This window comes from Giraffa tippelskirchi, chromosome X (assembly GCF_054371585.1).
Source record: "Giraffa tippelskirchi isolate mGirTip1 chromosome X, T2T-mGirTip1v1.2.pri, whole genome shotgun sequence".
NCBI classification, from domain to species: domain Eukaryota; kingdom Metazoa; phylum Chordata; class Mammalia; order Artiodactyla; family Giraffidae; genus Giraffa; species Giraffa tippelskirchi.
Window position 1 is genome coordinate 40,109,536 of NC_137289.1, and position 72,089 is coordinate 40,181,624.

The 72,089-nt window shown below is 40.6% G+C and overlaps 1 protein-coding gene across 2 annotated transcripts; it reads right to left on the bottom strand.

The window, feature by feature from the left end:
* Positions 1 to 19,687: 19,687 nt before the first annotated feature.
* On the bottom strand, positions 19,688 to 57,469 carry LOC145537067 (plastin-3-like). 2 transcript variants are annotated; one of them, XM_081567580.1, is made up of 13 exons: positions 56,826 to 57,469; positions 54,108 to 54,415; positions 40,978 to 41,059; positions 40,038 to 40,203; positions 37,988 to 38,130; positions 30,313 to 30,408; positions 26,511 to 26,706; positions 24,859 to 24,937; positions 24,017 to 24,131; positions 23,696 to 23,829; positions 22,730 to 22,853; positions 22,383 to 22,507; positions 19,688 to 20,919 (listed from the first exon to the last, which is right to left on the bottom strand). In XM_081567580.1, the coding sequence occupies exons 2-13, from the start codon at positions 54,110 to 54,112 to the stop codon at positions 20,787 to 20,789; spliced, it is 1,398 nt and encodes a 465-aa protein (XP_081423706.1). In that variant the 5' UTR covers positions 54,113 to 54,415; positions 56,826 to 57,469; the 3' UTR covers positions 19,688 to 20,786. The 2 variants fall into 2 exon arrangements, with proteins under 2 accessions (XP_081423706.1, XP_081423707.1); XM_081567581.1 differs by lacking the exon at positions 54,108 to 54,415 and having other exon boundaries at positions 56,826 to 57,144.
* Between the last annotated feature and the right edge of the window lie 14,620 nt (positions 57,470 to 72,089).

Here is a 72,089-nt window from a genome sequence, read left to right on the forward strand (position 1 = left end):
TTTTTGATGATCCAGCGGATATTGGCAATTTGATCTCTGGTTCCTCTGCCTTTTCTAAAACCGGCTTGAACATCTGGAAGTTCTCGATTCAAGTATTGCTGAAGCCTGGATTGGAGAATTTTGAGCATTACTTTACTCGCATGTGAGATGAGTGCAATTGTGCGGTAGTTTGAGCATTCTTTGGCATTGCCTTTCTTTGAGATTGGAATGAAAACTGACCTCTTCCAGTCCTGTGGCCACTGCTGAGTTTTCCAAATTTGCTGGCATATCGAGTGCAGCACTTTCACAGCATCACCTTTGAAGATTTGAAATAGCTCAACTGGAATTCCATCACCTCCATAGCTTTGTTCGTAGTGATGCTTTCTAAGGCCCACTTGACTTCACATTCCAGGATGTCTGGCTCTAGGTGAGTGATCACACCATCGTGATTATCTGGGTCGTGAAGATCTTTTTTGTACAGTTCTTCTGTGTATTCTTGCCACCTCTTCTTAATATCTTCTGCTTCTGTTAGGTCCATACCATTTCTGCCCTTTATTGAGCCTATCTTTGCATGAAATGTTCCCTTGGTATCTCTAATTTTCTTGAGGAGAGCTCTAGTCTTTCCCATTCTGTTGTTTTCCTTTATTTCTTTGCAATGATCGCTGAGGAAAGCTTTCTTATCTCTCCTTGCTATTCTTTGGAACTCTGCATTCAGATGGGAATATCTTTCCTTTTCTCCTTTGCTTTTCACTTCTCTTCTCTTCCCAGCTATCTGTACGGCCTTCTCAGACAGCCATTTTGCTTTTTTGCATTTCTTTTCCATGGGGATGTTCTTGATCCCTGTCTCCTGTACAATGTCACGAACCTCTGTCCATAGTTCATCAGGCACTCTGTCTATCAGGTCTAGTCTCTTAAATCTATTTGTCACTTCCACTGTATACTCATAAGGGATTTGATCTAGGTCATACCTGAATAGTCTAGTGGTTTTCCCTACTTTCTTCAATTTCAGTCTGAATTTGGCAATAAACAGTTCATGATCCGAGCCACAGTCTGCTCCTGGTCTTGTTTTTGCTGACTGTATAGAGCTTCTCCATCTTTGGCTGCAAAGAATATAATCAATCTGATTTTGATGTTGACCATCTGGTGATTTCCACGTGTAGAGTCTTCTCTTATGTTGTTGGAATAGGGTGTTTGCTATTACCAGTGCGTTCTTGTGGCAAAACTCTATTAGCCTTTGCCCTGCTTCATTCTGTACTCCAAGGCCAAACTTGCCTGTTACGCCAGGTGTTTCTTGACTTCCTACTTTTGCATTCAAGAGATTAGATCTAGTTAACAGTGTGGTTGAAGAACTATGGGCAGAGGTCAATAATATTGTACAGGAGGCAGTGAACAAAGCCATCCCAAAGAAAAAGAAAAGAAAGAAGGCAAAGAGGCTATCTCAGGAGGCTTTAAAATAGCTGAAGACAGAAGAGAAGCAAAAACCAAGGGAGATCGGAAAAGGTACATCCAACTAAATGCAGCGTTCCACAGAAAAACACGGAGAGACAAGAAGGCCTTAATCAATGAACAGTGCATAAAACTAGAAGAAAACAAGAGAAGGAGAAAGAATAGAGATCTCTTCATGAAAATTAGAAATATCAGGGGGATATTTCGGCCAAAGATGGGCACAATAAAGGACAGCAATGGTAGAGACCTAGTAGATGCTGAAGAGATCAAGAAGAGATGGAGGGCATACACATAAGTAGTGTATGAAAAAGATCCTAATGAACCAGATTATTATGATGGTATGGTCAGTCACCCAGAGCCAGATATTCTGGAATGTGAAGTCAAGAGGGCCTTAGGAAGCAATACTGTTAATAAAGCTAGAGAATGAGACGGATTTCCAGTAGATCTGTCCAAAACACGAAAGGATGATGCCATTATGGTGTTGCATTCAATATGTCAGCAAATCTGGAAGACCCAGCAGTGGCCACAGGACTTCAAAAGGTCAAACCTCATCCCAATTCCCAAGAAGGGTAGTACTAAAGAATGTGCTAACTATCGGACAATTACACTCATCTCCCATGCTAGTAAAAGTCAGGTTTAAAAACTTGCATGCTAGGCTTCAGCATTATTTGAACCAAGAACTTGCAGATGTCCAAGCTGGGTTTAGTAAAGGAAGAGGCGCCACCAGAGATCAAATTGACAGTATTTGCCAGATCACGGAGAAAGCAAGAGCATACCCAAAATCATCTATGTCTGTTTCATCAACTACACTAAAGCCTTCGACTGTGTGGATCATAACAAATTAACAAAAGCTCTTAAAGAGATGAGAATACCAGACCATCTTACCTGTCCCCTGAAAAACCTGTACATGTGTCAAGAAGCAACAGGTAGCACCCTGTATGGACCAACTGATTGGTTCAAGATTGAGAAACCAGAGCCTCAATAAGTTGTGCTGGGGAAACAGACAGCTACATGTAGAAGAATGAAATTAGAACACTTCCTAACACCATACACAAAAATAAACTCAAAATGGATTAAAGACCTAAATGTAAGGCCAGAAACTATAAAACTCTTAGAGGAAAACATAGGCAGAATACTCAGTGACATAAATCAAAGCAAGATCCTCTATGACCCACCTCCTAGAGTAATGGAAATAAAAACAAAAGTAATCAAGTGGGACTTGATTAAACTTAAAGCTTTTTCCAGCAAAGGAAACTATAAGCAAGGCAAAAAGACAACCCTCAGAATGGGAGAAAATAATAGCAAATGAAACAACTGACAAAGGATTAATTTCCAAAATACATAAGCAGCTTATACAACTCAATAGCAGAAAAAACAAACAATCCAATCAAAAAGTGGGAAAAAGACCTAAACAGACATTTCTCCAAAGAAGACATACAGATGGCTAACAAACACATGAAAAGATGCTCAATATTTCTCATTATTAGAGAAATGCAAATCAAAACTACAATGAGACATCACCTCACACCAGTCAGAATGGCCATCATCAAAAATTCTACAAACAATAAATACTGGGGAGGGTGGGGAGAAAAGGGAACACTCTTGCACTATTGATGGGAATTAAATTGATACGGCCACTATGGAAGATGGTATGGAGATTCCTTAAAAAAAAAAAAAAAAAAAACTAGGAAGAAAACCACCATTTGACCCAGCAACCCTACTCCTAGGCATATACCCTGAGGAAACCACAATTGAAAGACACATGTACCCCAATGTTCACTGCAGCACTATTTACAATAGCTAGAACATGGAAGCAACCTAGATGTGCATCAGCAGATAAATGGATAAAGAACTTGTGGTATATATACACAATGGAAAATTACTCATCCATAAAAAAGAATGCATTTGAGTCAGTTCTAATGAGGTGGATGAATCTAGAGCCTATTATATAGAGTGAAGTACATCAGAAAGAGAAAGATAAATATTGTACACTAATGCATATATGTGGAATTTAGAAAGATGGTATCAAAGTATTTATTTGCAGGGCAGCAATGGAGAAACAGACATAGAGAACAGACTTATGGACAAGGGGAGAGGGGCGGAGAGAGTGAGATGTATGGAGAGAGTAACATGGAAACTTACATTGGCATATATAAAATAGATAACCAATGGGAATTTCCTCTGTCTCAGGGAACTCTAACATGGGCTCTGTATCAACCTAGAGGGGTGGCATGGGGAAGGAGATGGGAGGGAGGTGCAAGAGGGAGGGGACATAGGTATAATTATGGCTGATTCACATTTAGTTTTGACAGAAAACAACAAAATTCTGTAAAGCAATTATTCTTCAACTAAAAAATAAATAAACTTAGAAAAAAACTACACTGATTTAGGGCTTCCTTGGTGGCTCAGGAGTAAAGAATCTGTCTGCCGATGCAGGAGACATGACTTTGATCCCTGATCTGGGAAGATCCCACATGCTGTAAAGCAACTAAGTTTGTTCTCTGGAGTCCGGGAGCCACAACTACAGACCCCATGTGCCGCAACTACTGAAGCCTGCGTGCCCTAGAGCCCATGCCCCACAACAAGAAAAACTACCACAGTGAGAAGCCTGCACCACAGGTAGAGAGTAGCCCCTGCTTGCTGCAACTAGAGAAAACCCCTTGAGGGAACAAAGACTCAGTGCAGTCAAAAATAAATAAATTTAAATTTTAAAAAAATTAATTGCTTTAAACATAACAGAGAAGGGCCATTAGAAGTAATATTAAGTCTGAATAAGATGATATGGTTAGATAGCATCATTGATTCAATGGATATGAATTTGAGCAAACTCGGGGAAATAGTGAAGGACAGGGAACCCTGTGTGCTACAGGTCATGGGGTCACAAAGAGTCGGACATGACTTACCAACTGGACAACAAAAAAATCTGACTTGTAGGATACTTTTTGAATAACTATAATAAAACAAATGCAAATAGCTACTGCTAAAAAAAAAATAAGATCGAGAAAGGAGTACAATAGGGCTGTTTGCAGTCACCTTGTTTAACCTGTACACTGAACACTGCATGAGAACTGCTGGGCTGGATGAGTTACAAGCTAGAATCGAGATAGGCAGGAGAAACATCAACAACCTCAGATATGCAGATGATAGCACTCTAATTGTAGAAAGTGAAGAGGCACTAAAGAGACTCTTGATGAGGGTGAAGAAGGAGAGTGAAAGAGCTGGCTTAAAACTAAATATTAAAAAAACTAAGATCATGGCATCCAGACCCATTACTTCAGGGCAAATAGAGGGGGAAAAGGTGGAAGTAGTGACAGATTTACTCTTCTTGGGCTCTAAGATCACTGCAGATGGTGACTGCAGCTATGAAATCAGAGGGCACCTGCTTCTTGGTAGGGAAGCTATGACAAACCTAGACAGTGTTGAAAAGTAGAGACATTACTCTGCCGACAAAGGTCCATATAGTCAAGGCTATGGTCTTCCCAGTGGTCATGTACACTTATGAGAGCTGGACCGTAAAGAAGGCAGAGTGCCAAAGAGTTGATACCTTGAACTGTGGTGCTGGAAAAGACTCCTGAAAGCCCCTTGGATAGCAAGGAGATCAAACCAGTCAATCCTAAAGGAAATCAGTCCTGAGTATTCATTGGAAGGACTGATGCTGAAGCTGAAACCCCAGTATTTTGGCCATCTGATGTGAACAGCTGACTCATTGGTAAAGTCCCTGATGCTGGGAAAGACTGAGGGCAGAAGGAGAAGAGGGTGTCAGAGGATGAGATGGCTGGATGACATCACTGATGCAGTGGACATGAACTTGGGCAAACTCCGGGAGATTTTGAGGGACAGGGAGGCCTGGCATGCTGGAGTCCATGGGGTCAAAAAGAGTTGGAAATGACTGGGTGACTGAACAACAGCAACAAGTACCTCATATAAGTGGAATCATATAATATTTAACAATATTTGTAACCTTTGTATATTGTCACCCTGCTTATTTAACTTATATGCAGAGTACATCATGCAAAATGCTGGATGGATGAAGCATAAGCTGGAATCAAGATTGCCAGGAGAAATATCAATAACCTCAGATATGCAGATGACCCCACCCTTATGGCAGAAAGTGAAGAAGAACTAAAGAGCCTCTTGATGAAAGTGAAAGAGGAGAGTGAAAAGATGGCTTAAAACTCAACAATCAGAAAACTAAGATCATGGCATCTGGTCCCATCAAATTAGTTCATTTCAGTTCAGTCACTCTGTCATGTCCAACTCTTTGTGAACCCATGAATTGCAGCATGCCAGGCCTCCCTGTCCATCAGCAATTCCTGGAGTTTACCCAAACTCATGTCCATCGAGTCAGTGATGCCATCCAGCCATCTCATCCTCTGTCATCCACTTCTCCTCCTGCCCCCAATCCCTCCCAGCATCAGGGTCTTTTCCAGTGAGTCAACTCTTCACATGAGGTGGCCAAAGTATTGGAGTTTCAGCTTCAACATCAGTCCTTCCAATGAACACCCAGGGCTGATCTCTTTTAGGATGGACTGGTTGGATCTCCTTGCAGGCCAAGGGACTCTCAAGAGTCTTCTCCAACACCACAGTTCAAAAGCATCAATTCTGCAGCGCTCAGCTTTCTTCACAGTCCAACTCTCACATCCATATATGACCACTGGAAAAACCATAGCCTTGACTAGATGGACCTTTGTTGACAAAGTAATGTCTCTGCTTTTTAATATGCTATCTAGGTTGGTCATAATTTTCCTTCCAAGGAGTAAGTGTCTTTTAATTTCATGGCTGCAATCACCATCTGCAGTGATTCTGGAGCCCAAAAAATAAAGTCAGCCACTGTTTCCACTGTCTCCACTGCTTCCCTATCTATTTCCCATGAAGTGATGGGACCGGATGCCATGATCTTAGTTTTCTGAATGTTAAGCTTTAACCCGACCTTTCATTCTCCTCTTTCACTTTCATCAAGAGGCTCTTTAGTTCCTCTTCACTTTCTGCCATAAGGGTGGTGTCATCTGCATATCTGATGTTATTGATATTTCTCCCGGCAATCTTGATTCCAGCTTGTGCTTCCTCCAGTCCAGCATTTCTCATAATGTACTCTGCATATAAGTTAAATAAGCAGGGTAACAATATACAGCCTTGATTTACTCCTTTTCCTATTTGGAACCAGTCTGTTGTTCCATGTCCAGTTCTAACTGTTGCTTCCTGACCTGAATACAAGTTTCTCAAAAGGCAGGTCAGGTGGTCTGGTATTTCCATCTCTTTTAGAATTTTCCACAGTTTATTGTGATCCACACAGTCAAAGGCTTTGGCATAGTCGATAAAGCAGAGGTATATGCTTTTCTGGAACTCTCTTGCTTTTTTGATGATCCAATGGATGTTGGCAATTTGATCTCTGAGTACACTTCTTAAATGAATGACCTTGTCTAATTGAAGTGTACCCCACAGTGACCACTGTGATTCTAGGTGGTCTTAGTAAGATTCTGCCATTTTTGTAGGTAGTGATAGCTTCAGAAGGGAGTGCATTACTGAAACACAGTTTTAGCAGGTGTGCCAGAAGATGGTGTGCTTAATTCTTTGAAACTTGAGGATGCCATTTCTTCAGCTAAGTCTTAGGTCTCTCGGAGACAAATTAATACCTAAGAGGAATGTGCTACTGGGTTGGGGATTTTGTGGTGTTTTACAGCATACCTCTTTGTATAGACCTTCACCCGCCTGCTAATGCAGGAGACATAAGAGATGCAGGTTTGATCCCTGGGATGGGAAGATCCCCTGGAGGAGGGTATGGCAACTTACTACAGTATTCTTGCCTGGAGAATCCCATGGAGATGGGAGCCTGGCAGACTACAGTCCATGGGTCACAAAAGTTGGACACGACTGAAGCAACTGAGCATGCACACGCTTCTTGAGGTTGGCAGGTAAGGTTAGAGTTAGGTAGCAAGCACTCTTAAGGGCTTTTAAGTGCTTCACCTGTAGTCACCAATTTTGTGGCTATGGTTTCCAAGATTTGCATTAGCAATAGATCTATTATTTCTTTCACAAGATTTCTTTACAGTGGCAGACATCCTAATGTTTTTAAATAGTCTGACATGTGCCTACTTAGATTCTGATGTATCACTGGTCAAAGCAGTTAGAATTTCTTATCTTGTTTCCCCGAGTCCCCCTTTGGTTTATGCTGTGGACTTACCTTGAAGATTTGCAAAGCCCCTAACAGTGCCCATCTTGTTTTCTTAGATTGAAGGGTATCCATTATTTTCCCTTGTTGAAATAACCCTCCCTAGTTCAATGAGACTTACTGTTTCTGGCTGCCTGTGCACGGCTCATGAGACCTATCAAAACCTCCTGAAGTTGGCTTATGTGCTAGGGGAAGTTGGCAACAAACTCACATGCTGTGGCCCAGTAAGTCTCACCTAGAAAAGTCTGGAGTCTTTCACGCCCCAATTTTCCACTCAGAAGGATTAGGAGAAACAAACTCCAAAAGCTCAGAACACAAAATAAGCAGGGATAAACCTGAGAGAAGCTTACCTGAGATCCCAGAGAATGGCTGCTGCTGCTGCTGCTAAGTCGCTTCAGTCGTGCCTGACTCTGTGCAACCCCATAGACGGCAGCCCACCAGGCTCCCCTGTCCCTGGGATTCTGCAGGCAAGAGCCCTGGAGTGGGTTGCCATTTCCTTCTCCAATGCATGAAAGTGAAAAGTGAAAGTGAAGTTGCTCTGTCGTGTCTGACTCTTAGCGACCCCATGGACTGTGGCCTACCAGGCTCCTCCATCCATGGGATTTTCCAGGCAAGAGTACTGGAGTGGGGTGCCATTGCCTTCTCCGAATGGCTGAAGAGGCAGCAAACCAACAGGGTTCTGTGAGTATCTTCACCTGTGTTTTGGAGCAGTTCATGGAATCTCAGTAGCTCTCTTCAGGTCTCAACTCATTGCCAAAACTGTCAGTTGATGAAACAAAACAATTTGGTTACGAGTTTGATGTCCTTTATGTAGGGGAAAACAGTCCCTGGATGGTGAAGTGCAGTGCCTCACAAACAGTGAAGCGCTCTTCCTGAGGGATTTTGGGAAGAGCAAGTTTTATAGAGGTAAAAGAGGCAGTGCCAAAAGACGGCATGACTTGCTAGGAGGTCGGGGATTTCCTTCTAAGGCTAGTAAGCCCTGTTTTCTAAGGTAAATCTTAGTTAAAGCGGAGTTGGCGGATAGTTATCGGTGTGTAAGGATTCCTTGACAGGTGTTTCCTATAAGTGCCTGCTGATTTAGGTTTATATTTGTGATGTGGGCCTGGCCACTGGGGTCCTGATATATGACTCACCTTTATCAATAGGTACAGCAAGGAGTGTTTGCCATAGAGTAAATTCCACTTTGGCTGGTTAAGAGGTTATCAAGGCCTGAGTGATTGTCCATAGCAATCCTGATGGGTTTAGACTAGTTTGTCTTTCAAAGTTGAAATTGTATTACTTATGATTTATTAAGGTCTAAGGCAAGTTTTGGGCTGTGTTTGTCAGTGATATTACTCGTCAGAGGGAATTTCCACTTATAAAGTATGCATTTAACCAGAACTTCTGGAGGAGTTGTTTTTTAATGAGCTTGGGTGCACTGCATTTTGAAGGTTTCTGGGTACTATTTTTTTTCACATGATCCACAGGAAGGATGGTACCTTTAAATATGTAGAAGTGCCTCATAATTATCCTGAGTACACAGAATAAATCAGTGTGTGGCAGATCGGTGGAAGCCTATCCATGTAAAATGGAGTACCCTAGTTGGAAGTAGACTATGCTGGAAGTGTAAGTATCATTTATCACAAGGGAAGACCAGCTTGGTATCCTTCAAGGAAGATACTTTTTTTCTTTTCAGAGTGCATTTTTTATTTGTTGTTGTGGTAGAATATGCATAACAAAATTCACCATCTTAACAATTTTTAAGTGTATAGTGCAATTGTATTAAGTACGATAAGACATATCTTTTGAGTGGAATTAAATAGGTCAGCAAAGCAGGGTGTTTTCGAAAGAGGGTGAACTGACTGTCATGGTCAAGAGGCCTCAATATTATTGTCTACTACTGACTAGCAGGTCTTGCTGATGGTATTATAAAAACCTTAGCAGAAGTGTTCTGATACTGTAAGGTCAAGGTCCATTTTTATAAGGCTGAAGAGTGGGATTAATGATATGAGGGGAGCTTAAGTGCCAAAAGGGGCTTATCAGAGAGTCTTCCTTCCAAGATGTTTAAAGGAACTTATATTAAATTAGTGTCCCCAGGGTCTGGTGGAGGATATTAGATCTAGCAATCAGATAAATTCAGAGCAGCAGCTATGACTGGGAAAAACATATAGGAGAGTTTTGTTTTCCCTAAAGTGGCAGAAGAGGGCAATAGGGGTTTAAAACTAACTGGATGGTGATAGAGTATCTAACAGAAGATAACATATAATGGGATGAAATAAGAAAAGATTAAAAAAATTAAAAAGATGAAAATAATAGGATGAAGATAAGCTTTAAAGAAGGCTTCGTGCCGAAGAATTGATGCTTTTGAGTTGTGGTGCTGGAGAAGACTCTTGAGAGTCCCTTTGAGAGCGAGGAGATCAAACCAGTCAAACCTAAAGGAAATCAACCCTGAATACTCATTGGAAGGACTGATGCTGAAGCTGAAGCGCCAATACTCTGGCTACTTGATGTGAAGAGCTGACTCATGGGAAAAGACCCTGATGCTGGGAAAGATTGAGGGCAGGAGAAGGGAGTGACAGAGGATGAGATGGTCGGATGGCATCACCGACTCAATGGACATGAGTTTGAGCAGTTTGAGCAAACTCCAGGAGATGGTGGAGGATGGGGAAGCCTGGTGTGCTGCAGTCCATGGCATTGCAAAGAATTGGACATGACTTAGTGACTGAACAGCAATAGAAGAGAGATCACAAGAGTGTTCCGGAGGGTGTAAAAGTGTCATAATAGGTAATATCAGTAGAAGGGTAAAGGGACAGAAAGAGTGTTAAAAAAAGAGAAAATTAATCTCCATTCTGTCATCTTGGGTGGAACCTATCCAGTTCTGAAGACAGAAGCTTTTGCTGTCTCGGGCAGAAGCTGCCCACTTCCGCAGTTAGCAGCGTCTGGAGGATTCCTACAAATCCTCAGTCTAAGGTCTTCTGATGAAATGAATGTCCAGTAATGTGGGAGGAAATGATGTATATCTTTTAAGGTAAACATTTGATATACTTAAAAAAAAAAGTCTAAGTATCAGTATCTTGGAGTTTTACTGATATATCGGTTGTTAACAGTACCAACAAGATACTTTTCACTAAAACTCAATGAAGTTTTATCTCTGTTGTCTATTTCCGAAGACCAAACCTCCAGGTGGCAGATCTCACAGGGGATGTTTAGGTAAGTAGTTTGAAGATGTGCCTTATATCCATTATTCATAAAGTTGGAGATATTTCATAAGTCTCCTGGAGTACTCAGTCACATTAGCCTGTAAATAAAGTAGAATCTGGAATTGGAAGTGAAATTCCCAGATGCACGAGGCAGCTTTTTATTAACATACAAGGAAGAAAACTGTGGAACCTTGAGTGGCCTGAGTTTATCATCATAGGGCTAATGGCAGTACTTTAGGCCTGGGAAGTCCAAGGGTTTTTGAGAGCTTTAATAGCTAAAATTCTAGAATTCTCCTAACTTTCTTTATTTTTTGAGATTGAATATGGTATGTACAGAGGAATTTCTGAGTAAAATGTTAATACTTTAAAGGATTTAAAAATAACGATACCAGCAAAATGTGTGTCCCTGTTACTAGAGAGATACCTTGGGATTTCTAACATCAGGAGTTGGAAATCATTTCACTTGGCTCTCCAGCAGAGAGGCCTCAAACTACCCCAAGAATATACAATAACCAGAACCCAGTCATCGCCCACTTGGAAATGTTTAAGGGGACCTTGAAGTTTGGGTTCCTATTTCCTACATTTACAGACTTTGAGAATGTGTGAGATTGCAGGTAGGACATGCCCTGAAACCACCCTCAGCAATACTTCTTACCATTTCCCTGACTGTTAGTTCAATGTTGTGGTCAAACTAGCTCTGCTATTGAGTGTGCTACCATGAAGCAATTTTGCTAAAATCTGTTTTTATCAAGGTTATCTTCTTAGATAATGGCCAAGCATCTCAAGGTCTGTTAAATCATTGTTTATTTTATAGGGGTTCCTGGAGAAGTCAGGAAATCTTTGTTTCTATACCATGTAGACATCATGTAGTTAACCTAAAATCACCTGTTTACTATCAATATAAAATATTCTCTTAAATATTTTGTAGGTTAGTCTGAGCACAGACAATTAATTGAGCCATAAGAACTGATTTAATTTCTATGAGAAGTTTTCAATATTTCAAGGGGATATTTAAGTCTGTAATAGCATATCTTAGGTAGCAATTTTTTGGTTTTACTTTTTCTGTTGGAACCATTAACAAATACAAATGCATCACAGTTCTTTGAGTCTCTAGGAGGTCTGTCCAGGGCACATAGACAGTCTCCTAAAAGCCATAAGCAACCATAGCGGTTTTCCGTTTCAGGTGAAGGAAGGCGCGTGACTAGCTCTGAAATATTGCAATATTTCTTAGGTGACTAGCTGAAAGGTGGTGAGCGCTTTTCTTTCATGGAAGAGTGTATACAGCACTAGAGCAATTACATTTAGTGAAGACTTGAGAACCAAGTTACTGAAGTTTTCACATGTTTTGTTGTTGCTGTTACAGCTTGCAAAGAGGGTATGTCTTGGTTACTGAATCTAAAAAATAGACTTTTCACCAATCCTATGTAACTGAGTCAGTACCCCCAGTGCCTACCCACAAATATTTTGAACAAAAAAGAAAAACAATCCGTGAATCCAGAATCCTGCAAAAATACTTGGCAGAGTCAGTGCGTCAGTCTCTGTGCTTAAATGTATGTTTCTTTTAACTTGAAATGTATTCAGTCATTGAAAGACATAACTACCATGCTTTATTTATGCAAAATTAACATAGGAATAAAAACTCTTAATTTGTCAAGTTGATCATCACCATTATTTTTAGTTTGGACTTGATTAAGTGGTAGAAAAATTTATTCTTATATAGAATTGAGACTCAAATCTTCATATTCTCTAGTGGCCACTTCAGGACACCCAAAGATAGTTTAGGCATAGACGATGTCTTAGTAATTGTATGATTCTGAATTTGGAGCCTAGATTTGGGAAAGGCAAAATCAAGGCTAGTTGTCAGAGAAGACAAGGTGTAAGTCCTAAGTATCTAAAGACAAGAAATATTTATAATCAACACCATAAAACCACACTAGATTTTACCAAGGCTAAAGCTGTATTAGGGAAAAGATAGCAGCAGTACCTCCTATCAGCGAGGAGAGGATGTTTGCTCATTTCTGAGACTTAGAGGACATTCATGTTTTGTCTGTGTTCAGACAAGATTACACAGTGGCCTTGTTTTGGTCTCATTTTGTCACCACCCCAGAGGGGCCTTGTCGGATGTTGGCGCGTGAATTTCTTCATGCTCACGAGAGAACAGACTGAGCCGTGAATGCCAGGCCAGCTTCCATAGGCCAGGGGCTATTTTCCGCTTTCTCATCGGTGACAGACTCTGAGAGGACTGTCTTATCTATATTTTAAGTCTTGGCTGTCAAGCCTTACAAGGGGCCCCTTCCATGAAATTCAGCCAGTTGTAGCAGTTTTGAAATTAAGATTTTGAAACCCAGGAGTAAATATGGGTCAAATCTGTATCTCAAGAAGAAGCCTGCTGCTGCTGCTGCTAAGTCGCTTCAGTCGTGTCTGACTCTGTGTGACCCCATAGACGGCAGCCCACCAGGCTCCGCCGTCCCTGGGATTCTCCAGGCAAGAATACTGGAGTTGGTTGCCATTTCCTTCTCCAGTGCATGAAAGAGAAAAGTGAAAGTGAAGTCGCTCAGTTGTGTCCAACTCTTTGCGACCCCATGGACTGTGGCCTACCAGGCTCCTCCATCCATGGGATTTTCCAGGCAAGAGTACTGGAGTGGGGTGCCATTGCCTTCTCCGGAAGAAGCCTGCAGGATTTCGAAAAACCTTTCTGGGACCCTTTATCGCCAATCAAATTTGCAAGAAATAAATCAGCAGCTAAAGCATCACTTTGCATTGGGGATTTTGCCAAGTACCATGACCCCAAGCCACACACATTGTCTACCCCTGTCCAAATTTTCCCTTTTTGACTTTGTACTCTGGATACAAACTTCCACAGTCACACTTTAACCTAGTGGTAAGTGTTCATATCCCAGATCTGAAACTGTTGAGCTCAAGGAAAAGAATGGGTCTCATTCATTTTATTCAGGCCTTAGACAAAAGCCTGAAATTAAGCAGTTGCTCAGTATTGTTTAACTGACCATTAATGAAAAATATTTTAACATAAGACTCAAAGTAAAATGTAACTTGGAGAACTTCTCTAGGCACAGGAAGTATATTGAATAAAAGGTGACAAAGAGGAAGACTGAAGTCCTAAATTCTTCCCTGAGGGACATTTCACAAAGTGGACAAAATCTGATAAATACCTCATGAGTTGCTGCAAGTTCCTTTACCTGGGGTTTAATGGTTTTACTTAAAAACCTTTCACCAATACTATTTGCTTTCCAGTAAGTGGTCGTCATCTCCATCTTGCTGATCCTTGAAATAAACCTTCCCATGCAGTGCTTCTGGGAAAGTATATGAAGGACAGAGAACCACTTCCCATTAAATTAGCAATGATTTGTTTTTAACTTTAGGAACACTTAACATGAGATCTACCGTCTTAACAGATTTTTGCTGATGACATGATTGTCTGTGTAGAAAGTCCCAAAAAACTTACCCAAAAACTCCAAATAAAATGAAATACTTAGGCATAAACTTTAAAAAATGTACTGAATCTGTATACTAAAAAATTTTAAATGCTGATTAAATAAACAAAGAAGACCTAACTAAATGGAGAGATATGCTATACTAAATGTCCATTGACAGAGAAATGGATAAAGAAGATGCGGTATACATATATAATAGACTACTACTCAGCCATAAAAAACAATGGATTAATGCCATTTGCAGCAACATGGATGGACCTAGAGATTATCACACAAGCCAGACAGAGAAAAACAAATATCATATGATATCACTCATATGTGGAATCTAATTTAAAAAAAAGATACAAATGAACTTGTTTACAAAATACAAACAGACTTACAGATGTTGAGAACAAACTTATGGTTACCAAAACAGAACCCTGGCAGGGATGGATAAATCAGAATCTTGGGATGAACACATACACACTACTACACATAAGATAGATAACCAAGAAGGACATACTTGATAGCACAGGGAATACTATTCTTCAATATTCTGTGATAACCTGTGTGAGCAAAGAATATAAAAAGAAGGAATATATGTATAACTGAATCACTTTGCTGGACACCTGAAACTAATACAACATTGAAAATTAACTATCCGCCAAGAAAAATTTTTTAAAGATATTTTTGGAATCATCTGGAAATTTTGAATTTAGACTTTGTATTAGACATATCTATGTTATACTTTGGAGATATCATGACAATGTTGTTGTAGCATGTGGGTTCAGTTCAGTTCAGTCGCTCAGTCGCGCCCAACTCTTTGCGACCCCGTGAACCGCAGCACACCAGGCCTCCCTGTCCATCACCAACTCCCTGGGTACACCCAAACCCATGTCCATTGAGTCGGTGATGCCATCCAACCATCTCATCTTCTGTCGTCCCCTTCTCCTCCTGCCCTCAATCTTTCCCAGCATCAGGGTCTTCTCCAATGAGTCAGCTCTTCGCATCAGGTGGCCAAAGCACTGGAGCTTCAGCTTCAACGTCAGTCCTTTTTCAATCAACACCCAGGGCCGATTTCCCTTTGGATGGACTGGTTAGATCTCCTTGCGGTCCAAAGGACTCTCAAGAGTCTTCTCCAACACCATAAGTTCAAAAGCATCAATTCTTTGGCACTTAGCTTTCTTTATAGTCCAACTCTCACATCCATACATGACTATTGGAAAAACCATAGCCTCGACTAGACGGACCTTTGTTGACAAAGTGATGTCTCTGCTTTTTAATATGCTGTCTAGGTTGGTCATAACTTTCCTTCCAAGGAGTAAGTGTCTTTTAATTTCACGGCTGCAATCACCATCTGCAGTGATTTTGGAGCCCAGAAAAATAAAGTCAGCCAATGTTTCCCCATCTATTTGCCATGAAGTGATGGGACCAGATGCCATGATCTTAGTTTTCTGAATGTTGAGCTTTAAGCCAACTTTTTCACTCTCCTCTTTCACTTTTATTAAAAGGCTCTTTAGTTCTTAACTTTCTGCCATAAGGGTGTTGTCATCTGCATATCTGAGGTTATTGATATTTCTCCCGGCAGTCTTGATTCCAGCTTGTGGAGAATGTCCTTATTCTCAGATTTATGATGAAATATTTAAGAGTAAAATGTCACAATATCTACAATTTACTTTCAAATGGTTCAGCAGAGGAACACACAGATACAAAACAACTATGTCAAAATGCTAACAACTGAGGAATGTAGGTAAAGAATATATACATGTTCACTATAACACTCTTAACTTCATTGTAGGTTAAAAAAATTTGTGTTATTTGCCTGAGTATGGTAATAGTGTATTTTAATCTTAGCCTTCTGATATTATAGAAATATGTAATATAAAAAGTAAAAACCCCTTGTTAATCACACTCCATCCCTCCAAGTATAACTACACAAATATATTTATGGAATTTCTAACACTTTTATCTATATGAAAGTGAAGTCGCTCAGTCGTGTCCGACTCTTTGCGACCCCATGGACTGTAGCCTACCACGTTCCACTGTCCATGGGATTTTTCAGGCAAGAATACTGGAGTGGGTTGCCATTTCCTTCTCCAGGAGATCTTCCCGACCCAGGGACTGAACCCAGGTCTCCAACATTGTAGGCAGACACTTTACCGTCTGAGCCACCAGGGAAGTCCCTTTATCTATATATATACTATCATTTATTTTTCTAAAGTGGGATTAACACAGGACATCTTTCCTCGTCATTACAGAGTCACAGCCATCTTTTTTCTAAACTTTTTATTGGAGAATAGTTGACTTACAATATTGTGTTAGTTTCTGCTATGCAGCAAAGTGTATGTTATACATATATCCACTTTTTTAGATTCTTTGCCCATACAAGTCAGTGCAGAGTATTGAGTAGAGCTCCCTGTGCTATACAGTAGGTTGTCATTAGTTATCTATTTTATATATATAGCAGTGTGTAAATGTCAATTTTATATATAGTAGTGTGTATATGCCAATCCCAATCTCCCAATTTATCCCCTCCTTTCCTTGTAGTAACCAAAAATTGTTTTCTACATTCGTGACTCTACTTCTGGTTTGTAAATATTTGTACCTCGCCTTTTTTTTTAGATTCCACATAAAGAACAGACTTTTGTTCTAAGTGGGAGAAGGTGAGGGTGGGATGATTTGAGAGAATAGCATTGAAACATGTATATTACCATATGTAAAATAGATGACCAGTGCAAGTTCTATGCAGGAAGCAGGGCACTCAAAGCCGGTGCTCTGAGTCACAGCCATCTTTTTAACAACTACATAACTATTGCATTGTGTAGATGGACCATATTTATCTCACCAACCCTTTATTATATTACAAGATGTATCATGGCACACTGCTGTACTTGCTGGCTGCACAGAGTTGAAGGATATGCTAGTTTTTGGTTTCTCTGTAATTACCAACTTGCCTTCAACAAGCTATAAACTGATCACTCTTCCATCTGTGGTGTCAGAGAATGCCTGTATGCTCATACCTTCATTAGCATCAAATAATTTATCAATTACTGTTTAAAAAAATCAATGGCAGGCAGTTCATAAAAAAGGCAGTTCTATTAAATGCCTATTACTCAGTGAAAGAAAACAATCTGAAAAGGCTATACTGTATGATTCTGACATTCTGGAAAAGGCAAAACTATGGAGATCGTAAAAAGATCAGTGGTTTCCAGGGGTTAGGGAATAGGGAGGGATGGCAAGGCAGAGAACAGAAGATTCTAGGGCAGTGAAAATCCTATATATTATACTATAAAGGTAGATTCATGTCATTACACGTTTGTCAAAATCCACAGAATATCCAAGGTAAACTATGGACTTTAGGTGATTATGGATGTGTCCATGTAGGTTCATCAACTATAACAAATGTACCACTCTGGTGGGGGATGTTGTTAGTGAGGGAGGCTCATGCATGTGTGTGGGCTGGAGGTATGTGGAAAATCTTTGTACATTTTACTCAATTTTGCTGTGAACCTAAAATTGCTCTAAAAATAAAGTCTACTAAAAAAGGCAGCTCTTTGTTGGTTGAAACTACATAACCCTCGTTACTTTTTGAGAATCAGCATTCCCTTTTAATGTTCTTTGTTTGATTATAGGCTTTGAATTGGATATTGATCTCCTTTGCCCATTTTTCTAATGGAACTTTCTCTTTTACAGATTTGTTAGATTTCTTAATATATTAGTGATTTTAGCCCTTTATTTGGAGGAAAGAAGAATGGTGTGTTCAGGCCAACTGTCTCATGTGAACACTTAAGTAACCAAAGGTGCATTCCTACAGATGGTGGGCTCTGTACAGTGAACCACCCAAGAAACTAGCTCCTGTTTTGAATAAAGGGCAAGATGGAATAAGTCTTTTTTATTAATATCTTGCTTCAAAGCCACTTCAAGGCATTACTTACAGAGAACTTTTGTACCTGGAAGGAAACATATGTAGATAAGCATGGGAAATACAAAGTAGAAGACAGGTCATAAGGGATAACTGTCCTGTCTTATCAGTTACCCTGGTATATATTTGCAGAGACTGGTCTTTTATCCTTATATTAAGAAAATCCATCATACGGGTACTATAGACTAAATGTTTCAGGCTCCTCCAAAATTTGCATGTTGAAACACAATCTCCCAGTGTGACGGTATTAGGAGGTGGGACATTAAGTTATAAAGGTGAAGTCATGAGTGGGGTTAGTGCCCTTATTAAAGAGACTCCAGAGCTCCTTGTCCCTATCACAATGTGAGGTTACAGCTAAAAGACAGCCATCTGTGAACTAGGAGGTGTGCTCTCACCACACAGCAAACCTTCCAGTGCCTTGATCTGGGACTTCCAGACTGCCTAACTGTGAGAAATAAATTTGGTATTTATAAATCACGCAGTCTATGATACTTTGTTACAGCAGCCTGAATGGACTAAGACAATGGGACCAAACATTTTTTCTCAGTCATCTATATTGTGACTTTGCTTACTCATTTATTGCAAAAGTAGAATTGTCACATTTATCTTTCTTTTATAGCTCTGGGGTTTATATCATATTAAGAAAGGTCTTTCTTATTCTTAGGCTGTAAATAAAAACTATTTTATAGTATCACCATGTAGTTCCTTAAAGGATTGCATTTCATATTACTGATTCACACAAAACGTTAAAACGGTACCATAAACAACATTTTGTCAACTAGAGATGATTTTGCCCCCACCTTGGAACATTTGACTGGTTCTGGAGACATATTTGGTCTACACACTGGGGGTATGCTACTGACATCTAGTGGATAGAGGCCAGGGACACAGCTAAATGCTCTGCAATAATGCACAGGACAGCTCCCTCCCACCTCCAACAAAGAATTATCCAGCCCAAAATGTCAATAGTGATGAGGCTAAGAAAACCTGTCATAAGCCACCTCTCCTCCCTGGTTGTTTGGATCCCCATTGTTTTGACCTTCTGTATACCATAGAACAGGCGTCCCTGGTGGCTCAGCAGTAAAGAATCGCCTGCAATGCAGGAGTTGCAGGAGATGCAGGTTCTAGCCCTGTGTTGGAAAGATCCCCTGGAGAAGGGAATGACAACCCACTCCAGTATTCTTGCCTGGAGAATCCCATGGACAGAGGAGCCTGGCGGGATACAGTCCATAGGGTCACAAAGAGTCCAACAAGACTGAAGTGACTTAGCACGCATGCAAACACATATCGTGTCATTACTGAACACTGAAAAGATTGAATGACATGAAAAGAAAGAAAAAGGGAGAAAATGGACTAAGAAATTTTGGTAAGTTGGAGAAAACCATCTTACCTCATTGAGGATTATAACCTTAATCTGTCCATCTGTGTAATTCAGCTCCAAAAGCATAAATTTAACAAACATCATATTATAAAGTACACCAGAAAATGAGTTAGAATATTGGAGAAAAAAAACTGGCAAACATTATAGGCATACTAAGAAGGGACAGAGGCACGAAGAGACTAATTATGTAAATGCCTTTATTTGAACTAATAATCGCTACCAGATTACATTAGAGTTAGAGTAACATTATGATCTTAAAAACTATAGCAAACAGCTTGACAAAGCAAGAGTACATTAGAGTACATTAAGTCCTACATATATGTTTATTTTTTAGTGACCACATCTCCTTATCTTAGGTGTAAAATTAGAAAATTTAATATACACTTAGCATACTTGGCCTACCATATCCTTCCTAAATTCTGAGCCCACTCTCTCCTCAAAAGTGTCATATTCAACAGCATTTTAAATCTAAAGAGAGAGTTTGATGGTACATGTTTTAAAACAAATAAGCATATATTGAACCAATGTTTCAGGACAAAATATGTCAAGTGTTTACAGCTTTAGTGTGGGAGGGAAGATGGAAATTCAAGGTACATTTCCCTCTATGTTTTTTACTTACTTGAAGACCCCTTAAAAAAGTAGCAAAATCAGCAGTCTTATTTAACGTAATCAAAATATTCTTAAATGTACAAAAAAGGATCATGTAGACAGAATACTGTAAAAAGATACTGATTTTAAGAATAAAAGAATATGAAAAGCTTCTATTACATTCTGCACAGCCAGTTACTTCTGTCAATTTTCAGTACTAGAAAGATAAGCAAAGGATACTCATATACAAATACCCTCTGACCACAGTTCTTGAATAAGAACTAGCATACTGGATGGAAAGCAAATTATTGCCTAATATCAATAATATTCATATTCAATCATCTAAGCAAGTCCCACGAGGTGGACATTCTAAGAGGAAAACAGATACATAGAAATACGTACAGCAATGGAAAATGTCAAGGGCAGCGATCTATGAGGAGCGAGTAAATGATTTGACTACGGGCACATTTCAGGTGGGCCTGACAAATCCACCTTGACTATGGGAAAGAGGAGTTGTTGCTACTAAAACTCTTTCACCTGAGGGCTCCCATGATGAGCTTAGTCTTGTGAAAACTAAAAAGTCCTTTCAATAACCAATAGTTTCTTAAGCCATGAGCACTTCGGCCAGAAATTGCTGTACTGCTAATCATGCACCTGGGAGCAAGGTTGTTTTTTATTCAAATTGGTTATTTTACACTCTCTTCATACCCCTGCCCATCAAGCATGCAAACACAGTCATGACCATCTTGGGCTTTACTTCCACAAGGTCTTCTGGGAGAGCGTACACCCTGGTTCCAAGTCTTCTAGCCATCGACACTGCGTACCTATTTTTTGGAGGAAACAAAAATTGAAGTGCAATTCTGGTCAGTCATGGGCACTGACATGAGGCATCTATTTCCTCTTATATACTCAACTGTCTAGGATGCAAAACTTCTACAGTGAGAGTTCAGATCAGAATGACTTTATTTTTCATTGTCTTCTCTTTTATTTTTTGAGGTCACTCATAAGTGATACCAGATTTTTAAGCTCTACTATTTGGGGCTGATGATATTTATTCACTCCTTTTCTACAATGTAAAATGAGAACAATTTAGGAGCACTGATACGAAAAAACACTTTTCTAGAATATGTGTGTGTGTGTGTATATACATATATGTATATATACCCAGATGTTGAAAATATGTATATATAATTACTCAGATATTGATATTCTCATTGAGCATGTAATAAGATAACAGTGGCTATCACGAGATCTTAGAGACACAGAATGGAAAACTGTGCCAGATGCAAAATACAATTTCATAGATGCAGTGAATACTTCGAAATATCCAAGGGAGGAGAGACAGTCTGTATGGTACATGCCAGTGTGGCTGAAGCAAGGAATGAAAAGGGTAGAAAAAGGAAAGGAGTTAAGAACTGACATGTCCAGCCGAGGAAATTTGCAGGAGCACCCCTCAATTAATACACAAGGCATTTCTAGGTGTTCTATAACAGGAATCTTTAAATATGATCAAGTTTCTGGAAAAAGAACTTTGAGGAGTTCTCTATAAATCTTTATCATATTATGCTGCAAATATTTTTTTCAAGGAGGGAAGAAATGATGTGATGCAGTATGTGATGCCAAAATGAAGTTTTACAGTAATGCTTCTTAGCTATCTTGTGAAGCCCTGTTGGGAGCTGATTTTCAGTGTATACTAGGAGAGCTTTCATGGGTTGCCCATGAAACCAGATCACAGTCTAGATCTTTGGAGAAGAAGGGAAGAGGCAGGTGGGAAGGACCTTCTGCATGTTGTCAAAATGCAGGGAACTTTCAAGGCACGGTTTCAGCTGAGGGTTTAGCATCCTGCCCACTTAAGGGACCAAGATAAACTCAGTGTATGTAGTAAGGTGGGCTATGCACAGTAAGTTTTAAAAACGTTTGAAAAGAGTGCAACAAAAGAAAACCCTATCAAAGGCATGGTTATCCTTAGCCCATTTTTCTTCTGTTCTAAGTTTGCAGCTAAGTTGCTTTAACACATACATTATTTCTATAACCTACAAACCAATGGCTGACTGAGCACCTACCTATTAGGTCAGGTGCAGCAATGTTAGGCTCTTAACGTATTTTACTCATTTCAAAATCTCCAAGGTAAGTATTATTGCTCCCATTTTATGGATGAGGAATCTGAGGCTAGAAGATGCTTCCCCCAGCTGACACCATTCTTGAGTGGCAGAACCTGAATGATAATGCAGATCTGCCTGCCTACAATGTCTATGCCCTTATGAGGATATTAGGCAGCATCCCTTACTTGGCATTATTGTGCTTGTCATCTTCTGTCAGAGTGCCACTCTTAACAAGGTCATAGTTTATACAGCCTGGCTGGATGGCGTCAATTAAATCCACAACTGCCAAACTAGAGCTGATCGTCTTATCCTAGAGTAAAAGGACAATACATTTGAGAATTTCCATGTGTACAAATTAATGCATGATCACTTATATAACGCTGTCAAAAACAAAGTCTAGTGAATTAGAAAAGAATCATGTCGTTAGCCCCACAATGATCTCACTCACAAAGAATCCAAAGGCTAGCTTTCCAAACTATAGATACTTTTTATAGCAAACATAACGTTTAATAGTCAAACATGGAATTCTTACCTTAAAACTCTGAATGGAGGTTGATTTTCCAGCTTCATTCAATGTTCTGTTCACCCAGCTTACAATGATGTCGTCATTAGCTTTCTGACCATCACCGAGATCTTCCAGGACATTGAGGGTATATCTAAATGAAGCAGCAGAAGAAATAGGTAACTAATGAGAAGCTACTGCATAGGATAGGGAACTCGACTCAATGCTCTGTGCTGAAAAAGACGGGATATATTTAAACATATAGCTGATTCACTTTGCTGTATAGCAGAAACTAACACAACATTGTAAAGCAACTAAACACCAATAGAAATTAATTTTAAAAAAGCAGCAGAACAGTTTCTGTCCTAGTTTATTAGAAAAAAAATACAATTATTAGAATGCTTTATCTTTCATTTCTTTTCCTTAGGTTTGAGAGATTAAAGGAAAGATTTCACGAGAAGACATTCACACTATATGAAAAAAAAAATTTCAGGCAGTAGTGGCTTGCCATTGAGCTGCCTTTTGCACTGCTGGTGGGAAGATTTTCAGCGCTCTACTGAGTAAGTCCACCAGTCTACTTACTGCAGGCTCACTGTGTACTAGGCCAACCCCTGGTAACGACTTAAAGTAAGCTGTGCTTTGGCTGGTACCCAGTTATAATGAATTGCTTTTTAGCATTACAGTTAAGAGATCTTCTTTCTCAAATGTATACATGTTCATAATTTTTGCTGTTTTTATTCACCAACTCTAAATGAGGCTCAGGTCTGTGTCAGGCAGATTATAAAAAAGGGAAATATTCACAATTCTGTTGCCTCACTATCGAGAAGGCATTTCCCATTGACCATCCAACATATACTCATTACTTAAACTCACTTCGGAGTCTAAACATAAAAATTTCAAAGGTGTAGTCATTGATACGTTTCCTTAGAAATAGTAAAGACTAGATCACAGACCTGTATGATAGTGAACTTGAGCAGTTAAAATTGTATACTATACCTTCTCATCAGCTGCCAGACCAAAGCTAAAGTCAGGGTTTGATTTCCATCATTCAGGTCTTGCCCTCCAATGCCAACCAGGGAGAATTTGGCAGGATGCTTCCCTAATTCAACAGCATAGTTGCAGTTTTCTAGCTGCAAACAAACAAAAGCAAATGATTAAAGATTTTCACTTGTTTAATCTTTATATGCAGGTGCGCACAAAGTAAGACACAGTTTCTGTCCTCAAGAAGCTCAGAGTCAAAGAGTTTCCCAAACAAAAGAAACAAATTGAGAATAAAAACAGTCCGTAACAAATATGTGCAGCAACTTAATTAGCTACCTTTTTCATGTTGGCTCCAAGTTTCGGGTATGGAGGTTTATTCACCTTACTCCAGTCAACAGGAACTTTAATTCGTTCATATAGCTGTAAGATTACCAGGGCATCTTGCAGGTCACTGATGATTTAAAAAGAGTTTGATCAGTGTTTTCAGAGAGCAGAGCCTGTTTCCTTAAAAACAAGGACACTACACTGTCAAAAGACTCATGTATTTTATTAATCTGTGCTAAAAATGGAGCTAACACCATCCAATTCACTTAAAAATAGTTATTGAGAGCTTATTGTTTGCAAAGAACTGTTCTAGAAGCTGGGCTCATAGGAGAAAAATTCCAGGCCTTTAGAGTCAGAGAAAGAAAGAGAATAAACAAGTATATGGATAAATGGGTTAGGGGAATGTATTTAATTGCTATGAAAAACAAAAAGAAAGAGGTTAGGAGTTAGGGAGTGGTAGGTGGTGGTTAGGATCTGAATCAGCGGCTTGAATATAGCAAGGGAATAAAGCATTTGATGTGGAAAAGAACATTCCAGGCTGAGAGAACAGTGAACACAAAGACCTCAAGGCATCATGGATGGTCTACTTAATGTGCTCTCTGGTCTCCGTTTCAAAATATAAAGTCTCTGTTCCCTAGGGTGTTAGAAAGATATTTATACATTTTTTCACTTAATGACCATGTAAAGAAATAATCTGGGCTTTTGTGTATTTGGGAAATGATAACGGAAGTCACCACATTTTCCAATAAAGTAATGGCTACAAACTAACATTTAGAAAAGGTTTAGAGCTATAATTATTTATGCAGCATCCATTCATGATGTTCAAAACTTTACAAGAGCATTGGAAGGCTTACGCATAGAGATGGTTTACATGGGGATTAACACCAAGAGAGTTCATCCAGTTACGAAAGGTTCTTTCTTCGCGAGTTTCTCCTATTAAAAATATTCACAGTGTTTATATAATCATTAAACACCTTGCATATGTGCATATAACATCAACCCACAATTAGATGATTATTTTTTTTTCAGATCTAAAGGTTTTCTCCAATATGAATCTCTAAGCAGTCTCTCTAAATACATACTCTCTTGTTTTTTAAATTGGATGACTTTCTTTTAAAAGTAAAAATATAACCTTATTATAACCAGCTAAGAGGTATATGAACTTTTTATACTCTCTTCCCTATCTCATCCTTCTCCAGTATCTCCCCAAATCCCCATACTTCTAAAGTAACTGATATTATTGGTTTAGTTTTTATTAGAAAAATTTACCATGGTCATACAAACCTCTATACTCACATTAATTTACATCTTCTCTCTACCCATTTAAAAATACTGATACTAAGTTACATATATGTACTTTTTTTTACGTGCCTATATTAGAGCAACAAATTATTTGAAACTTCAAAAGCATAAAATTTAAAGATTTTACAGTAATCCTAGTATATATGCAATGAGCTGCTAATTGAGAGTTTGAAGTATTAGTCGCTAAGTTGTGTCCAGCTCTTTGTGATCCCATGGACTGTAGCCTTCCAGAATCCTCTGTCCACGGATTTCTTAGGCAAGAACACTGGAGTGGGCAGCCATTCCCTTCTCCAGGGGATCTTCCCAACCCAGGGATTGATCCCAGGTCTCCTGCACTGCAGGCAGATTCTTTACCATCTGATTTCATAATAATGCTAGTGGATATGCAATGAGCTACTAATTACATTTGTTAATTTTTAAGTACTATACTTCATGCATATATAATCTGGCAAAGGTATACTCTGCCTTTCCCAAATTAAATGAATATTTACATGCATTATTATTATTTTTTGAGTAGGTTAAAGGTGAAAGGAAATGAGAGCAGTTTCAGTTAGTCTGACTATGCAAGAATGAATCAAATACTGCAGATTTACATAGGTCAAATTTTATGCACACGTGCATTTTTTTGGAGGGAGGTTTAAAAATAAGTGACCTAAATACAAAATATTAAAATAAAACATTGGTTTACTAAGTGGCCTTATACTAAGTGATCCTAGGCTAGCTTACTTTAAAAGTTCCCAGACTTCCTTGGTGGTACAGTGGATAAAAGTCCTCCTGCCAAAGCAGGGGACACAGGTTCGATCCCTGGTTCAGGAAGATCCCCTATGCCATGGGGCAACGAAGCCCAACTACTGAACCTACGCTCCTCAACAAGAGAAGCCACCCCAATGAGAAGTCTGAGCACCAAAACAAAGAGTAGCCCCCGGGTGCAGCAACTAGAGAAAGCCGACACGCAGCAACAAAGACCCAGAGCAGCCAAAAATAAGTAAATTAAAATAAAAGTTCCCTTGTATCATCCCTTTCTATCAGTTGCCACTTTTTACTCAGCCCTTGGGACTACTTATAGTAGACAGTTGCTAAAGGAAAGTAGATAAGGAAACTTATTAAATCAAGATTATGAAATCATCGTGGCCTATGTATTTCTACTGTGTAGCCCCAAATATAATTTAAGAAACCTGTATACTAAACCTGTATACTCTATTACCTTCTAATAGAGTCCAATCAATATCTTGGTTCTCTGGCTTAGTGAGTGCTGGGTATTTATTAAACAGGTTAGCCACAAAGGCTAAGTTCAGTTTGGGGTTCCCACTGACAACATCAGCTGGGGTAACAAACTTTCTGCAACCTAATTTGTCTGCTTGTTGAAGCATACTCTCAGCCCTCTTCAAATCATCTGTTTCCTGTTGAAGTAAAATAAGACTTTTTTTTAAAAAAGGCCATACTAAAAATATAGAAACTTTGCCCTACAATGATAAGCTGGGTATACAATTCTATTTTTTCTTAGCCAACACATGGTACTTATATTACTGTTTTGAATGCAAAAAAAAAAAAAAAAAGTTGCCTGTGCTGGATATGCAGTACCTTGAAAATACCCTAGATGGCACCAGATCACGAATCTAAGGACAGGATACATTTCACTCAACTGAAATTACTTCTCTCATGCCAAAATTCATTAAGAAAAAAAGTGAAACTTGTTCAGATTTTAAATTTAGGCCCTAAAGAGGGTGTAAGGCTGAAAAAGATGAAGGAATTATGAAGAAATTTTTTACAATAATAATCAAGGATACCAGGCTCCAATAATTTTGAGGTTTAAATTACATATTTCAAATTATCATCTTTCTCTTAAACTAGTTTTTGATTTTACTTTTCCATCCAGGAAGCAAAGTTGTCTATTTCTGTGTAAAATACTTACTTTCAGCTAATTCCTAGGACTCCTAACTTCTTCTCTGTTTTGTCCCCCCCACCCCCTCAACCCCAACTTCTTTCCTTTTGGAAAGATGCATGCTGATTTCTTGACTAACATACAGTTTGGTGAGGAGTATAAGTTACAGATCTGATAATTTCATACCAAATTAAAGATAGTTTCCCAAGTGCTCACCATCCCCACCTCCCAACAATAAAAGTAAAAAAAAACTGGAGCTGCAGGAGGAACAATTGCTTTTGGATTATTCGTTTCCAGTGATCTGCCCCCTCTAGACTTCTCTTGGCAGTTACTATAGATGTGGCCACCCCAGTATGCCCCAGGGTAAATGTATGTCTTCTGGAAAAGAGTGTCAGGTAAGAAGGGATTTTTATAATAAGGGGGAAATAAGAGATAAAGGAAATTTGAGGAATGTTACTTACAAACCAACACAGTTCAGATTCTATAATTTGAGTCTTAACTCTGTCTTTAATGGGTGATGCTATCTTTACTTTTTTCATCTCCAGTGAGGGGCCTCGATCATCTAGGTCTCCAGAAGAATGGGTATTTACTGTGTTACCCTTCACTGTTACCATTGCAGAGCAATCAGTAACCACCAGCAGATGAGCAGTTGACTGGGATTCAGCCTTTGGGATTCTCCATGAGCCTAGTGAGTTCATCTCATAGAGCCTATTCTATTTTCTGTTACTTTAATACTTCTGGTTCATGCTATTTACTATCTTTATTTTTAAATCTCATATTTTTTATCATCTCGGCATTCTTAAACAAAAAGCATTGATGATATTGGAGTAGAAGGAAACGTTGAAATAGCAACAATTTTAAAAAATTAAGATACAGAATAATGAAACAAAAGACAATCAAATAAATATATATATATATGCCAAAAAGAACTTCAGCCCATACCTCACATCATATTCAAAATTAACCTTCAATACACACACACATGTAAATGTATAAACCCAAAACTATAAATAAAAAACTAGATATAAAACCCCAACTATAAACCCTCTAAGAGGAGACATAAGAAATGTTTGTGACCTTGTGTTAGGCTAAAATTTCTTAGATACAACATCAAAAGCATGATTTGTCAAAGAAAAAAAATGACTAAATCTGACTTTGTTCAAATTAAACAATGCCTGTTCTTGGAAAACCACTGGGACTAAGTATCTGCAAATCACATATCCAATCAAGGACTTATATCCAAAATATATAAAACACTCAAAACTTGATAAGAAAACAAACAATGCAATTAAAATGGGTAAAGTGTTTAAACAAAGATGTATAGACAGCAAATAACTACATGAAAAGATGTTCAACATCATTAGCCATTAGGGAAATGCAAATTAAAATCACAATGAGACACCTCTACCACTGCCAAAATTCTTAATGTTTAAACTAACCACATTAAAGTGTCAGTGAGCATGTGGATGAACTGGAACTTTCATGTGCTACTGGTAGCAATGTGCAATGGTACAACCATTTTGGAAAACAACTTGGCGGCTGCTTAGAAAAGTTAAACGCACATATACCATTACCCAGCCATTCTACTCCTAGGTATTTACCAAAGATAAATGAATGCATAAACTCACACAAAGACTTGTATATGAATGTTCAGAGCAGCTGTATTTGTAATAGCCTCAAACTTGAAACAATCCAAATGTTCATTGGGGTGAATGGATAACAAATTATAGCATATCCATTCACTGAAATATTATTCAGCAATAAAAAGGAATGAATTTCTGATTTATGTAACAACACAGATGAATCTCAAAATAATAACGCTGAAAGAAGCTTGATTAAAAAAAGGGCACCTATTATATGATTCCATAAAATTCTCAAAAATTCAAACTACATTGAAAGAAAGCAAATCAGTGGTTGCCTGGGATGGTGGAGTATGGAGGCAGAGAGGAATCACAAAGGATCATGAGGAAACTGGATGTTATGATGGAGATACATATCCCTAAAGAAGGTATAAGACTGACAAAGATAAAGGACACTGAAAAACAAAGGAAAAGCATGATGAAAGGCTCAACAGTAAAATGAATGTGTGGACAGAGCAGTAGGAAATTGCCCTGGCTAGAAGAAATGGAGCAAGATGGTGTAGCAGGGCTTCACGTGCACAGCAGAACATTTCAGATTGAACTCTTAAGTCAACGGGGAATCCTTAAAGGATTCTGAGGAGGACAGAGACAGCGAAGGGAGTGCTTTAAGATCAACCAGGGAGAAGTGACTAGAGAAGAGCTGTATCATAATCAGAATCAGTACACTGGTGTTATCTACCCAGGCATAAGATCACCTGGCTAGCCATCCCAGATAGCTTCCTTCATGCACAGGAGGGCCCCTCATTTGTGCCAAGAGGGACCTGAACTGAAGAATTTCAGATTTAAAAACAGACAGAAATGTAAGTACTACAAGTCAGTGACAAATTCAGTTCTGATAAGGGCTGCATAAAATGTTTAGCAAGTGTAATCCACTCAATCCTGAAGTGGATATGAAATATGCTAGAAATGTGCATTTTTTAAAAATCAGTAGAATCCATTCCATATCTAATGAATACAAAGAACAACAGGATCCTAGAAAGTTGAGACTCAATAGTCTAGGCCAACTTGTTACTTCATGTATGAACAAAGGAACTTGTCCAAGGTCATTGAGCAAATAAGTGATGTAACAAGGGAACATGGTCTGTGACAGTAATTCACCAAATTGGATTTGAGAGATCAGGAGTTTGTAAACACATTCACATTACTCTCAACATAAGAATATGTTTTCATTAAATCTATCATTGTGATTATAATCCAAACACTCAGAAAAGGTTAGCCTCTAGTGCTTATTTCCCCACACTTACTCTGAATATTTTATGCCATCCATAAAAACCAACAACACCATAACTACAGAACTCACCAATAAACTATTAATATAAATCAAAGCTGGTCTTTCTGTCTATAAATTACATCTACAGTAATAAAATTTAAGATAATACTTAAAACTGCCAACATCACAACATGCAATTATAAGCATTCTTGTTATCTATAAGAAATTGACAATTTTGTAAGCTTGTAGAATTCACAAGAACATCTATACTTACATTGAAACCCGACATGTTAATATCTATCCGTGGTTCACCTTCCTTTTGTCCTTTTGGTGCGATTTGATTGAGAAGATGAAAATAGGCTTTGGAATCCTAAAAATGAATTGCAAATGTCAGTGAGATCACATTTACAAAGAATGAATGTATCCTATTGTCCCATGTGTGGAAGGATATTTGCATTGGATTTTGTAAGAATGTGACACAAATCTCTATCTTCTTATTTAACAGTTCCTTTTCCCAGAAAAGTCCACCTATCTGGCCTTATGTCTGCCTTGAATATGGATGAACTGGATTTTGTCATGACTTTACAATTTATTGAAATCATCAATATAATAATGCTAGAAAACATATAACTAGTTCTGTACCTTCACTGAGTTACTGAAGTCAATAAGCTTGACAGATAAAACAAGCACGAGAAACAAGTAGGATAGGAGAAATCCAGGAAGCATAGGGAAAGAGAAAATAAACAGGTTATATCATTACAAAGCATAATATGTATATACCATAACCTATGGAGAAGAGATTAGTTGTGTTAACAATGCATTAAATTATAAATTGAAATGACAAAAATTTTTAAATGATTTCTACTTGAGGTGGTGAAATAACAGTAAACCCTTAATCATCTGAATATATTTAACCAAATGAGCTTCTCTTTGTTTTAAGCCCTTGACCTCTTTCAACACTGGAACACTTTTACTTGGAATACCAATACCTAAAACAAAATGGTATTGCTCATATGGGATGTGGGCTGGGTGAATTCAGGCTGTGTGGATGCTACACAGAACAAAACCTGAAAACCACTATATTAGTGTAAACATTTAATGAGGGTCTCCAACACACATGTCAAGTACAATTCTGCCTCTCTGGAATACCAGAGGACAGGAACTGGAGTGAAGTTTCTTTATCATGTTGAGGCAGGACATACATGGGCCCCAGGCTGAAGTTTCTCCCTGTGGACAGAAACTCCATAATAGTAATAGCAGAAACTCCATAAAAGCTGGATGATGGAGCAGGCTGGGCCCTGTCCAGATAAGAGATAGAAGAGGTAGCATCACGGTGATTTTGGGTAGCCTCAGTCCACAGTGCCTTGAAGCAGGGCTTTGGTTCCCAGCCAGAAATTGAGGTGTTGCCCCCTTCCTTTTGACCTCCATTGAGCCTTCCTGTGCCTGTGTAGTCAGAAAGGTATCCTTGACTTCAAGAATGAGGAATATATGGTCTTTTATTTCTTATCTGGGCAAGGCCCAGCCTCCTCCATCATCCAGTTTTTATGGAGTTTCTTCTATTATAGAATTTCTGTCCACAGGGGAGAAACTCTTCAGTCTGGACCCATGTATCTCCTGTCTCAAGCTCATAGTAAGTGATGTCAACCTACCCATAGGCCTCTTCACTAGAATCCATCTTGGCTAAGAGATACACATGCACACATGGGAGGATCCTGAGATAAACCAAACACGGACTCAGAACCAGACAAAGCAAGATGACTGGCAAAGGGAAACCCAGAAGAAATGCTCCATGAAAGTGACTTCAACCACCACGAGGGTGCAACTGTCTCTCTGAGCCCACCCATGTGAGTCTATTCACATATACGTTTTCCTCCTAATAAACACTTGTTTTACTTGTCTCAGTCTCTATGTGGAAATTCATTTCTACACAGCTGATGGGCCAGGGCCTTGGTCCCACTGGTCCCTCGTGGTCTAGTGGCTAAGATTCAGTTCTCTCACGGCTGTAGCCTGACCTCAATCTCTGGCTGGGAACAGAATCCCTGCCTCAAGCTGCTATAGGCCGAGGCCACCTGAGATCAATGTTACATCTGAAGATCACCTTCCCAGCTTTGGTAGTTTTCTATTACTGGGCCTTGACAGTCCAAACAGATTATAAAGGAATGTTTCTCATGGTAACTCCTATGGATTGTGTACACCCTAATCCCCCAGGGAAGTTGCTGAATATGGAGATGGCCAGATGTAAGCTCTGACCTGCTAAGTACAGAGCTCTGGGAGAGGCCTAGAAAGCTGTATCTTCAATGAGCCAACTATGTACGTTTGATACACTTGTCAGAAATTATTCTAAGAATGGGGAGAATCAGGTGAGAGTGAAAGCCACTGCAGAGAAATTCATGGAACGCAAACCCAGATCTTACATTAGTGGCACAGAGGTTATCTCCTAAGGAGTAGGGCATTACAGTTGTGAAAGTGCTTTCACTTACAACTATCTACTAAGGGTGCAGAAATAATTTGTATGTGCCTTCTCCCTATGCACTTGAGAAAGACAGGTGAAGAGTAAACCCCAAAGAGTCTGTAACTTACTACCCCAAAAAGGGGCTTTAGGTGAAAATTTGAATGTGAACATAAATTGGAACTTCCTTTTCACATTACCCAGAAATCCTCTGCTTTTTAAAACTATTAAAAGCAGAATATTTTTTTAAAAAAATATCAAAGGAGAATTTTTTACAATATTCATTTAAAAATAAGATTCCCTTTCCAAAACAGCAGAATACACTTTTTTCTCAAGTGTACACGGAACACTCTCCAGGACAGATCACATCTTCAATCACAATCATCAGGAAATTTAAGAAAACTGAAATTGTATCAAGCATTTTCTCTGAACCACAATGCTATGAGACTAGATATGAATTACAGGAAAAAAAAAAAAAACACAAACACATGGAAGCTAAACAACCTGCTTCTAAATAACCAACAGGTACTGAAGGCATCAAAAAGGAAATTAAAAATACCTAGAAATAAATGACAATGAAAACATGACAACCCAAAACCTATGGGACGCAGCAAAAGAGGGAAGTTTATAGCAATACGAGCCTACCTCAAGAAATGAGAAAAACATCATAAACAACCAGACTTTATGCCAAAGCAAATAGAAAAAGAAGAACAAAAAAAAAAAAACCCCTGAAGTTAGTAGAAGGACAGAAATCGTAAAGATATAAATGAAAAATACATGAAGGAAACAATAGCAAAGATCAATAAAACTAAAAGCTGGTTCTTTGAGAATATAAAATTGACAACCCACTAGCCAGACTCGTCAAGGAAAAAAGGGAGAAGACTCAAATCAATAAAACTAGAAACAAAAAAGAAGTTACTACAGAACGCAGAAATACAAAGGATCATAAAAGACTACTGTGAGCAACCATATGCCAATAAAATGAACAACCTGGAAATGGATAAGTTCTTAGAAAAGTACAACCTTCCAAAACTGAAACAGGAAGAATTAGAAATCACAAACGGACCAATCACAAGCACCAACATTGAAACTGTGATTTAAAAATCTTTCAGCAAACAAAGGCCCAGGGCCAGATGGCTTCACAGGTGAATTCTACCAAAAGTTTAAAGAAGAGCTAACACCTATCATGCTCAAATTCTTCCAGAAAATTGCAGAGGAAGGAGAACTCCCAAACTCATTCTATGAGGCCACCATCACCTTGAGAGCAAAACCAGACAAAGATACCACCAAAAAAGAAAATTACAGGCTAATATCATTGATGAATATAGATGCAAAAATCCTCAACAAAATTTTAGCAACCAGAATCCAACAGCACATTAATGGATCATACACCATAAGCAAGGGTGATTTATCCCAGGGATGCAAGGATTCTTCAACATATGCAAATCAATCAATGTGATTGACCATATCAATAAACTGAAAGATAAAAGTCATACGATCATATAAATAGATGCAGAGAAAGCTTTTGACAAAATATAATACCCATTCATGATAAAAACACTCCAAAAAGTAGGCACAGAAGGAACCTACCTCAACATAATAAAGGCCATATACGACAAACCCACAGCAAGCATTATTCTCAATAGCGAAAAACTGAAAGCATTTCTTCTAAGATTAGGAACAAGACAATGGTGCCCACTCTTGCCACTATTATTCAATCTAGATTTGGAAGTCCTAGCCATGGCAATCAGAGAAGAAAGAAAAAGAAACAAAAGGAATCCAGATTGGAAAACAAGAAGTAAAACTCTATTTGCAGATGACATGATAACATAGAAAACCATAAAGATTCCACCAGAAAATTACCAGAATTAATCAATGAATATGGTATAGTTGTAGGATATAAAATTAATACAGAGAAATCCCTTGCATTCCTATACACTAACAATGACAAATCAGAAAGGGATGTTAAGGAAACAATTCCATTCACCATTGCAACAAAAAGAATAAAATACCTAGGAATAAACCTACCTAAAGGGACAAAAGACCTGTATGCAGAAAACTGTGAGACACTGATGAAACAAATCAAATATGACACAAACAGATGGAGAAATATACCATGTTCTTGGATTGGGAGAAATATTGTGAAAATGACTATACTACTCAAAGCAATCTACAGATTCAATGTAATCCCTATCAAACTACCAATAATATTTTTCACAGAAATAGAACCAAAATAAGTTGCAACTTTTTTTTTTCAAAATAAGTTACAACTTTAATGGAAACACAAAAGACCCTGAAAAGCCAAAGCAATCTTGACAAAGAAAATCAGAGCTGCAGGAATCAACATTCCTGACTTCAGACTATACTACAGATCTACAGTCATCAAGACAGTATGGTACTGGCACAAAAACAGAAACATAGACCAATGGAACAAGATAGAAAGTCCAGAGATAAGCTTATACACACCTATGGGTACCTTATCTTTGACAAAAGAGGCAACAATATACAACGGAGAAAAGACAGCCTCTTCAATAGGTAGTGCTGGGGAAACAGGACAGCTACAAAAGAATGAAACTAGAACACTTCCTAACACCATACACAAAAATAAACTCAAAATGGATTAAAGACTTAAATATCAGGTCAGAAACTATAAAGCTTAGAAGAAAACATAGGCAGCATGCTCCTTGATATAAATCACAGCAAGATCCTCTGTGACCCACCTCCTAGAGTAATGAAAATAAAAACAAAAAAAAACCTAATAGACCTAATTAAACTTAAAAGCTTTTGCACAGCAAAGGAAACAATAAACACGATTAAAAGATAACCCTCAGAAAGGGAGAAAATAATTGCAAATGAAACAACTGACAAAGGATTAATCTCCAGAATATATAAGTAGCTCATATAGCTCAATATTAGGAAAACAAACAGCGCATTCAAAAAATGGGCAAAAGACCTAAACAGACATTTCTCCAAAGAAGACATACAGATGGCCAAGAAACACATGAAAAGATGCTCAACATCATTAATCCTTAGAGAAATTCAAATCAAAACTACAATGAGCTATCACCTCACACCATTCAGAATAGCCATCATCAAAAATTCTACAAACAATAAATGCTGGAAAGGATGTAAAGAAAAGCAAACCCTCCTATACTGTTGGTGGAATGTAAACTGATACAGCCATTATGGAGAACAGTATGGAGATTCCTTAAAAAACCAGGAATAAATACCATATGACCCAGCAACCTCACTACTGGGCATATACCCTGAAAAGGATCCATGTACCCCAATATTCACGTGTGCTTAGTCACTCAGTCGTGTCTGACTCTTGCGACTGCATAGACGGTATCCTGCCAGGCTCCTCTATCCATGGGATTCTCCAGACAAGAATACTGGAGTGGGTTGCCATTTCCTTCTCCAGGGGATCGTCCCAACCCAGTGACTGAACCTAGGTCTCCTGCATTGCAGTCAGACTCTACCGACTGAGCTACGAGGGAAGCCGAACATTCATAGCAGCAGTATTTACAACAGCCATGACATGGGAGCAACCTACATGTTCATCAACAGATGAATGGATAAAGAAGATGTGGTATATATACACCATGGAATATTACTCAGCCATAAAAAAGAACGAATTTGAGTCAGTTCTAGTGAGATGGATGAACCTAGAGCCTGTTAAAGAGAGTGAAGTCAGTCAGAAAGAGAGAAACAAATATAGTAGATTAATACATATATATGGAATCTAGAAAAATGACACTGATGAACCTATTTACAGGGAAGGAATGGAGACATAGATACAGAGAATGGACTTGTGGACACAGTGGGGGAGGGAAAGAGTGGGACGAATGGAGAGAGTAGCATCTATATATATATATACACACACACACACACACACACACACACACTATGGAGTGTAAGATGGATAGCTGGTGAGAAGTTGCAGTGTAGCACAGGGAGCCCAGTCTGGTGCTCTGTGATGATCTGGAGGGATGAGATGGGGAGAGGGGTAGGAGGCCAGAGAGGGAGGGGAATGTATGGCTGATTTGCGTTGTGGTATGGCAGAAACAAATATAACATTGTAACATTTTTAAAAATATATTTAAATTTAAAAAATAGGGGCAGGGTTGAGGTAAGAAATACAAACATACATAAGAGTATATAACTACCCCCAAGAACTGAATGCCTGAAGGAGGGAGCACATGACAGAAGAGGAGCCAAATAAGAAAGGGAATGGGGAATCCTGAGGCCCTTTCTCTCTAGGCCTTTACTAACACAGATCCACTGAGGCCTGGGAAAGGCAGTTAGGAACAGAAGTCATGACTGCCGATCTTTTCGTACAGCATGTTGAACAGTAGGCAGAATAGAAAATGTTAGCACTGTAATATTTAAACCCCTTTCCACAAAATGAAAGCTAGACTTAGTGCTGGTGCTCTTACTTGGCTCAGTCTCTCTACTGAAATCTACCATCAGGGCCTAGAGGCAACAAGGTTGGGTGATAAACTCATAGGATTTTCCCTCCTTTAAGCTGACCTGAAGTCTCCATGTTATTATGTCCCTGTCAAGTATTTAACTAAACGGTTAAGGCTGTATATTGTCACCCTGCTTATTTAACTTATATGCAGAGGACATCATGAGAAACGATGGGCTGGAGGAAGCACAAGCTGGAATCAAGATTGCTGGGAGAAATATCAATAACTTCAGATATGCAGATGATACCACCCTTATGGCAGAAAGCGAAAAACTAAAGATCCTCTTGATGAAAGTGAAAGAGGAGAGCGAAAAAGTTGGCTTAAAGCCCAACATTCAGAAAACTAAGATCATGGCATCTGGTTCCATCACTTCATGGGAAATAGATGGGGAAACAGTGGAAACAGTGGCTGACTTTATTTTTCTGGGCTCCAAAATCATGGCAGATGGTGATTGCAGCCATGAAATTAAAAGACGCTTACTCCTTGGAAAGAAAGTTATGACCAACCTAGACAGCATATTATAAAGCAGAGACATCGCTTTGTCAACAAAGGTCCGTCTAGTCAAGGCTATGGTTTTTCCAGTGGTCATGTATGGATGTGAGAGTTGGACTATAAAGAAAGCTGAGTGCAGAAGAATTGATGCTTTTAAACTGTGGTGTTGGAGAAGACTCTTGAGAGTCCCTTGACTGCAAGGAGATCCAACCAGTCCATCCTAAAGGAGATCAGTCCTGGGTGTTCATTGGAAGGACTGATGTTGAAGCTGAAACTCCAATACTTTGGCCACCTGATGCAAGGAGTTAACTCATTGGAAAAGACCCTGATGCTGGGAAAGATTGAGGGCAGGAAGAGAAGGGGACGACAGAGGATGAGATGGTTGGATGGCTTCACCGACTGAATGGACATGGGTTTGGGTGGATTCTGGGAGTTGGTGATGGACAGGGAGGCCTGGCGTGCTGCGGCTCATGGGGTCACAAGGAGTCGGACACAACTGAGCAGCTGAACTGAACTGAAGTATTTAACTAAACAGTTACCTTGATGTCAGCACTAAAATTGTTGATTTTCTGCCAGCCTGAGTTTTCCAAATGAAAATTTGCCCATCTAAGCAGAAGCTCTTCTGGAGATAATTTCATAAGCTCCTCCAAAGTCTCACCATCTCGAAGTAAAGCAGCCAAGGCTACAAAGGAAAAAAAGAAAAACCCAACCGATATATTATATGGTAACAGTCATTACATGTTTATTGAGTCTTTTGACACTCTGTTAAGTAAGTAACAGAGGTACAAAAAGTACTGTGACCTAGTTCCTGGTTTTCAGGTACTCACAGTCTAATAATAAAGATAAATGAAAGTATATAATGAGTTATAAGATGATACAGATAGAAACACTTAATTATAAGAATACACAGCATTACATATTTTAACATCTTGATTATTCATCACATTCCAAATACCAAGTAAGTTCTAGCTTTAAGTTGAACATTGTTACATTATGTCATATATTTACATAAACTATTCTTAAATAATATTAAAATCAGAGGCTTGGGGGAGTATGTTTAAAACTTTGGAGCCTTTTGATTTAAAGAGTATTCAAACCCTATGGTATTTATATTTAAGCATAACTAACTCTTGAAATGTTACACCTGGTTTTTTAAATTAATTTAATTGGAGGCTAATTACTTTACAATATTGTAGTGGCTTTTGCCATACCTGTTTTTAAAGAAAAAGAATTCAACTTTACATTGTCTATAGCACCTAATATGTAAAGGTTCCTCAACACTTTTTTGTTATTGAATTAAATGTGCAGAAGAAGCCAAGGGTTTTTGGTTAAATATCCCCAGAGATAAGAGGTAGAAGCTTGGGCATCTGCACAGAGAATTGTCTAAATTTAGGTACTGTTTTTATGGAGAAGTTGTATAGTCCTTATGCAATAATTCCCTCCCATAGGATAAAAGGAGATTTACACTGAACAAGAAGACTAAAACTGCCTGACTTCCAAAGAGGTCTAAGTAATATCTCTAATGGGCAAACTTCATCTTTCATAGACTCCACTTCACACCATGTCACTCTGGCACTGAGGGATTTAAGTAAAGGCAGAGGCAACATTGTCACTTGTACAGAAACCTCCTCATGCTCTCCATCTCCAAGTCAAAAGGCTGGAAAGGATTAAACAGCCTGACCTCCCTGCACCTGAGACCTTGTCAGAGATAAATCATTTGACTTATTACACGAGCCAATGTAGTTTAATTTTGTTGTCTTCCTTTCCTTGTTCAATGGACTTTAACTCTAACAAGATAAACACTGCTCTGAAGAGGCTAGCAACTAGAAAAATTTTATTTGTTTAAATACAGCCCACTTTGAGTGGACTGAAAATTTTAAGTATCATAAAGTCTTGGATAAATGTGCAGAATAGGACTGTTGACAGGTATTGTGAGACCCTGAAATACTGAGAACTCCCAATATATATTCTTCCCCCAAAGTAACTGAAGATTGATATGGTGATTTCCGGAAAAAAACGTGAATATTTGGAGTGATGCTTAATATTTTAAACTTCAAAAGGAGAGGACAGTGTAGCACTTCCTAGGACCTTAGGACAATTGTATCACATATGCTTATACATTCTACAAGTCTATGATGTGATATCAAACCCTATGCTATAAAAACGGTGCTTCTGCTAATTCAGGAAATATGAGACCATCAAGGGCAGGTTAGAATATTTTTGAAGAGTCTTAAATCTATAATAGAATAGAAAAGGTATTAAAATTAATAGGAGATGGTGTGCCTGAGGGTGGTAATGGGGTGGGGACTATGTGAGTAGAGCAGAAAAGAACTTTGCACAAATTCCTTAAACTCTCTGGGTTTTCGTGTCTTTATTGTGAAATGAATTCTAAAGAGCCAGACAAATGTTAATTACTACTAAAGAAGAAAGTTATAATTAGGCTGTTTTCCTGAATAACACTATAACATTACCTTCTGTTAATTCTAATTATCATCTAATCACCTCAATTAGGTGAAAGCGTGACAGTCTGCATGACTAGAAAAAAATAACCAATAAACAATTTTCAAGATCATGACTGTGTTTCATTACCTTCATTCCTGCTTAATTCAATGTCAGCAAACAAACCGATCTTAATGATCTGCCACAGCAGTCCCAAAACCAGGTGAGGCTTCCCAGCCCTCAAATCCTCTGCACCAATGTTCACAACATGACATCCAATGGCAGAAGCTGAATTCAGTGCCAAGTTCAAGTTTTCCTGCAAGACAGCCAATTTATAACACTTGCTTCTTGACCTTTCTGTTTTTTTACAGTCTTTTTCTCCCTTCACTGAAATAACACTCAGTAATGACATTATGTATTAAGTTTACCCATACATGATCCACAGAAAGTAATATCCAAGCTTTGGTGTTAAAAGCATAGCTAAAACAAATCTATCCTCATTTTTATAGTCTTTTCCAGATTTCCAAGGCAAGTTAACAGCATTTTTAGTTAGCCTCGATTGAAAGATACCGACCCTAAAGGAAAAGGCTGAGTTACTAGAGTAAGTATATCCATGTGGGTTATGTGTTGAATTTTTTAAAATGCCTAAATGAGAGGTCTACTGAATACACATGAGAGTTCTAGAAGTTCTGAATCTCCTCATCCCAAGAGATGGCCTTGCATGAGGAAATACTGCTATATAACGCCCTAATACGAGATGGAAAATAAAAGCCTTCTATTCTTCAAGCATGCTAATTAACTAAGAGCTTAAACATGCTTGCTTATTTCTGTATGTTTGAACGCAAAATGTAATGAAAAGAATATAGGGCTTTGCAGTTACACCTGGATTTGAACTTTAGTTCCAGCACTATTAACCTTGGTACAGCTCTGAAATCTTTCTGCATCTCAGCTTCTATGAAATCTGGAAAATAATCCTCAACTCAGAGCTGTTGTAAGAATTAAATGAGACAATGCAAAATGCAGAGCCTTCAGTCTGTAAAACAGGTCCTCAAATAATAGTTTCATGGAAGGAGAGGAGAAGAGTGCATACCTGAATGATGAATGGTGTGAGTTTCTTCTTGTTGATTGCTCTCTCATCAATTGTATCAGGAACTGAAAGGTTGATCATTTTACTGAAACAGAAATTTTAAAATAAGTTGACTTATTTTTTAAATAATCCATAAATATTCACAAATATTTTAAGGCTTATTATAATATCTATCTCATGTAATCTGAAAAAAAAGCAATGTATGACTTTAGTCAGGTTGATCAAAAAACCATACATATAAAAATGCAAATAAAGGAAAGACCAAAGTGCTTATAGTAGTTGAATATTTCTGAGTTGGGGATTGGGGCATATTTTCTTATTTAATGTTTTGTACTTCTCACATTCTTTTAGAAGAATGAATTACTTGGATATTAAAAACTTTGTTGAGTAAGTGTTAAAAACAGATAATATCCCACATTGGAACTGAATCTCTCTGTTAGATCATATAATGTATAATTAAAATGATTTCATCTACAAAGACTGAAAATTAGTTGAGCATGAGATTCTTTCATTCACCAAATATTTATTGAGTACCTAGATGATGCACCTGGAGAAGGCAATGGCACCCCACTCCAGTACTCTTGCCTGGAAAATCCCATGGATGGAGGAGCCTGGCGGGCTGCAGTCCATGGGGTCACTGAGTCGGACACGACTGAGTGACTCCACTTTCACTTTTCACTTTCATGCCCTGGAGAAGGAAATGGCAACCCACTCCAGTACTCTTGCCTGGAGAATCCCAGGGACAGGGGAGCCTGGTGGGCTGCCGTCTATGAGGTCGCACAGAGTCGGACACGACTGACGCGACTTAGCAGTAGCAGTAGCAGATGATGCACCAGGTACCATATTTGGTGCTGAAAATACAGTGATAATATCGATAGAAAGAAAAGTTGTATTAATTAGGGCAGGATCTGACTTAGAACAACCTCATTTGGTAAAATTTGGAGTTAGACTCTAACATTTTAGATGTTTATACTACTGTCCTAAAACAAGTTATTTTGCATAGAGAAAACCGTGCTTATTTCCATGCAAAATTTAAATATTAAACAAATAGTATCATATGAGTCTCTCTATTAAAATATATGGGAAATTATTTCTTTACAGCCTATAAGTGGCAAGTAAAAGGGTATCTCACATTTTTAGAAATCATCTTTTTAAATAACCAAAATGACCGTATTGGAAAAAAACAAATTTTATATATTGTACACTGTCATCAGAAATATACCCACTGTACTGTTCTAAGTGTTCCAATATGTACTTACTCAATGCTCACAACAAATTTCTGAGCAAGCACAATAATATGGGGATCATAATGGATGGATCCTGAAATGCAAAGCAGTCAAGTACCTTTTTTTTTTAATACTTCTTCCCTACTATGGAAAAGGTCAGTTTTCATTTCAATCCCAAAGAAAGGCAATGCCAAAGAATGCTCCAACTACCGCACAATTGCACTCATCTCACACACCAGTAAAGTAATGCTCAAAATTCTCCAAGCCAGGCTTCAGCAATACGTGAACCGTGAACTTCCAGATATTTGAGCTGGTTTTCGAAAAGGCAGAGGAACCAGAGATCAAATTGCCAACATCCGCCGGATCATCGAAAAAGCAAGAGAGTTCCAGAAGAGCATCTATTTCTGCTTTATTGAGTATGCCAAAGCCTTTGACTGTGTGCATCTCAAGAAACTGTGTAAAATTCTGAAAGAGAAGGGAACCCCAGCCCACCTGATCTGCCTCTTGAGAAATCGGTATGCAGATCAGGGAGCAACAGTTAGAACCGGACATGGAACAACAGACTGGTTCCAAATAGGAAAAGGAGTATATCAAGGCTGTATATTGTCACCCTGCTTATTTAACTTATATGCAGAGTACATCATGAGAAACGCTGGGCTGGATGAAGCACATGCTGGAATCAAGATTACCTGGAGAAATATCAATAACCTCAGATATAAAGATGACACCACCCTTATGGCACAAAGTGAAGAAGAACTAAAGAGCCTCTTAATGAAAGTGAAAGAGGAGAGTGAAAAAGTTTGCTTAAACATTCAGAGAACTCATGCCGTCTGGTACCATCACTTCATGGCAAATAGATGGGGAAAGAGTGGAAACAGTGGCAGACTTTATATTTTTGGGCTCCAAAATCACTGCAGATTGTGACTTCAGCCAGGAAATTAAAAGATGCTTACTCCTTGGAAGAAAAGCTATGACCAACCTAGACAGCATATTAAAAAGCAGAGACATTACTTTGCCAACAAAGGTCCATCTAGTCAAGGCTTTGGTTTCTCCAGGAGTCATGTATGGATGTGAGAGTTGGACTATAACGAAAGCTGAGCGTGGAAGAATTGATGCTTTTGAACTGTGGTGTTGGGGAAGACTCTTGAGAGACCCTTGGACAGCAAGAAGATCCAACCAGTCCATCCTAAAGGAGATCAGCCCTGGGTGTTCATTGGAAGGAGTGATGTTGAAGCTGGAACTCCAGTACTTTGGCCACCTGATGCGAAGATCTGACTCATTTGAAAAGACCCTGATGCTGGGAAAGATTGAAGGTGGGAGGAGAAGGGGACGGCAGAGGATGAGATGGTTGGATGGTATCACCAACTCAATGGACATGAGTTTGGGGAAACTCCGGGAGTTGGTGATGGACAGGGAGGCCTGGCGTGCTGCCGTCCAAGGGGTCGCAAAGAGTCGGACACGACTGACATTGACTGACTGAATAAACTGAACTGAACTGATGTACCCATGGGTTAGTTAGACAAACAACATCAGAACATTGCAGTTTAAGGAAGAGAGCATTTTCTTGCAGGGCCATGCAAGGAGATGGGTGGCTTATGCCTTTAACAATCCTGAACTTTCCAAACACTTTCAAGAATGCCCACTTATACAAAACTTGAGGGAGGAATGTGATTAGCTCTGACAACCTTCTTGCTGTCAGATATTCTATTCTTGAAGAAAAGTCATAGTGAGGTAACTGTGTTCCTGTAAACCTCTAGCAAAACAAATATTAGTCTCAATGCTGAAAGGTAAGATTCCAAGCTTGACTTTCACACTCCAAGGTCCTGTTTAGGAGGAGGGGCTTCCTGGGCAAGCTGATTATCCTGCCTGAGAGCATTCATCCAGCACCCAGTCTTGGTCCTCCCACCAGTGGCCAGTCACAGCTGAAGATGCAGCTCTCAGTCTCTGGGCCCTCCTCTTACCAAGGTCCCCATACCCTGCCCAGCCACCTTAAAGGAGGGAGCCAGGTGCCCAGCCCACAGTTGCCCTCAGTCTTCTCAGTCTACCCTAACTTTGGGGGGGAAGCTGGGTCTTGTAGACTCTGACCCAATCAGATTATTGCAAGCGTTGAGTCATGGAGGTGGGGATGGCAGAGGTAGGTTGCCTAGTGCTCTGAACCCTGGGCCAGGCCAGTGAGTGTCTCTAGCAAGGTCTCTGGACCTCTGCAAGACTCGGCCTTTGGCCTGTCCCCAGGCTCCACCCCTTGCTACCCAGACCAAGGCCAGAGGACCTGGAGGGCCATGGACGAAGGCTGAAATATACCTTTTACTACACTCTGCTGAGAGGCTGACTATTGGTGGACCTGGTCTTCTAACCTCTATGGTCTTTAGCTAAGGACGGCAGCTCCATGCCCATCTTGCCCCTATTACAGTATCTTCCTTGGTGAGATTATACAAACTTTGACTGAAAGTGGGTAACTTAGACCATCATGGTCTATTTCCACTAGCCCAAGATAATCACATTCTACTCTGTTTCTATAACTCAGGTAAATTAACTAACAATATCATGTGATGATATAGTTTTTATCTTCCTCTAACTGAAATATTATACTTAAAAAGCATAATGTCCCCTCAGACATATATATTGCAAATGGGGGAACCATTTATTCATTCACTGCTGGAGCTATAGTTGAATTGTTATATTTTGAAAACAATTTTTATTGGAATGGAGTTGCTTTACCATCTTATATTAGTTTCCGTTGTACATCTAAGTCAATCTATTATAGGCATACATAGATCCCTTCATTTTTGGATTGTCTTCCCATTTAGGTCACCACAGAGCACTGAGTAGAGTTCCTTCCACTTTTTTCGTTTTTGAATTCAAATTAAGTTATTTGTATTAACTGGAGGATAATTACTGTACAATATTGTGATGCTTTTTGCCATATATCAACATTAATGAGCCATAGGTATACATGTGTCCCACACATCCTTAAGCCCCACTCACCTCCCTCCCCACCCTATTCCTATGGGTTGTTCCAGAGCACTGGTTTTGAATGCCCTGCTTTATGCATATATAAACCTGAATGATGATTTTCCTGAATGATGAAATATGCAATTTTCTCTATATCACATATGAGTTATGGGTGTAGTTTTTTCTACATTAAATTTGATATCTGTATTTATGTTTGGAAATCTAGCTGTATATTTTTGGTCATGATAGATGGACTATTGTATGTTTCACATCTGGATATCTCTGCACTCTTTTCCCTACATAAACATGGAATGCTGTATTCTTCACATAGGAAAATTTGAGCACATGTTTTCCTGAATAAAGTATGGAATATTTTGCAGTTTTCTAATGAAAATCTCACTTAAGATTTTCGGACATGAAGTATATAATTCTCCATAGTCCAAATATGAAACACCGAGGCAAATTTTCATTACTGAACTAGGAAATTTGTACATCTCATAAATGATCATCTAGGTAAAGATTTTCCTACATGAAAGTTGGTATATTTCATATTTCACATAAAGAAATATGGACACAGATCTCCTTGTTTGGGGATACTCTGTATTTCACATATGAAAACATGGGTGCTGATGTTTCTACACTAAATATGTAACTCTCTATATTTCCCATTTGAAAATCTAGACACAGGTTTTCCTGCATGAAACATGCAATATGCTATATGAAAATCTGGAAAAAGGTTTTCCTGCTTAAATACTGAATGTTTTATTTTACACTTATTAAAATCTGTGTGCACATTCTGCACATGACATATGGAATTCTCTTGTGTTTCTCTTTGGAAAATATAGACATTCAGGAACCTACATTAAATATTAAATTCTCCTTAGAACTCATATTAAAATATTGGCACAGGTGTTGTGGGCCTAGGTTTTCAACTGTGAAATTATATAATTCTGTATGATTCACGTGTGGAAATCTGAGTGCAGATTTTCCTAAATGAAGTATGAAATCATGTATATCTTACAGATGATAAGTTAAGTGTAGATTTTCTGCTATATTGCTATATGGGATTCTGCATATTTCATATAAGAAAACCTTAATTATGATTTTTTGACATAGAATATGTAATTCTAATTTCACATATAGATATCTGGGAACAGATTTTCCTACTTGAACTATGACATCTCTATATTTCACATATAGAAATCAGTGTACAGATATTCACGCATCACATATGAAATTTTCCACGTTTCGTATGTGGGACTCTCAGGCCAGATATTTTAGAAAATATATGGAACTCTCTATATTTCCCAAGTAAAAACAAGATGAGGAAGTTTTGAGATGAAATATGGACGTTTGTTCATTTCTCATATGAAAACCAGGGTACAGATTTTCTTACATGACATATGAAACGTGTATATTTTAGATACGAAAATTTGAGTTCATATTTTTTACATGAATTATGGAATTTTCTATGTTTCAAATATGGAAAACTTACCTTAGATATGCTTCTATGAAATATAGAATCCCTATATTTCCTATATGACATGTGGACCCTGATTTTGCTCCATAATATGTGCAATTCGCTACATGTCATATATGAATATCTTGGTTTAGATTCTCCCACATGAAATATGGAATTCTCTGTATGTCCCTTGCAAAACATGAGGGCAGGTTAACTTGACGAACAATGGAATTCTTTATATTTCACATTTGAAAATCTAGGTGCAGATTTTCTACATGAAATATGAAATTCTGTACATTTCTTGTATTAAAGTATTAGTGCAGATTTTCCCACTTCAAATATGGAATTCTCTATATTTCATATAGGAAAGCCTGAAAGATGACTTTCCTACAGGAAATATGTAACTTTCTATATTTCATACACGAAAATATGGGTACAGAATTTTCTCCAGGAAGTATGAAATCTGTATTTCATGTCTGAAAATCTAGCTGTATATGTTTGGTCATGATATATGAAATATTGCTTGCTTCACATATGGATATATGTGCACGTATTTTCCTGCATGCATAGGGAATTCTGTATTATTCACATAGGAAAATTTGAGTATCCATTTTCCTGCTGAATCATGGAATTCTACTTTCATAAATGAATTTCTCAATTAAATTTTCTGACAAGAGATGTACAATTCTCTATCATTCAAATATGAAATTCCAGTAGCAAATATTCATTCCAGAAATACGAAATGTGTACATTTCACAAATGAAAATCTAGATAGAGCTTGTCTTACATGAGGTGTGGTACTCTTTACATTCCATATAAAAGATCTGAGCACAGATTTCCTTGATTGAAATATAGACTAATCTATATTTCACATATGAAAATATTGGCGTTGTGTGTTCTACAATATATGTATTTCTCTACATTTCACAAATGAAATGTTCAATTCTTCGTATCGCATTTATAAATATTGGCTGCACATTTTCCTACATGGTATATGGAATTCTCTGTGTTTAGCATTTGAAAATATAGACTTTCATTTTCCTACACTAAATATTAAATTCCCTAAACTTCACATATTAAAATATTAGCATGGGTTTTGTAGGCATAGTTTCTCAAATGTGAATGTGGAATTTTGTGTTTTGCATGTGGACATCACATTAGAAGTTTTCCTAAATGAAATATGGACTTCTGTATATTTTACAGGTGATAATTGGAGGAAGGGTTTTTCTGCTATATTGATACATGGGATTCTGTATTTTTCATATATGAAAATCTTATGATTTTATTACATAAATATGTAACTGTCTATATTTCACATTATACAACACTGGGAAAAACTTTACCTACATGAAATATGAAATCTCTACTTTTCACATATATTAATCAGTGAACAGATTTTCACACATGACATAAGAAATTTTTCATCTTTCATATAAGGAAATCCCATCCCAGACATTCATACAAAAAAACCCTGAAGTCTATATTTCATATATGAAAATACAGTTGCCAATTTTCCCACATGAAATGTGGAGTTCTCTCTATAGAATCACATGTGAAACCTGGACACCCATTTACCACAAAATATGAAATCTTCTATATATCATATAGGAAAATCTCTGCTCAAATTTTCCTCTAGGCAGTACTTAACATTATGTATGTCACACATGAAAAACTGGGTGCTAATTTACCCATGTACAATCCGGAATTGTGTATATTCTGGATATCAAAATCTGTGCACCAATATTACTACCTAAACTATGGAATTCGGTATATTTCACATATGAAAATCAGGGTGAAATTTTACTCAGTTAAAAATGGAATTCTCTATATTTTACATATGAAAATGTCAGTGCTGAATTTACATCATGAAATATTGAACTTTTTGTATTTCACTTTAGGAAAATCTGGATGCTGAGTTTCTTACATGAAATATGGTATTTTCTATACCTCATATATGACAATCTGGGTGGTGACTTCCTTACATTAAATATGGAAATCTCTATATTTCACAGACGAAAATCATGGCGTTGGTTTTCTTAAGATATGGAGAACCTATATGGTATTGGAGTTCTCTCTGTTTCACAAATGAAAATATGTGCACCACTGCTTCTTCGCAAAATATGGAATTCTTTGTATTTCTTCTATCAAAATCTAGGCTTGAACACTCTTTCATGGAAGTTGGACTTCTGTATATTTCACATTTGAAGATCAGAATGGATTTTCCTATGAGAAATATGAAATCACTGCATTTCGTGTGAACCACTGGTTCTTCAGGTACTGACACATTTGTTCCCTGTTTGTGTCCCTGTGCCTTGCACATGCGTGTGTACAGGTGTGTGCTTGTGTCACCTGTGTTTGCGTGTATGTGCATGGGCCCAGCCCCCTGCTGACATGGGAGATGAAGGCGAAAGAACATGAGATGTCTAACAACGAGAAGAGGAGGCAGGAGACGTCTACAGTCTAGGGGAGACTGGTCCACGCATCTCTGCGGTGACCCTGTTCAGGACAAGAATGAGCAAAGGATGGCCAGTGACAACTCTGGGTAGTGAGTCCACAAATCTGCAATTACCTCAGGAGACAAAGACAGGCTCACAATTTCTGCTGTGCTGTTGTGTGTGTTTGTATCCGCAAGAGGGGTTGGAGGGTTTGCAGAGTCACCCAGTGTAAATCAAGTGGTGGGGGCTCTAAAATCATGACCTGTGGACCCCTCAGTCTGTGGGGGCATTGGCTCTGATTAAAACTCTTCAAGAAATGGGCATAGAAGGAACCTACCTCAACATAGTAAAGGCCACATATGATAAGCCCACAGCAAATATTATTCTCAATGGTGAAAAACTGAAAGCATTCCCCCTAAGATCAGGAACAAGACAAGGGTGTCCACTTTCACCACTATTATTCAGCATAGTTTTGGAAGTCCTAGCTACAACAATCAGAGATGAAAAAGAAATAAAAGGAATCCAGATCGGAAGAGAAGAAAGTATAACACTCACTGTTTGCAGATGACGTGATGCTGTACATAGAATACCATGATACTATCAGAAAATTACTAGAGCTAACCAGTGAATTTAGCAAAGTCGGAGGATACAAAATCAATACACAGAAATCATTTGCATTCCTACATACTAACAATGAAAAATCAGAAAGAGAAATTAAGGAATCAATTCCATTCACCACTGCAACAAAAAGAATAAAACATCTAGGAATAAACTTACCTAAGGAGACAAAAGAACTATATACAGAAAATTATAATTTGATGAAAGAAATCAAAGATGATATAAACAGATGGAGAGATAATCCAGGTTCCTGGGTAGAAAGAATCAATATTGTGAAAATGACTACACTACCAAATGCAATCTACAGATTCAATGTGATCCCTATCAAAGTACTAATGGCATTTTTCACAGAACTAGAAAAAAAAAAGCCACAGTTCGTACGGAAACACAAAAGACCCTGAATAGCCAAAGTCATCTTGAGAAAGAAGAATGGAGCGGGAGGAATCAACTTACCTGCTTTCAAATTATACTACAAAGTCACAGTCATCAAGACAGTACACAAAAACAGAAATAAAGGCCAAGGGAACAAGATAGAAAGCCCAGAGAAAAACCCACACACATGTGGGCACCTTATCTTTGACTTAGGAGGCAAGAATATACAATGGGAACAAGACAGCAGTTTCAGTAAGTGGTGCTGGAAGAACTGGACAACTCAGTGCAAAGAATGAAATTAGAACACTTCCTAACACCATCAGTTCAGTTCAGTTCAGTCGCTCAGTTGTGTGCGACTCTTTGCGACCCCATGAACCGCAGCACGCCAGGCCTCCCTGTCCATCACTAACTCCCGGAGTCCACCCAAACCCACGTCCATTGAGTCGGTGATGCCATCCAACCATCTCATCCTCTGTCATCCCCTTCTCCTGACCTCAAACTTTCCCAGCATCAGGGTCTTTTCCAATGAGTCAGCTCTTCCCATCAGGTGGCCGAAGTATTGGAGTTTCAGCTTCAACATCAGTCCTTCTAATGAAAACCCCGGACTGATCTCCTTTAGGATGGACTGGTTGGATCTCCTTGCAAACCGAGGGACTCTCAAGAGTCTTCTCCAACACCACAGTTCAAAAGCATCAATTCTGCGCTCAGCTTTCTTTATAGTCCAATTCTCACATCCATACATGACCACTGGAAAAACCATAGCCTTGACGAGACGGCCCTTTGTTGGCAAAGTAATGTCTCTGCTTTTTAACATGCTGTCTAGGTTGGTCATAACTTTCCTAACACCGCACACAAAGATAAACTGAAAATGGACTAAAGACCTAAATGTAAGACCAGAACCTATATAACTCTAGGAAGAAAACATAGGCAGAATACTCTATGACACAAATCATAGTAAAATCCTCTATGACAAACCTCCTAGAATAAAGGAAATAAAAACAAAAATAAATAACTAGGTGCTAATTTAATTTAAAAGTTTTTGCATAGCAAAGGAAACTATACACACAGTGAAAAGACCACCCTCAGAATGGGAGAAAATAATAGCAACTGAAACAACTGACAAACTATTAATTTCCAAAACATACACACAGCTCATACAAGTCAATACCAGAGAAACAAACAACCCAGTCAAAAAGTGGGCAAAAGTCCTAAACAGATATTTCTCCAAAGAAGACATAGAGATGGCTAAGAAACACATGAAGAGATGCTCTCCATCACTCATGATTAGAGTGTTAGTCGCTCAGTCGTGTCCAACTCTTTGCAAGCTCACGGACTGTAGCCCACCAGGCTCCTCTGTCCATGGAATTTTCCAGGCAAGCATACTGGAGTGGGTTGCCATTTCTTCCTCCAGGGGATCTTCCTGACCCAGGGATTGAACCTGGGGCTCCTGCACTGCAGGAAGACTCTCTACCATCTGAGGCACCAGAGAAGCTCATTATTAGAGAAATGCAAATCAAAACTACAACGTGATATCACCTCACACCAGACAGAATGGGCATCATCAAAAAGTCCACAAGCAACAAGTGCTAGAGATGGTGGGAATGTAAATTGATACAGTCACTATGGAAGACAGTGTGGAAATGCCTTAAAAAACTAGGAATAAAACCACCATGTGACCCAGCAATCCCACTATTAGGCATATGACCTTCCAAAAACCAAAGCTGAAAAAGACACACGTACCCCAGTGTTCACTCCAGCACTATTTACGGTAGCCAAGACATGGAAGCAAGCTAGATGTCCATCGACAGAGGAATGGATAAAGAAGCTGAGGTGCGTATATACAATGGAATGCTACTCAGCCATAGAAAAAAAGGAATGCATCTGGGTCAGTTCTAAGGAGGTGGATGAACCCAGAGCCTATTATACAGAGGGAAGTAAGTTAGAACGAGAAAAACAAATACCGTATATTAACGCATACATGTGGAATCTAGAAGGATGGTACTGATAAACCTGATCCCAGAGCAGCAATAGAGACGCAGACATAGAGAACAGACTTGTGCACAAGGGTAGGGGAGGAGAGGGAGTGGGTGAGATAAATGGAGAGAGTAGCATGGATGAATATACATTAACATATGTAAATAGATAGCCAATGGGAATTTGCTGTATGACTCAGGGAACACAAACGGGGGCTCTGTAATAACCTAGAGGGGTGGGAATGAGCGGGAAGTGGGAGGGATTCAAGAGGGAGGGGACATATGTACACCGAAAACTATGGTTAATTCAGGTTGAGGTGTGACAGAAATCAAACCAATACTGTAAATAATAATCAATCAATGAAAAATAAATATTTGTTAAAAGCTAGAAATAGGTTAATTTGGAAATTACCTAGAATGTCACAATTGAGAGGGAAAAAACCCCTTAATATGTGATCTATTGCCTTCCAGGTTCCGTTCTCTTCATTTTTAAAAAGTATGAGATAGGGGAGTTAATGTCTTCATGATACTGTATCTATTATTTGGACCAGGAACTGTTCTCTGTGATATGTGCATGCTGACCTGACATCCCATGGTCTTTCATGCACTTAGGAGACACTGTGTTCAATCCGTACACGGTAAAGTTTCCTGCGGATGGACATGTGGATCTGCCTTTTGATCCAGAGTACACTAGACACCGCAATGTGTTCCAGATTGGGGGTCAGATACAACACGTCTCTGTTCCTCTCCACCTGGCACCAATCTGACTCAGCTCTTGCCAGGGAGGTGACTTTGGGTAAATTCATTCACCCGTTAACCGCTACGTGTTTCTGCTTCCTCAGCTGCCGAAAGGGATGACAGCATTAAAAATGCTACCTCATAGTGTTGTGATGAGTACTCAAAGACTTCATTATACGTGCACACATGGAGAGCTAACCACGGTTCAGAAGGGTGAGCTTATCTTCCTGCCTCTCTTCACTTCCGTTTCTGCTTGTACTCACACCCCCGTCCCCGCCCCCACCCTTTTCCCCTCCCACCCCAACTCCGCTCTCTAGCACCCGTGTTCCATCCTCAGACTCTCCATCCAAAATCATGGCTGACGATCTCCTCATGATTTACCTCAGAAAATATCCATACCATTACCCTTGGATTAAAAATCATGAATATTAGCAGAAGAAATAAGAAACACACTAAAACTGGCAATGTGAAAACTAAACAAGAAATAAAGCATTAATGATGAAAGTTTGACTATTAACATTTTCATATCTTCATTAGATTGAGATTTTCAGAATTTGATACAGGGGAATTACACTTGATAAAAAGAAAGCCAAAATAAAAAAAAACCTATGTGAAGAAGTTTCTTGGCCTTTAAATGACCCTCTGTAAGGTTTTTAAAACTTTATATACTCTAGTTCTATAACTGGCCAGTGACCACTTACTTCCTGTCATTATACATATCATAGGAAGGGGTCATTAGACTTGTAACTGCATAGAGAATATGCACTAAATTTTTCCATACGAGCACATGATGAAGCCTCAGTGTTGTATTTAGGCTTCACAATGTCCCCACAGGAAGAGCCGAATACTCATTATGCTAAAAAAAAAAAAAAAATCCTTCCCCCATGCCTCATACAATCCATTCTTGAGGCCCTGAAGGGCTGAAGTGATGCTGCAAGGTCCATGCGGTGAGTCAAAGGTGGTCTTGACACTGTGTCCCTGGAGCACTATCCAGGGAAATGTGGAACAGCAATAATATTAACTACAGTAATGACAACAGCTAGAATTGACCGGGAACGTACCATATGGCACATACTGTTCTGACACTTTCCCCTGTCTTAACATGGTCAGTGTTCTACACTGCCCCATGAAGTAGTTAAATTTACCCAAGCTAGTGCTTCTATGTGGCTAATGGAAGAATGAGGCACAGAGACACTATGTTACTTGCTCAGAGTCGCCCAGCAGTCAGGGAACCACCGGTCTCGAGGCATTGTGGAAACCTCAGTGTGTTCTGTATTTATTCAGTCAAGGCTAAGATCCAACGGCTATGGCAAAATATGTAGAATAACAGCTACCACATAACACAAATTGATCTTACCTCATAGAAATGCACACGAAATAGAAATCGGATTTCTTCAGAAATCTTTCAGATAGAGGCTTGGCAAGACTGCATCAGGATGTTTTGTAGAAAGGATAGTCTGAGAGCCTCCTCAGAACAGCAGACAGCAGGTCAGTGAGTCTCCTAGACTGGAGGTCTTGGGTTTGTGCATCAGAGAAGGCAGCAAACCCCTGTCACCTACACATGCTCCCAGTGGAGACAGAGCCTGGCAGGAGGCAAAATAAGACCATTCCTCTGCTCTAGTAGTGCCTAGACAAGTTGTCCATGTCAATCAGAACTGAGGAATTCTAAAAAAAGAAAAATGGAGATTTCATGATCCGCACTCGGTGCATCTCACTTAGTGCAGCTACAATAGTGCCCTAGAATCTGTCCGTTTTCACTATGCTTGGGAAACTCTCAGGGACTTTAGTAAACCTCATTAGTAGCGAGACTGTCAGCAAAATAAGGGAAATAGCGATCAGAACACATATCAGAAAAAAAAAAAAGTAGAGATGATCAACAAAACCCAAAGCTGGCTCTTTCAAAAGATCAATACAAATTCATAAACGTCTACTCATGTAGACCAAAAAAAGCAAGATATCTAAAGACAACACTTACGAATATCGGAAGTAAAATAGATTTCAGATCTCACAGAAATTAAAAGGATTCTGTGAATGATTATAATAACTACATCTGGCAATTTCGGTGAAAGGAACTAACTAACAAAGTTGAGCCAAAAAGAAATAGATAATCTATTTAAAAATCGAGCTTGTAGTTGAAAAATTTACAGAAATCTCCAGGCCCAGGTGGTATCCCTGGCACAACAGACAAAGGGAGGGAAAAAATGGGTAGGGACAGAGAAAAGGTGACTATATTCTAACACAACCAGTTACTCAAGGTAAAATGGGCCAAATCCAAGCAATGTGATGAAGCCATTGGTTTTATTTTCTCATTGTCCTCCAGCTTCTCCTTCCTGCCTCCCTCCTTTGCCCCAGTTGCTTCCTCCTTCTTAAGTCCTGCCCTGCATCAAGAGTAGCAGTGTTATGAGGCGCGATTCCCATATTGTAACTGATATCCGCTGGCTGACTGACATTCAGCTGGATGCTATCATCCCTGCAGCTGGTATACTCAAGCTTTCTGTCTCATCATGGACCAGAAGGTTTCACTCCTAATTTCAGGTATAGCTAGGAGAGAAGGTGCAGGGCACACGTTGGAGCCTTGAGTCCTTCATCTGTGAAATGCGGATGACCACAAATTGTGGGAGAAACAGAGATTTCGGCACCAGACCCTTTGCAATGAGTGCTAAACCCAATGAAACATGACAAACTCAGAGCATCACGGGACTCCTTGACATTCAGAAGCACCTCAAGTAGATTTCCCTGCCAGGACTGTTGCGTTTATTGCTCCTTCAGCCTGGAATGCTCTTCCCTTAGGTAAGCCCATGGCCTGCTCCCTCACTTCCTCCACATCTCTGCTTAATTGCCATCTTTCAGGGAGATTTTCCCTCATTATCTTGAATAAAATAATAACATCATACCCCACACACCCCCTTTCCCCTGATCTAGTATTATCTTTCTTCATAGTGCCTGCCACCCACCCTTGATTTACTTACTGACTACCAGGTCTCTGAAACGAGAGACTTGGTCCGTTTTGTCCTGTTACAAACTCCTCGAATAGCGCTCTGGTATATGGCAGGTGCTCAGAAAACATTTGCTGAAGGACAGTCGGGAGCCAGGCCCTTTACACACATCGCTAACATGCACAGGTACCCTCCAAGACCGACACTGGCCCCACTGAATTAATTATCATACACGCTCAATGACACACAGTCAGCATGTCAGGTTCCAGGCTTCGGAATCATATCTGCCAGCTTCCAAATCCTCAGCTCCTGGACAGAGACCTCACAGCCAAGAACTCAAGAGGTTTTATTTCTAACACAACGACTCCAAACAGCTCAGGTAGATACCCAGACACACAAAAAAAGGTCACTGAGTATCTGCACAGAGAGCTCACAACTCGAGCCTCAGACCCTCAAATACGACAGAGACCAAACACACTGCGACAAAGAGCCTCCAAACAGACCAAGGTCGTCAAGACAGAAACAAATGAGAATCGCACAGATACTTCACATCACGGAGACTGACTTCCGAACCACTCCGGACACTTACTAAGTTAATACAGAAACCGCTAAGCAGAAAGACATAACTTTGAGTAACTCAAGAACATCATACAACCTGCAGATAAAGTTCCCAGACAAATGGAAAACCTGCACCCTGTGCGCAGACCCCAAGCAGCTGAGAGTTTCCACCTTAAGACAAACCCCTCCTCAAAGCAGCTCAGAGACAGCACAACTTGGGACCCAGAATCAAAAGCTCAGAGATCTCACATTCTGGGGCGCAGACGCCTACACAGACATCTCACACCCAGGGACTCAAGTGCCCCAAAGCTCCAAAAATGCACATCCCGGCACACAGGCACACACATCCTAGAGGCTTTGGACTATGGCTCTCAAAATCCACTCCGATCAAATACCCCATCACCCACAATCCTGGCCAATGGCTCAGAGAGATCAAGCGTACCCAAAACAGCATCTGTGATGTCACACGTAGCCATACACAACCCCAAGCTCCCTGACCCAGGTTACTCTCCAGGGAGAGACACGAAACAAGCCCTGAGACCTCTCCCTGGTCATGAATTGCATGCATCTGTGCGACTTACCGCGCGTTGCCATCTGATCCAGACTGAGGGAGAGCTCAGTAAGACTGAAACACGGTCGCCCTGCACAGCCACTGACTGTGCCGAACCTCGCCAGTAACCAAGGCAGCCATTCAACCCCTTCGGGAAAAGCGGTAAAACTCGGAGAAAACATGGCACACTCTGAAAAGCCGGGCAAACGAACGCAGGCGCACTGGTATACACACGCCTCGCGCCCAGAGGTCCAGCTCCGCGACCTCAGTGCCTGTCTAAGACAGGCAGCCAATGGGAACTGAGCAGGAGAAAAAGGAGGGCGGGAGTAGCCGGACTTCCGCGTATACTCGCGCTCCGGAAGAACTAATTCCGGCCATCTCCCGGTCGCCTTACCCCCAAAGCGGCAGCCAATCTCTCGCTCTGGAGCCATCCCCACCTTGGATGTGACCATGTCAAAACGAAGGGGTGGAGTTGGAAAAGAGACAAAGAAAGTTGCGGCTTAATATCAGTGTCCACTCAAATTCAAATGCGGCGGGAAGGCGGAGTGGAGCGAATGCGGTTGGACCCAGTGGCGCCATGAGTGCCTCCGCTGGGAACTGTGGTCGATGCCCGACGCGGTGTCAGGGGACCCTCTGTGTTGTCACACGCACTCTCCCAATGGTACCTTCCAGAGTGGGTGGTCCTACCGCTACCCCTCAGCGGTACATCCCAGGACAAAACTGTTTCATCTCGAGCGCCTCTTGGTGGTGAGATTGGGGAACAACAGACGTAGATTCCCCAACCTTCCCAGGATGATAATGCAAAGGGTGGAAAGACAAAGTCAGGAGGAAAACCCCACAGATTGCCACACTCTTGGACTCGGAAAAAAGTCTTCATAAACTGAAGATTACTCCTCTGTGGTGGCCACTATTGTAACAGGAAGCATTCAAAGAATTTTCTCTGTGCTGAGCATTGGCATTGGTGCTTGTTTGTGCTTTCCTGCTTAACACAGAATAGGTCTCATGGGGAAAGGCGGCCACAGTCCCCCAACTGGCAGAAGAGATAAAGCTACTGAGAATGGAATCCGAAGGCCTGGCGTGGGGACGGCCTCTGTCGCTGACTGCGAGTGATATGTGAAAGGACAACAGGACTTTCCATTCTGTTAGAAAAGGGGTCATCTCCAAGGGGACCCAAGGACACCATGTAGGTGAGATAAAGACCACAGCTTTGTCATCATCTTGTCATCCCTGAATATGTTCCCTAGCAGAATCCTCAGCCTGTCTAGCTGTGCCTCTCTCAACGAGTTTAAATTTATTCATTCTGTCATTCAGTCATGTGTGAAGCACATGTATGTGTGAAGCACAACTATGAGTGTTAGGAAGGAGAAAATCAACCTTGCCCTCATGGAATGTACATTCTGTTGGGATCATACACCCCCAAACTCTAAGTAATTTTTCAGGCGTTTGTAACTGCCGTGATTAAAATTAAATCGGGATAGTGAAATAGAGAGAGGGGATCATGTCTAGAAAGAGTGGTCACGGAAGTTCTTTCTAAGATTGTGACTTTTGAGCAAAAGCCTAGAAGAGATGCCTCTCTGGGAGAAGAGTACCCCAGACAGAGATAATGGCCAGTGGAAAAAGTGGGGAGTGGAACTCAGTGTCGTGTGTGTGAAAACAGTGAGGAGGCTGATGTGACTGTCACAGCGTGATGGAGGCAGAGCCAGGAGATTGGATGAGAGAGGTAACGAGGGGCAGGTCCCATAGGGCGTACTGGCCATGGGGAGGACTTTGACTTGAGCCCCAGGAGGGTTCCTACAAGAGAAGCCCCCATGCTTCCTTCAGAGGCCCAGGTCAGACAATGATTGTTGAGGAACGCCTGGTTTACCCCCAAGAAAACCACAGGCCCTCTGAAGCTGAACGTGCCTTTCCTCGAATCCCCACTCTCAAGGGGAATGCCCCCTACTGCTCCCAGTGAACATCCATGTCAATGGATGATACCCTCAGGAGAGCCAGAACAAGGACCCTCGTGGTGTGAGTGAGGTCACATTCAGTCTTACAGAGGCAAAGAGGGACGATGTAACAGGCACGGAGTTGTCAGGGAGAAAGACAAAGCTAGAGCATTAGATAGGAGCAGAGAGACTCTTTCTGGAAGCAAAGTGTCCCCACTTAGTTAGCAGCCACCTATGGGTGCCCAGCCCTGCTACTGGATGATGTACCTGTCTCTACAGGAGAAAAGAGGCCCCTCCTCGGGGACTGCCTCTAGGGAGTGATTGAGTTACCCATGGCCAGGGCATCGGTCATGCTCCCTTGACACACATCAGGGGCCTCTGCCCATCAAGACAAGGACATGTTCCAGTCATGGGGAGGCTCATGCTGTACACAGGGTCCCTCACAACCTCTTCTGTCCAGACTACACTCCTGCTGACCTCAGTGCCAATGAATGCTTTAATGGGGGAAAGAGAGGCAGGGGTCTCTGCATTTGTGGTGGAGCCTCATGAAAATTGCTGAGTGTGAAGTTTCTCCCCACCTGCTTGGAGCCTCACCTCTGTAATTTTCAGCACCACCTCCCAGGGGATGAGAAGGTTGCATTCCATATATCCGGTAACCAGCTGAGTGTGTGATGGGGAGACACAGAGAAATATCCTGACAGTGCGTCAGTCACAGGGTCCTTGCGGCCCTGTGCAAATGCCCCCCTCCCTCACTACCTGGCCAGGGTTGTGCTGAGTCTTCCCTGCCTCCTCCAAGGAACCCAGGCTTACATCCAGTTTCTCCCCTCCTCCGGTGCTGAGACTTTCCATCTGCACTGGGCTTTGGATTGGGCTCCCATCTACAAACAGTGCCCTCCTTGTTGTGGGTTGGGCAGATTGAATGAGTGAGTGTGTGAACACAGATTTGGTCACAGGGCCCCTATCAAGGGTGGTCATCATGTCAGAAAGTTTTGTTCTTATCAGAGTTATTTCCATGGGCTCCTGTGAACTGCACATCACTTACTCTCCCTGAGGATGGGGCCCCAAGCTTTCATCTCTGTAGGCAGGCATGGTAGAAATCATAGCAAATGTGAAATCACAGGTCTACTTCTAGACCCGTGAGAGTGGGGTCTATCCAGCCTTCATCTCAAGAACACTCTCATTTGCAGATACATGAACAGCTCAGAGGCCCATCCCTCTGGACAAAGACCACCCCTCCTCCCCATAGTTCAGAGACTCCATACCTGGGACAGAGATCCACAAATAGTTCCGAGCCTGCTCATCCTGGACACCAATACCAAGCAGCTCAAATATGTCACACCTGAGGACACAGACCCTAACCAGCTCAGAAATTCCCACTGTGGCCTCAGATGAGTTAGGATCCCTAAGACAAACAGCGTTGCTCACAGCCAGTTCTATCGGGTGAGGTTGTAACCTCTGTGGTTGCTGAATGACACTGCATCCTGAAGGAATTCAGAGTGAAAAACAGGATGAGGCACACTATGCTTTGGACCAGCTGGCCTTTATTTCGTTGCACGGATACCTCAGGAAAAGGTTCAGTGACGCCAGATTCTTGCATCTTCCCAAACACAGAAAAGCATGAAAAGCGGTAACTTGTGATATCTGATCTCTGTGTTTCACAGTAATCTTTCACCAATATCCATACTTGACTGAATGTATTTCCTAGCCAAAATCATACTGACTTCTCTGCTACCTCCTCAGAGCAGGTTCCTCAGAGCTAACAGAGTAGCTGTGTCCTGGGTTCTAGTCCCCAGAAGACCCTGAATCCAACTTAGACTCCCAACACTTCCACCGTATGTTTTTCTCTAAGTAGACACTACTCAAGCTAACAGCTCCCCTTTAGCTCGGAGGCGTCACACCCCTCCGCACAGGGCCGACAGGCTGCACCCTGGGACACAGAGCCCCAATTCTTTCCCTCTGGACTTCCGTGTGGGCAGTGGCACTGAGACTCTGTTAAGTCAACACCAAGGGAGAGAGGCCGCAAGTCTTGCAACCCCTGCAGTCTGCATTCACCAGCATGTCATTCTGAGGAAGGCAGTTTCACTCCAGGGGTGTGGTGTGCCTTAGAGCTGAGGGGTTCTGAAACTGATTTCCCATGTCTGGGTCCCTGACTTAGGCCCTAACCCTCCCCCCATCACCGGTCACCTCTGGTCATGGTAACTTTGTATCCTGCCCCATGGGAGGTTCAGAGTGAATCCCAGATCCAGAGAAGAAGCCCCGGGGACTTGGTCGTCTCTCTCAGCACCCACTGTGGGCTACTGAATTCTGGAGATCGGAGAGGGTTTCCCCTCACTGTGCCTATGACAACTCCCTTACATCCCTCTAATCATCTGTCATCTTCCAGAGTCCCTCTCCTGGTGACAGCTGCCACAACTCCTCTCTCTCCGCAAATTCCCACCCCTCCCCTCATCTTCCAAGAGGCCTCCCCTCCCACCTCAGGGGCCTCTTTAGCCCCTCCCCCAGCCCGACTCCCAGGGCCTCATTGACACCCTCACTCCATTTGTGGCCTCTCAGCTGGCACCCCCCTTCCTCAGAGGATCCCGTGAGGACCCTGTCTACTCCCTGCATTCTTCAGGACACCTCTCTCCTGCCCACACACAGGGGTCTGTCACAAATTCCTGCTGAGGGAGGAACGGAAAATCTCTCCAAGATCCAGCGAATATCCAGACCCAGACCAGGAGTCCAGGGCACTTCCCTCAGGGCTGCTGGGAAAGGGTGAGGGTCTGTGAGAGAAAGAGCCAGACTCAAGGTCCCACAGGTGTGACAGGGTTTTCTTCAAGGGACCTAGTGAAGAAGAAGTGAGATGGCACCTTAGAAGTGCTTAGGACACTGCAACTCAGAAGGATGATTACCTGAAACTCAGAGCCCCGCCCAAGGATGCCTGCTGACTCCTAGAGTGACCTCGCTAAAGCAGCCACTGACTGGGGAAGCCTCTCCAGCCTGTTGACTGGGCAGCAAACACTCCTGGAAACTGGGTTCCACTGGCCCTTCGGTGCTCAGGCCCCAGGCCCCCACTGCAAGCTCTTGCTCATCAGCCTCAGTGCCTGTGTGAGCCCTGGTCTGATCTGGGGTCTCTGTCGCTGTACCCCGCGAGAGCCTGAACCTGCGTTTTCCACGTGGGCTGTGCAGAGTGGTCTAGTATTCCTTGCCTTCCAAGCCCCACAACCAAAAACTGCTGCCTGTGTATGCTAATGTGCAGGGGACGGGCGTGGGCAAAATGGGGGTTGGAGTGGCCTCCTGGACATCTGAGAAAGGGGATTCCCCTCTGTCCGCCCTGAGAATGATGTGAGGAGGTAGGAAGCAAGCTTGACTTCTCCTGCACTGTAGATTGGACAGCGCTGTGGCAGCATCTATCAAAGTGAACACTCCTTTCAAAATCCTTGTCCTGTCCCTGAAGGAAGGATATTTTCTGTCCAGTTTTGTCAGTCACCCCAGTGCCCAGCACATAGTAGGTGCTCATTGGGTGATTGGTGACCGACTGAGTCTTGATCCAGCAGCTCCACTTTAAAAATGTATAATCAACACACCCACATTCGTAGACCTGTGTGTAGAAGGAAGGTGGTAGCAAATAATTGTGCAAAACCTCTTTATGTCCATTAATTGTCAATGATCTTTGGATGGTAAACTAACGGTGAGGGGTTCATGGTAGAGCATGCAGCACGCACTGGCCGTGGAACACAATGAGGGGACCAGTGTGTACTGATCCTATGGAACTGCTTCAGGAGATGCTGTTAATAGTTGTGGGGAGGGGAAGCAAATGGGAGATGCTCATAGTGGGGCCTGCTCTGTGTGTGTATTTGTCTGTGTGTGTGCTCTGCTGTGCTTAGTCGCTCAGTCGTGTCTGCCTCTTTGCGACCCCATGGACTGTAACCCTCCAGGCTCCTCTGTCCATGGGGATTCTTCAGGCAAGAATACTGGAGTGGGTTGCCATGCCCCCCTCCAGGGGATCTTCCCAACACTGGGACCAAGCTCAGGTCTCCTGCATTGCAGGTGAATTCTTTAGCATCTGAGCCACCAGGGAAACCCAAGAATACCAGAGTCGGTAGCCTATTGCTTCTCAGGGTTCTTCCTGACCCAGGTCCGAACCGGGGTCTCCTACATTGCAGGCTGGTTCTTTACCAGCCGAGCTACCAGGGAAGCCCTGTGTGTGTGTGTGTGTGTGTGTGTGTGTGTTTGTGAAAGCCGTGTGTGTGTGTGTGGTTTAAATACAGAGAAACCTGTTTGAAAGGAACAAGGAGGCAGTGATAACTAACCCCAGTGGTAGGTCCTGGGAGCAGAGAACGTGGAGTGAGATGACCTGTGTAGTCCATGTACTGATATACTAATGGAATCTCACCAGCCCCGTACTCAGATAATATTTGAGTAACTATTAATATATAAAGCAAGGTCATATGATGAAAACAATACCTGTAGCACAGAGCATTTGTATGTGAGGGCCTCTGGAAGATGTCCAGGAACAGGGTTCTCAAACTTACATGGCCCAGGGCCAGGCAGTTAGTGTGCATAAGGGAACCCAGCTCATGTGAGGGTAGGGAAGAGCAGCACATGGCCACGGTAAATGTTCCCTGCTGATCCGCTTCTGGTGTAGGTACAATAGAGAAGATGGGGTTGGTGCAGACTCCAGACCCTCGTGACAGCCTCCGCCGCATCATAAATAGAGGTAATTTTCAGGACTGCATCAAAGTTGTTACGTCTTTGCACTCATGTCAACTCCTTGGGAGTTTCCCTCAACCATTTCATCGCAGAACACACAAACACAGACACGTCATAAGGAAAGATAACTGACCCTCTGAACCCAGAATTCAATAACTAACTAAGATGGACTTGAGGGGACTTCCCTGGTAATCCTATGGTTAAGAATTCACGTTGCAGTGCAGGGCATGCGAATTCGCTCCAACCACTGAGCCTGTGGCACAGCTAGCGAGTCCGTGCACCCCAAATTGAGTTGCGGATCTTTCCTTGCGGTGCACAGACACTCTATTTATGGTACAGGTTTACTATTGTGCTAATAAATTATGTCTTTTACAAAATAGATACAGAAATGTAAATTGTAAAGACATCAATTAAAGATAAACTTTTTAAAAAAACAATTATCCAATTAAAATAAATAAATACATTTTAGAAAACAACAAGACTGACTTAGGAATTGGTTCAGCCCATGAGGAGTTAACAGGCTTGTATTTATCCTCCCACTTTAAGTAACTGAAATTTTGTGATGGTTCTCATACATAGTAGAACCTGCAAGATGCTGATGCCTGAGAGAAGGGGGAAAACGAGGTGAGAACTACAATTTTCCCTGGCTTACTTCCTGAAGAAGTTTTCAAGCATTAGTGCAGGAAGAGGGAACCCACCCAGAGGCCAGCACTCTGCCAGATCTGACGAAACAGAGTACAGCATTCAGGGAGGCCAACACAGCTAGAAATCCTGGAACACAGGACAAGAGAAAGGGGAGCTGCACCTAGCAGGGAGGACTGCAGAGAGAGAGAGAGAACAGGAGCGAGCGCTACCGATATTTGTACAGGGTTCCCTGGGAGCCCCCTGCTCCATTCCGATCAGCTCATATGTGTGAAGAATGCACCTAAGGCCACGAAAAGAACCACCGAAAAGGAGTGGGTGGAGCGATCTCAGAGTTCACAGAGGGATGGAGATAGTTCTTCTTCTTACCTGCCAGAGGGAAGAAAACACTCATAATATGCAGGTATCTTGCACATTACTCAGCAAGATATTACCTCAGTAGCGGGGCAAATTAGCCCTAGATTAGTGACTGCTCTGGTCCAATCTAACAATGATTGAAAGCAAGCCTGAAAAGGATAAATCTCCTTCTAAGCATCTGAAATGCATCACAGGCTCGGTCTCAAAACTACTGAAAGGAATTATTATTATTGCTATTACTATTATCATAAAATCCAGAACTCAACAAGGTACAATTCTCCATGTCTAGAGTATAGTAAAAAACTGTATTGCATCGAAAATGTCTATAGACAGAAAACAACTGAAGGCCAGCTCAACTACTGAAAAGATTGACTCAAACATCAGCAGCGACTCTGATGTGACATCAGCAGTGGCAGAAAGAGAAACAAAAAGACACGTTTCATACACAGGAACAAATTTGAGAAAGCAGAATTCTCATCAGAATTTATACCACCCAGAATTGTCTAATCAGTGCAAATGCTGTTTGAAACGTGAAGATGAAGTGGAAATATTTAAACCAATGACTATCAAACTAAAAATCTAAGAATATTCATTGCTAACAGATCTGCCATACAAAGTCTTTTAATGAAGTTCTTAAGGAAGAAGGAAAAGGATAGAAAAACATGTGGGTCTGTACAAAGAATTGACTCATACTGGAAATAGTAATACTTTTTATAAATATACATTTTAAAAGTAGTTAATCTCATATGATAATCATTGAAAGCAAAAATATTAAGTGTACCGTGGTGTTTGTTACATATGCAAAAATAAAATGTAAGAAAAGAATAGCAGGAAGGAAAGGGAAACACACAGTTTTAAGGTTCTTCGATAGGAACTGGGTATAGTATTAATTGAGGGCTTATTGGAAGAAGTATAAAATGCATATTGTAAACTCTAGAGCCACCGCTAGAAAGATTATTTTGGCTGTGCACTCAGCTCGTGGGATCTTAGTTCCCTAACCAAGGACTGGACCTGGAGCCATGGCAGTGAAAGCACCAAGAGCTAATCCTTGGAGTGCCAGGGAATTCCCTAGAAAGATTTTTCATAAGATGTATAGCTAGAAAGCCAATAGAGGCAATAGAGTGGACTAATTAAAGAAAACAACCATCTAAACGAAGAGAAGAAATGGACAACTGGTCACTGAAAGAACATATGTGATATAAAGAAAAGCATATCCAGATGGGAGATTTAAAACTGAACTGTGTACACACTAATTGTAACTTGCCTACACATGTCAACTAAAAGACCTACTTTGGGGGACTCCTCTGGTGGTCCAGTGGTTAAGGATCTGCTTTCCAATGCAGGTGACACAGGTGTGATCCCTGGTCTAGGAGCAAAGATCCCACATGTCTCGAGGCAACGAAGCCCTTGTGCTGCAACAAGAGAAGCCCATACACTGCAACTAGAGAGAAGCCTGCACGCAGCAGCGAAGGCCCATGAAGCCAGATAAATACTTAAAGACCTAGTTGGTCAGATCACATTATGTATGGTCAAAAATGATCTCACCCTAAAAAAGTTAATAATTTAAAATTAAATGGGTGGAAATACTTACACCTTCAAATTCCAAATCAAATCAAAGCTGGAGAGGCTGAATTAATCCCATTAAGCTATACTTCAGAATGAGGACTTTTACTGAAGATAAAGAAGGACAGTGCATAATGATAGAGAATTCAGTTCATTGAGAAGACGTAACAATCATGAATGTGTAGGCTATTTTAAAAATATAGGAGCCAAAAGCTGATAGAATGGAAAGGAGAAACAGACAAATCCACAGTTGCAGCTGGAAACTTTAACTTTTCACTCCCAGTCGTTAATACAATAAGAGAGCAAAAAAATGAGAAAATATATAGAAGACTTGAATAATACTATGAACCAGCTTGACCTAATTGATATTTATAGAATGTGCTCAGTCACTCGTTTGTGTCCAACTCATTAAGACCCCACGGACTGTAGCCTGTTGCATGGTTAGTCGTATTGGACTCTTTGTGACCCTATGGATCGTGGCTTGTCAGGCTTCTCTGTCCGTGGAATTTTCCAGGGAAAAATACTGGCGTGGGTTGCCGTTTCTTACTCCAGGGGATCTTCCGGACCCAGAGACTGAACCTGCGTCTCTTGCCTCTCCTGCGTTGGCATGCAGATTCTTTACCACTGCACCACCTGGAAAGACCAACAGAACAACAGCAACCAAATACATATTCTTCTAAAGTGAATATGGAAGTTCATGAGATATGCGATTTTAAAAACGTCATGAGTTCAAAAGGACTGAAATCATACAAAGTATATTCCCTGACCACAGGAGAATTAAAGTAGAAATTAGCTGTGGAAAGATAGCTAGAAAATCACAAACTATTTGTAAATTAAAACCACTTCAAATTAATGCCAAGATCAAAGGAGAAATAGGAAATACAACAGATCAAAATTTATGAGGTGACACCAAATCTTCAAAGAGGGAAATTTATAGCATTAAATCGTTGTATTAGAAAAGGAAAAAGGCCAATGATCGTTCAAAGACCAATAACCTTCTTACTGAAGAAGCTAGAAAAGTACAATAAAATTTAATCCACAACCAGCAAAAAAAAAAAAAAAAAAAGATTAACAAACATCTGAACAGAAATCAATTAAATAGAAACCCGAAAATCAGTAGTACCAGAAAACTCCATGAAACCAATTGTTGATACCTTGAATAGATTAACAAAATAATAAACTTTCAACCAGGTTGATTAAAAAAAGAGAGAGAAAAAGCAAGTAGTGACACTAATTACCAATTTCAGTAATGCCATAGGGGACATCAATACAGAGCTTTCAGATATTAAATGCACAATGAAGGAAGATTTTTAAAGTATTATTCAAAATCTGTTGCTTGTTTAGTCGTATTGGACTCTTTGTGACCCTATGGATTGTGGCTTGCCAGGCTCCTCTGTCCATGGGATTTTTCCAGGCAAGAATGCTAGCTGGAAAATTTCCAGGCTCTAGAGTTTACATGGGTGGCCATTTCCTCCTCCAGGAGATCTTCCTGGTGCAGGGATCAAACCCGCATATACTGCAACGGCAGGTGGATTCTTTACCACTGAGCCACCTGAGAAGCCCCGAAATTTGTTAAGAGTATATCTAATTGTGTTCTCGCTATACATACACACATTTGTGCGTACTATGTCGTTTCAGTCACAACCAGCTCTTTGAGACTCTGTGGACCATAGCCTGTCAGACTCCTTTGTCCAGGGATTCACCAGGCAGGAATACTGGAGTGGGTTGTCATGCCCTCCTCCAGGGGATCTTTGCAACCCAGGGATCGAACCCACATCTCTTGTCTCCTGCACTGGCAGGTGGGTTTTTTTTTTACCACTAGCCCCACCTGTGAAGCCCCCTACACACACACGTAAAACCTAACAAAAAAATAAAATAAAATAAAAGGAAACAAGACTGCATCCAGGAAATTAAAAGATGCTTCGTGCAGGAAGAAAAGCGCTGACCAATCTAGACAGCATATGAAAAAAGCAGAGACATTACTTTGCTGACAAACTTTCCTCTAGTCAAAGCTGTGGTTTTTCCAGTGCTCATGTATGGATGTGAGAGTTGGACAGTAAAGAGAGCTGAGCACTGAAGAAATGATGCTTTTGAACTGGAATATTGGAGAAGACTCTTGACAGTCTCTTGAGTTCAAGGAGATGAAATCAGTCCATCATAAAAGAAATCAGTCCTGAATATTCATTTGAAGGACTGATGCTGGAGCTGAAGCTCCAATACGTTGGCCACCTGATGTGAAGAACTGACTCATTGGAAAAGACGTGAATGCTGGGAACGTTTGTTTGCAGGAGGCCAAGGTGATGACAGAGGATGAGTAGGTTGATGGCACCAACGAGTCGATGTACAGGAGTTTGAGCAAGCTCCGGGAGTTGTTGATAGACAGGGAAGCCAACAGAGAGTTTAGGCAACTTCCCTAAGATCAAAGACCTCAGACGTGGAAGCCCAGAGAGGTCAGACAACTTGTTCAAGATCACACAGCTCTTAATGTTAAGACCAGAGAAGTCAGGCCGGGTGCTGAGATCACATGGGTCAGAAGTGGAAGCACAGGGAGGTCAGCCAACTTGCCTAAGATCACACAGCTCATATGAAGAAGCACAGAGAGGTCAGGCAACGTGCCTAAAATCACAGAGCTTCAATGCGGAACAACAGTGAAGTCGGGCAACTTACCTAGGGTCACATAGCTCATAAGGACATAAGCACATAAGCACAGAGAGGTCTGACAACTTGACAAAGAACACAGCTCAGAAGTGGAAACACAGAGAGATCAGACAACTTACCTAAGTTCACACAGTTCAGAAGTGGAAGGAGAGAGGTTAGCAATCTTGCCTAACATCACACAGCTCACATGCAGAAGCACAGAGAGTTTTGGCAACTTATCTAAGCTCACACGGCTGAAATATGAAAGAACAGCACATACAGGCATCTTGCCTAGGATCATAGAGCTCAGGAGTGAAAGCAGAGAACGGTCAGGCAACCTGCCTAAGATCACACGGCTGAGATACGGAAGCACGGATAGGTTAGGCTACTTGCCTCCGATGGGATGGGTGCAATCTCAAAAATGAGAAAAAGATCTCTGTTCGTTTCCAAAGGAAACCATTCAATATCACAGTACTCCAAGTCTATGCCCCAACGATAATGCCGAAGAAGCTGACGTTGAATGGTTCTTTGGTGGGCTACAAGACCTTCTAGATCTAAAACCAAAAAAGATGTCCTGTTCATCATAGGGGACTGGAATGCAAAAGCACGAAGTCAAGAGATACCTGTCATAACAGGCAAGTTTGGCCTTGGAGTAAAAAATGAAAAGCAGGGCAAAGGCTAACAGAGTTTTGCCAAGAGAACGCACTGGTCATAGCAAACAACCTCTTCCAACAACACCAGAAACAACACTACACATGGACCTCACCAGATGGCCAATACCAAAATCAGATCGATTATGTTCCTTGCAGATGAAGATGGAGAAGCTGGATACAGTCAGCAAAAAGAAGACTGAGAGCTGACTCTGGCTCAGATCATCAACTCCTGATTGCCAAATTCAGACGTAAGCTGAAGAAAGTAGGGAAAACCATGAGATGGTTCAGGTATGCCCTACATCAAATCCCTTAGGATTTTATAGTGGAAGTGACAGATAAATTCAAGGCATTAAATCTGATAGAGAGAGTGTCTGAAGGACTATGGACGGAGGTTCGTCATAGTGCACAGGAAGCCGTGATCAAAACCATCCCCAAGAGAAAGAAATGCAAAAAGGCAAAATGGTTGTCTGAGGAGGCCTTACCAATAACTGGGCAAATAATAGAAATGAAAGGCAAAGGAGAAAAGGAAAGATATAGCCATCTGAATGCAGACTTCCAAAGAAGAGCAAAGAGTTTAAGCCTCCTCAGTGATGAAGGAAAAGAAATAGAGGAAAAGAGTAGAATGGGAAAGACTAGAGATCTCTTGAAGAAAATTAGAGATACCAAGGGAATATTCCATGCAAAGATAGGCACAATAAAGTACATAAATGGAGTGGACCTAAGAGAAGCAGAAGATATTAAGAAGAGGTGGCGAGAATACACAGATCTATACAGAAAAGATCTTAATGACACAGATAAGTCCAATGGTGTGATCACATCTCATACTACACACCTCTTTTCCCTGTTCTTGTGGATCTTAGCGTTTCACCCTATTTGGGTTCTGACTCCCCATACTAGGCTACTTTGTCTTCATGGATATCCTCTTCATCCCTACCATCTCATCTGGCCCACTATAGTACCACGTCCCCTATCATGGATGCCTGTCTTGATAGACCTCACCAAATTGCTTTATGAATAGTTGCTTTATACTTTGGGGTATAATCCCAAAGGATGACTTACTTAATTTATTCCGTTGCTCATCCTGTTCTAGTTTTGGCCATTGGAAGCTCATTCCTGTCTACTTTGACATAACCCCATTACTGTGGGGCTTTTTTTTTTTTCACTTCCGTTTTGATACCATAAGATGCCCCAGACTCCTCTTCTATATTTCTTCTCTGAGCCCTATAATCAGCAATTTCTCCTAGAAGCCTGGTTCCTTTCCTTGGGGAAAGTATTGGGAACCAAAATGTGTGCTTATTTCTACATCGTTGTTTCTTTCAGGTATGGGGAGTATCATTCCTCTTAGACTCTTTCAGCTCACAGAACAAAGAAATGTATGTATGTATACTCATGTGCCATCTATTTAACAGTTTAATTCATGTACGCATGTGCAACCATATCAAGATTGTTAACCTGTATCACTACTAGAAAGAACACGATCAACTAGATTACAGTGCTTTTATCTTTTGCTTTCAGTCTTTCAAACTCTGTTCATTTCCAAAGTTACTTAAGTCAGGGAATCTGATTGAGGTTGTTTTAAATATTTGCAATATAATTGGATAGTTTAGACAGATTCTGTATTCCATTCTTGAGGTCAAAATTTGTTTAATATGCATACATTGATTCACTCTATGTGCTGTAAGATTCTGAGGGTTTTGGGAAATATGCAGTGTCATCTATTTACCATAACATCATACAGAATAGTTTCACTGCCCTAAAACATCCTCTCTGCCAGGAGAAGAAAATGGCATCCCACTCCAGTATTCTTGCCTGGGAAATCCCAGGGACAGAGGAGCCCGCTGGGCTACAGTCCATGGGGTCCCAAGGAGTCACTCACGACTTAGAACAGTGAAGGCCACACAAAACACCTCAGCGGCTCCTAGTTTGCGGTCTCTCCTTTACTATCTTTCTTTCCCACTTGGCCCTCTGTTCCACAGGGCCACGTGCCCATGGGTCTGCTCTGCTCACCCAGTGTCTGGATTTAACAAATGGAAAAATAAAAATGAAAGATAGACCCACCCTCCCAGTAGAGCACCAGGTTCAGAAAGAATACACTGGCAAGGAGATGGCATTCTGTCACCCCCCAACCCTTTTGCAACTACCCGCTGGAAATTTCACCATCTTCCTTTAAGCCCTACTACCAGTTGACCTCTGCAAGCCTCCTTATCCTCTGCCCTGAAGTCATCACAATGGCCTCATGGGTTCTGGATGGGGCAGGGCCTCTAAAACGTCACCAAGGGCCCAGCCCTGGCTGGACCTCAGTCTCCAGGTGCCAGGGCAGACCAGCGCACCAGGAGCCATTTCCTCTCGGCTCACCATGTGGTCTCTCAAATCGTTCCTGTGCTTTTCCATGGGTGTTACCTGTGTCTACGCCTTAAAGTTTACTTCTCTGAGAGAGAAAGCTGAAGAACCCCAGGGGAAGCTGCTCTGTGGAGGGCACTTTTTAATTCGGCAGAATCTACAAGAGCATGTCCGAGACTTGCTTGAGATCACGTTGCTTTGGCTTTTCTTCATTGTGCTGATGTACGTGACAGTGAAGTTGGCAGGAGAGAGTGGCGAGAGTAAAGTGCAGCCTCCTCCTGCAGCCCATTAGGACCGTTCATTTGGCTCTCTCAGAAGGAAAAAGGAAAAGTCTTCCTCTGAAGAAGACTACCTTTTCCATACCTTAACCCTGCTCGAGATGGACCTCGTGAAATTTGTGTCCAGTGTGTGGAATCTGAAATTCGCCACGTCAACTGGTGGTAACCACCGCCCCCACAATGTCGAGGTTCCTGCAGACCTATG

What these genes read in the sequence shown, in the direction of transcription:
- LOC145537067 (XM_081567580.1), bottom strand. An exon ending in TTAACATGTCGGGTTTCAAT is followed by an intron (nt 26,707 to 30,312) that starts GTAAGTATAGAT and finishes TTACTTCAACAG; the next exon opens with GAAACAGATGATTTGAAGAG. An exon ending in CCTCCATTCAGAGTTTTAAG is followed by an intron (nt 22,508 to 22,729) that starts GTAAGAATTCCA and finishes CTTTTACTCTAG; the next exon opens with GATAAGACGATCAGCTCTAG.